At 44.3% G+C, this 72089-nt stretch overlaps 2 protein-coding genes across 6 annotated transcripts in view; both read right to left on the bottom strand.

Moving 5' to 3' along the window:
• The window catches only part of LOC135515932 (filamin-C-like), a 96861-nt gene extending 93494 nt beyond the window's left edge, over positions 1–3367 (bottom strand). Inside the window, exon 1 of the mRNA XM_064939809.1 lies at positions 2455–3367. Within this exon, the coding sequence (XP_064795881.1) occupies positions 2455–2863 (409 nt within the window). The 5' untranslated portion in view covers positions 2864–3367. The remainder of the gene's footprint in view (positions 1–2454) is intronic.
• Positions 3368–12858: 9491 nt separating this feature from the next.
• On the bottom strand, positions 12859–71363 carry LOC135515931 (coiled-coil domain-containing protein 136-like). Of its 5 annotated transcripts, none has more exons than XM_064939807.1 (10): positions 71295–71363; positions 67040–67289; positions 27109–27426; positions 26612–26686; positions 24448–24747; positions 21761–21878; positions 17354–17648; positions 17103–17237; positions 15575–15689; positions 13071–13157 (listed from the first exon to the last, which is right to left on the bottom strand). In XM_064939807.1, the coding sequence occupies exons 2-9, from the start codon at positions 67089–67091 to the stop codon at positions 15585–15587; spliced, it is 1398 nt and encodes a 465-aa protein (XP_064795879.1). In that variant the 5' UTR covers positions 67092–67289; positions 71295–71363; the 3' UTR covers positions 13071–13157; positions 15575–15584. The 5 variants fall into 5 exon arrangements, 4 of the variants coding, with proteins under 4 accessions (XP_064795880.1, XP_064795879.1, XP_064795878.1 ...); XM_064939806.1 differs by lacking the exon at positions 71295–71363 and adding an exon at positions 70982–71283 and having other exon boundaries at positions 67040–67315; XM_064939805.1 differs by lacking the exon at positions 71295–71363 and adding an exon at positions 70982–71283.
• Between the last annotated feature and the right edge of the window lie 726 nt (positions 71364–72089).

The raw sequence follows: 72089 nt of genomic DNA, 5'->3' as shown, positions 1-72089 counted from the left end.
AAATTAAGGTTAAAACAATATGTTTTCCTTAGAACCACATTCTCTGAGCAACAAGGTGCATTCATAAATCACTGTTATAAGGTTCAGCAACAGAGGAGCCCTCTACAGGGCCAGTCTTAACAATACACTACTGTCTGTCCTGCTGGGTGCTGCATCATCATCATCATCCTCATAATCATATGCCACCAGGGGTCTTTCCATAGTCCCCAAATCCAGAATTAATTCAAGAAAGCGTACAGTATTATATAGAGCCCTTATTGCATGGAACTTCCTTCCATCTCATATTGCTCAAATAAACAGCAAACCTGGTTTCAAAAAACAGATAAAGCAACACCTCACGACACAACGCCTCTCCCCTATTTGACCTAGTTAGTTTGTTTGTATGCATTGATATGTAGGCTACGTGTGCCTTTTATGTATGTAGTTCTGTCCATGAACTGTTCTTGTCTATCGACGTTCTGTATTATGTCATGTTTCATGTTTCATGTTTTGTGTGGATCCCAGGAAGAGTAGCTGCTGCTTTTGCAACAAGTAATGGGGATCCTAATAAAAAAATAAAATCATCATCATCAGAATCCACATTAGATCCAATTAGGGACATAGGGCTGAGCCCCTGCCTCTCTGATGTTGTTATTGGTTCTCCAAGAACATATCCTACAATCTGGAGCCTCTGGTTCTAAAACATTACATTACAAAACATTAAGAGCACCTGCTCTTTCCATGACATAGACTGACCAGATGAATCCAGGAGAAAGCTATGATCCCTTACTCATGACATCTGTTAAATCCACTTCAATGAGTGTAGATGAACAGGAAGACACAGTTTAAAGAAGGATTTGTAAGCCTTGAAACCATTGAGACATGGATTGGGTGTGTGCCATTCAGAGGGTGAATGGGAAAGACAACATATTTATGTCTTTTGAACGGGGTACGGTGGTAAAACACTGCTGGGTTTTTCAACAGTCTCAACAGTCTCTTGTGTGTATCAAGAATGGTCCACCACCCAAAGAACATTCAGCCAACTGTGGGAAACATTGGAGTCAACATGGGTCAGCAGTCCTGTGGAACGCTTTCGACACCTTGTAGAGTTCATGCCCAGACAAAATCAGGCTGTTCTGAGGGCAAAAGGCGGGGAGATGAACTCTACAAGGTGTTGAAAGCGTTCCACAGGGATGCTGCCATCTGTTGACTCCAATACTTCCCACAGTTGTGTCAAATTGACTGGATGTCCTTTGGGTGGTGGACCATTTTTGATACACACGAGAAACTGTTGAGCGTGAAAATCCCAGCAGCAATGCAGTTCTTGACACACTCAAACTGATGTGCCTGGCAACTACTACCATACCCTGTTCAAAGGCACTTAAATATGTTGTCTCTGCCCATTCACCCTCTGAATGGCACACATACACAATCCATGTCTCAATTGTCCCAAGGCTTAAAAATCCTTCTTTAACCTGCCTCCTCCGCTTCATATACACTTATTGAAGTGGATTTAACAGGTGACATCAATAAGGGATCATAACTTACACCTGGATTCACCTGGTTAGTCTATGTCATGGAAAGAGCAGGTGTTCCTAATGTTTTGTGCACTCAGTGTATATACAAATGCTTTGTCGACTACTTGTTACTTATTCATCTTTACTCCACATACTTGAACACATGAGATAGAGATGACAAATCACTACATCATTCAGAAGCAACTATAAAGACATTGCCTAATCCAAACTGGAGACTATCCATTTGATGAGAACGCTTCAAATGACTCATTCAGTATTTCATTTCATGAACAACAAATGACAGCAGTCAAGTTGGTTAAACCTGAGATTGTAATGACTCTCAATTGGCAGTATCGTTTCTAATGGGACCATGCATGAGTTACACAGTAATAACACACAGGGATCCAAAGACATGCACCGAATCCAGAATCTCTTGTTTCCCGGATCCAGTTGAAAGCAGTCTTTGTCGGGCAGTCAGAAAGGGGACATTTCTTGTTTGGCGCATCCTGAACACATCGCGCCGTGGTCTGGTCACTCTTACGCACAGAAGTACATATCGACGACGTGCGTAATTTGCGTCAAAAAGTACAGTGCATTTCAGTTATGCACTGTTTATAACGCATGCAACAACAGTTATGGAGAAGTATATACAGTGAAAACACAACTCTGAACAATATAATCATGGAACAATCAACAACACAACTATGAATACGTTTTACTCTAATAAATAAAAAGCTGCATTGCGCATTACTTTTCTATAAAATCAAAATGTGTTTAATTCATTTTGAGGATAAATCAATCTCAGACTCATTCCCCTGACTCAAATACGCCCTCTAAACAGTAACGGCACCCCCAAAAGTGGCTATCCCAGACAGAGTGGACAAAGCATCAACTTTCAACATGTTCCGAGAAACCCAACCATTGCGCTATATCGGTCCTAAATACAAACACCACTTACCTATCGATACCAGCTTTATGTGTTCTCTCTCCAAGAATTCCAGCGCAACGGACACATTTTCCAGTTTCATTTGTCTGAAGTTAGGTCTGGCGTGGTACTTTCTGTACATTTTCTTCTGGCTCAAAACCTCCAGAAGACCGATGAGCTTGAGCCCGTCGGTCAGGTCTTTCTGTAGGTCGTTGATCCGCTTGTTGAGGCACTTGAGGTGCTCGTTGCACCACCTGGTGAAGGTGTTCTGTTGTATTTTCTTCCAGGGCGCATCCTCAGCGAGGTCCTTCTCCGTAGCCGGCATCTCTTCCTCGTCGTCCCCGTTGTCTGTACTCTTGTAGTACTGCGGCGGCTGCTGCTGCTCGTAGTACGTATTATTGCTCATCATGTTGTCGGTTTCCGTGCCCTTTTTATACCACATTCAGTGGGGCCAGTGTGTGAACGTTACGGCACGCAAGGGAGCGTGGAAAGAAAGAAAAAACTGTTTATTGCGGGCCAGTGCCAAGCTTGCGCATTGGCCGTGAAAAAAGTTGTAAAACTAGGAAAAATATGAAAGCAAGAGTAAACGAGATTTTCGTTTGTACTTGTGATGGGAGTGGAGCTTGTCAAACCAAGCAGTCTGTCAATGGGATTAATTAAATAATCCGTTTATCGTTTCCAATGTGGACGGTCTCCTGGCTTTAAATTGATCAGAATTGTGAAAAAAGTGGTAGCTGCATCCTAATAGATACCTTGGCACGGAAGAAGAATAGACTGTAGAAAGATGAAGGCGTTGTCTGTGGACAGGACCGCTAGTAGCCCTACGAAGTCGGCGGCGGCAGCCTGCTTGGTGATGTCCGTTACACTTGAGTAGCTAAATGAAGCTCTCGGCAGGACAGGTTTTTAAAAAGCTCGGCACCCCTGAAGCTCGCGTCAGGCCCCTCGACTCCCTGGAATGCCCCCGTCATGACCATATACAACTGCAGGATGGGTATTATCTAATCAGACGAAGATAGCGAGATGCAACACCATTGGGTAACTTAAGAGAAGGGGGTCAACGATTGGCCCTGGGGCGCCATAACAGTTGTGACACTTCTCCTTATTTTTAGGCTCTCCAAATTGGGCGAGGGGGACGGAGCTTTGAGGTTGTTGTAAAAGTGAACGGTGACCAGGGCCTACTGGGCCTTTAATAACAATTGGACTATGAAGGGAAAAATGATGCCAGCGTCTTCAACAGATCCAACCTTTACCAGCCAGGGTTATTCTTGATGTCACTCATATGTCCACTGACGCAGAATTGTGTTTATAAACATATATATTTGTCAACATAATAAATAAACTCACATGACAAGCTAACTTATTAATAAGATAACCTTTTGAAGCTTAATTAACAAAAGGAAGATCATACAGGATTCTTGGGTTGACACGGGTTTCAAAAGCGGCTCTCTTTCTCTCGTTCTTTTGGTCTCTCACTCTTTCGCTCTCTCTCTCACTCACTTGCTCTTTCTCTCGCTCGCTCGCACACACACACACAACCAAATGGGGTGAAGTTAAAACAGTGTTTGATTGCATGTCTGGTGTTGTCCACCCCATGGCTGACTCTGTGGTGAGCTATGTAAATGCTATGCGGCCTGAGTCTTTTCCTGGAAGTGACACTGGTAGCTATGTGGTCACGGTTGACCTTTGACCCATGATGTAGGGTCCATACATACGTTAGAGAGGGTCTTTCATCCTGAATTAATTAAGCCAAATGAAAGTTACTCCTGAGGTGGTGACTTGTGGCACCCTCTATAACCACTGAGCTCATTATTATTTGACTCTCCTGGTCATCTATGAGTGTTTGAACATCTTGAAGAACAGTCAGGGGTTAAGTATTCTGGCCACCCCTCAGAGCCTGGTTCCTCTCTAGGTTTTTTCATAGGTTCCTACCTTTCTAGGGAGATTTTGCTAGCCAGTTTGCTTCTACGTCTGTATTGCTTGCTCTCTGGGGTTTTAGGCTGGGTTTCTGTACAAGCACTTTGTGGCAGCTGCTGATGTAAAAAGGGCTTTATAAATACATTTGATTGATTGATTGATTGATTAAGCAATTAACATCCCATCATACTTAGGGTCATGTATAAAAAAATCCTAGTTGCCCATTATTTTGGCTACAATGGCTGGAAGAATAGATCTCAGTGACTTTGAAAGAGGGGTCTCAAAGAAGCATGGGTTTAAAATGTGTGTGTGTGTGTGTGTGTGTGTGCGTGTGTGCGTGTGTGCGTGTGTGCGTGTGTGCGTGTGTGCATGTGTGCGCGTGTGTGTGTGTTGTGTGTGTGTGTGTCATAGTCACCAGATCTCATTCCAATGGAACAGTTATTGGAGAGAATCTGGAGCGGTGCCTGAGAGAGCAGTTTCCACCACCATCAACAAAACACCAAATTATGGAATTTCTCGTGGAAGAAGGGTATTACAGCCAATAGAGTTTCAGACACTTGTAGAATCGATGCCAAGGCACTTTGAAGATGTTCTGGTGCCTCGTGGTAGCCCAAAGCCCTATGAAGATGCTTTATGTTGATGTTTCCTTTATTTTGGCAGTTACCACACACAGACACTCAAGAGTTAAATAACAGGTAAGACATTTATAAAATTTCTTACCAAAAATACTCAAACTCATTCCAAAACACAGCAAATGTGAAAAACAAAAACTTGCATAACATTTCATGAATCAAAAAGTCTGTCATTTTAGTACCTTGTGCACACAATGCTGTGGGTGGGGTGCTCAGCTCTGCTATTCTTGGAGTCTGGGTTGGCCTGAGGGTCCTCCCCACCCTCCCTGCTCCTCTTACGGGACTTGGACAGCTGGGAGAAGAGGTCCTGCTGGTTCTCTCTGGAGCTCTTCATGCTGCACTGGCAGTAAGTCATGGCTCTGGTGACTGTTTCTCTCGTCAGAGAAGCCAAGCCACATCACCTCTCTCCCCCTATGCCTCTCACCATGGCTGGGCCTGGAGTAGCAGTAGAGGTTAGGGTGACTCTCCCTTCTTCAGCTCTGGCTGTGGCCAGGTTGGCTGGAGGCAGCAAGAGGGACACTGCCCTTCTGAAGGGACTCCATGTTAGGCTCCCACACATCCAGCACCAGATAAGACTGGATGTCCTTCAGCTCTAGGCAGTCTTTGATAGGCTGGGCCCTTGGTGCAGACACTTCAGACACCCAGAATGTCTTCTTCACAATGTAGACAACGGAGGGCAGCCATCCTGACCGAAGTGGAATGTTTTCTGTTTTCAAAGGAAGACAGATTTGTAAGTCAAGTGTTGAACAGGAGACAAAGAAACATGTATTTTTTCCGTTATTGAATCACATTACATTTACGCATGAGTTATTTTACAGACAAATTTGACTTTTGAACATTTAAAAAGCCTTAGCTTTCTTGCCCAGTTTGGTGATTATAGCTAGAGAAGAAGAGGATTTGTCAGGAGTCATTGTAACACACGTCTATATACATGGTCAAAATTCTAGAATATCACAGGAATTAATTTATGATGTCGTCACTGGATCTTCCCATGTAAATCTTGTTTTGGCAACCGATAAATTAGCAGTGCTAGAATGGTTGCATCAGAGGTCTAGAGTAACAATGAATGTGATGAGTATGATTCTTCATCCAACATTCCACCTTGATATGACACCTCTTGGTTATCAGTCAGATCTTCAGTATTTACAAAAACAAAATACACAAGTTAGACATGTATCTGGCAGCATGCAACTTTTTGTGCTTTCCAATAGTATAATTTCATCATAATTATGCGTGCCACAACTCTGAATGCCAATGGACAGCGTTGCCTACTGGGACCAGGATGCTCTGTATGATTCAGAAATGCAGTTGTAATGGTCAGTGTTGACTCCTTTACCCTCAATGAGGAGAGTTAGCTTAAACAGTGGGGGACACAGGAAGGGAACACACACACACTCAGAGGCAGTAGGCCCAAAATATCTACATCTCTCCCCCTCTTGTGTGGGTGATCTCACACCTCAGTCAGCCGGAGAGAGCATCAACATGTAATTGAGCTCTCAAACACAGTGTCTGAGACTCACTGGACTCACGTCTTCCATAATGTTGCTTTCTGAGGGGAAGGAAATGCCTGAAAACACCTGAAATGTCTACATGAACTAGTAACTGCCCGAGCACTGCTTACAGTGCCTTCAGAATGTATTCACACTCCTTGACTTTTTCCACAATTTGTTGTGTTACAAAGTGGGATATAATGGATTTAACTGAATTTTTTTTGTCAACAATCTACCACTCAGGTACATTAACTGTCTTCTTGGTAAACAACTCCAGTGTAGATTTGGCCTTTTGTTTTAGGTTACTGTAGCGACAGGTGGTTAGAGCATTGGACCAGTAACCGAAAAGTTGCTGGATCAAATCCCCGAGCCGACAAGGTAAAAATCTGTCATTCTGCCCCTGAACAAGGCAGTTAACCAACTGTTTCTAAGCCATAATTGTAAATAATAATTTGTTCTTAATTGACTTGCCTAGTTAAATCGAGGTAAAAAAAAATGGCCTGCTGAAAGGTGAATTCATCTCCCAGTGTCTGGTGGAAAGCAGACTGAACTAGGATTTTATTTTTTTGTTTATTTTTTTGTCCAGGAAAAACTCCACTGTCCTCAATGATTACAAACATATCCATAACAGAGACAGAATCATTAGATCATTTGTTTTGGCACTGTCCATATCTAGCTTGTTTTTGGTCGCAGGTTCAGGAATGGCTGAAGAATTGCAACATTTCCCGTTAACTTTGCATTTAGCACCACTGGGTGATCTGAAAGGTCATAAACAATTGAGCAATAATATAATAATACTCCTAGCAAAAATGTTTGTCTTTAATTTACAATCTGCCGAAGCAATGATAATAGAAACGTTCAGAACTTTTGTGAAACATCACAGCACAGTTGAAAAAAATATATAGCAAATAGAAATCCCAAAATGGATGGTGTTCATAGATAAATGGGAGGGGTTGAGGGTAGCTGAAGGATGGGACTAAAGACAAACTAAATATAACTAATGTAAAATATACTGTGTCCATAGAATGTATATAGTATGTATAAACTGGAAGCAGAAGCCTAATTAGGGGAGGGGTGGTAGGGTTAGGTGAAATAATAAAGGACAATATATATAGAAAACAAAAATATAAACGCAACATGCAACAACTTCATATGAGGAAGTCAGTCACGCACTACAGTGTGCATCGTAACTGTATAATGACTAGAGTATAGTGAATAGCGTGTGTATAGTAGAGAATGGGGTGCGTCCATCATGTGCGGTCATGTAATGGATCTGAGTGAGAGGCTTTGACACTGAGCGCTGGAACTATATATAAAACCCCTGGAGGAGGGAGAGACAGTTAAGGACCAAGAGGGGTGTGATAGGGTTGCAGAGGGTTACGATACAGGGAGTGTTGATCATCTTTCCTCTTTACGCTGTTCCTTTGGAACCTCCTCTCTGACCTGTCAACAGGTCAGTCACACAGCGACTAAAGATCGGACTGACCTGTCTTAAGCTTGTAGTCTGCAATTCACTTAGAAATGTATCTGGTGTATTCAATCCAACTGAGATTAGGATGTTTCTGGAATATGGAAAAACAACATTGATTAGGATTGTTCATATAAGACGGCATGTTCATGAGCATTCTTTTACAGTTACACTGCTTTCAGACCAGTTGAGTTCACACACATAAACTCAGAAAAAAAAAGAATCAGCCCTTTTCCAGGACCCAGTCTTTCAAAGATAATTCGTAAAAATCCAAATAACTTCACAGATCTTCAATGTAAAGGGTCTAAACACGGTTTCCCATGCTTGTTCAATGAACCATAAACGATTAATGAACATGCACCTGTGGAACGGTCGTTAATACACTAACAACTTACAGACGGTAGGCAATTAAGGTTACAGTTATGAAAACTTAGGACACTGAAGAGGCCTTTCTGCTGACTCAGAAAAACACCAAAAGAAAGATGCCCAGGGTCCCTGCTCATCTGCTTGAATGTGCCTTAGGCATGCTGCAAGGAGGCATGAGGACTGCAGATGTGGCCAGGGCAATAAATTGCATTGTCCGTACTGTGAGATGCCTAAGACAGCGCTACAGTGAGACAGAATGGACAACTGATCATCCTGTCAGTGGCAGACCACGTGTAACACCTGCACAGGATCGGTACATCCGAACATCACACCTATGGGACAGGTACAGGATGGCAACAATAGCTGCCCGAGGTACACCAGCAATGCACAATCCCTCCATCAGTGCTCAGACTGTCCGCAATAGGCTGAGAGAGGCTGGACTGAGGGCTTCTCGGCCTGTTGTAAGGCAGGTCCTCACCAGACATCACCGGCAACAACGTCGCCTATGGGCACAAACCCACCGTCACTGGACCAGACAGGACTGGCAAAAAGTGCTCTTCACTGACGAGTCATGGTTTTACATCACCAGGGGTGATGGTCGGATTCGTGTTTATCGTTGAAGTAATGAGCGTTACACCGAGGCCTGTACTCTGGACCGGGATTGATTTGGAGGTGGAGGGTCAATCATGGTCTGGGGCTGTGTGTCACAGCATCATCAGACTGTGCTTGTTGTCATTGCAGGCAATCTCAATGCTGTGCATTACAGGGAAGACATCCTCCTCCCTCATATGGTACCCTTCCTGCAGGCTCATCCTGACATGACCCTCCAGCATGACAATGCCACCAGCCATACTGCTCGTTCTGTGCGTGATTTCCTGCAAGACAGGAATGTCAGTGTTCTGCCATGGCCAGCGAAGAGCCCGGATCTCAATCATATTGAGCACGTCTGGGACCTGTTGGATCGGAGGATGAGGGCTAGGCCATTCCCCCCAGAAATGTCTGGGAACTTGCAGGTGCCTTGGTGGAAGAGTGGAGTAACATCTCACAGCAAGAACTGGCAAATCTGTTGCAGTCCATGAGGAGGAGATGCACTGCAGTACTTAATGCAGCTGGTGGCCACACCAGATACTGACTGTTACTTTTGATTTTCACCCCCCTTTGTTCAGGGACACATTATTCCGTTTCTGTAAGTCACTTGTCTGTGGAACTTGTTCAGTTTATGTCTCAGTTGTTGAATCTTGTTATGTTCATACAAATATTTACACATGTTAAGTTTGCTGAAAATAAACGCAGTTAACAGTGAGAGGGCGTTTCTTTTTTTGATGAGTTTAGAGAGAGAGAGAGAGAGAGAGAGAATAAGGATAAACTACTTTTATTTCTCAGTTCATTTACAAAATGTACAGCCTATTTCCCAAAATACTCACAATATTCTCATTAACCCATAAAAGCTCATAGAGACATTGACTGGCAAGGTGTTGTAGTAGAGACTATGGCTGAATCAGATTCAGCACCGCATAAAACAGACATTGACAGTAGCCATGTCACACAGACCCAGACAGAGAGACATACAGAATGAGCAGCAGCTTTACATAAGTTCAAAGGTCAAACTTCACATCATCACATACAGTGAGCAGCAGCCAGTTTCTAGTTAATTAAGAGCACAGGTTGTTTTGACATGTGGAATAGTTTCCGTAATGTGTCTCTCCCTTATTGTTTAAGCTTCCATGCTGGAATAGAAGCTGGGTAAAAAGAAAATACACAGTCAGTGGAATTTACAGTATTTGAAAAACACAGCAGAGAAGATATATACCACATAAATCTATACACACTGTAGAGACCAGACAATTGAAGAAGAAAAGTAGAATAAAGTAGAGTACAATAGAATAGACTGTAATGAAACCAAAGTGAAAATATTAATAGTGACAACCCAGTAAAGTAGTAAATCAACTAAGAGAGACTGACATAGTGAGAGAGAAAAAAATCACAAATGATTCTGATTAGTCATGCATTAATAAGGTCATAAAGGATTGGCTGAAATTACTGTGACTACAGGAACTAGATCTACCCATCTATAGGCATGCAAGTTAAGTTGAGCATGCAATATCTAAACATGTTACGGTCTCATACACATATACACTATTCATGCACTGGCTGTGTTCAGCCAATTCAAAAAGAACCCTCTACTCAATCTCGAACTGCTCTCAAATCAACAAACCATGTTATTTAACTATGCTAAACTATTTCCTATTTACAATTCAATACAAATACCACATGTTGGTCCACAACTACAGATATTGTTTTTACATACACTGTAGCATGCATTTACCTACCAATGAGTTCTTATATTGTCTCTGCACTGTGGTACAAAATATTCTATACATAGCCTATAAGCATTCATGTTTTTCAGGTCACCTCAGTGTCTAATTGCCTATCATACATTTATGATTATGAATCACGTATTGAAACTAATAGCATATACTTATAGTCGTAATGAATTGATTCTTAGCATAAATTAGAAGCACTAATTACCCATACATATTTATAATGCTATTACTCTACAATAGGAATACAGAGGACTATTGGCTAAGCACGCTTTCAGTGTCTTGTCACCTACACACCCACAGAATGTTAGCTGATTAGCTCGCCTACATCCATCTATGAAACAAGCCAACTAACTGTCAGTCATGAGAGCACACTACAAATCCAGGCACCAGCTATAACGCTTACTGCATTCTGTACACGTTTCTCACAAACGATCCTCTCGAAAAGAAAACACTTATGTCAGATTGCTCTCTCAGTCATAGTCGTGGTGTGTTCTCGGACAAAGACCATTTAACTCCGACAGCTCTAAAATAACACCATCGTTCTCACTCAACGCAAAGCGCATTTCTGACATTTTGTTCCACCGTTAACATACAGGAGTTGAAAGGATTTTTTGTTGCTATGCATTTCCACGGTAGCTAAGTCATGCCAAAAGGTAGAGTAAGAATCAAAAAGTATTCTCGGTGGACTCCGTAGGTGCCGAAAAGGCAGAGTAAAGGTTAGACGTCTTCTCCATGACAACAGTGTCACATCGCGGTTGTTGTTAAGTCAATCTATCATTGGAATGTGTTATGTCAAGCTTACAGCAATGACACTGAAAAGGTCCCATGCATTGCAGGCAAGTTGCAGTTGTAGAACCTGTGAATAAACTGTGTGCTTCGTGCCAACAAAGAAAAGGGAATCATCATTAGAGAATATAGATATCAGAGAGTAGAACGCAAACAGTACAAGACGAAAAGACTCGGTAAGAGAAACCCCAAAATGCACATCCTAGAAAACAATGGTCCATATTTCATCACTGGCTCCACTTTTCATTTTGGTGACCTATGTGGATTGTTTGTAATTTTTTAGAACGCTTGTCACGATTATAATATAAAAATAATGCAAAACATTTAAACACAATGTCTATTTACAAAAATAACTCTCTGTTTCAAATAACGAGCCTTGTTAAGTTCTGTTTCTAAGCAGAATCAAACACAGTGGAATCAGTCATTAAATAACTCCTCAGACAGATTCTTCCTATGGCTACAAAAATAGACATTTAGCTGGAAATCATTTGGATTGTCAAATTGAACACACCAAGTTGCATTTCTGATAGTATTGTTTGTCTGTATAGATGTGTATAGTGGTCGTGGTTCCATTCACATACAAAATATAACCAATTGTATATATATATATATATATATATATATATATATATATATATATATATATATATATATATATAGAGAGATATATAGAGAGAGAGAGAGAGAGAGAGAGAGAGAGAGAGAGAGAGGGAGAGAGAGAGACAGTCATACAGACGCAGAGAGAGAGAGAGAGAGAGAGAGAGAGAGAGAGAGAGAGAGAGAGAGGGAGAGAGAGAGAGAGGGAGAGAGAGACAGAGACAGAGTCATACAGACGCAGACGAGAGAGAGAGAGAGAGAGAGAGAGAGAGAGAGAGAGAGAGGGAGAGAGAGACAGAGACAGTCATACAGACGGAGACGAGGGAGAGAGAGAGAGAGAGAGATCATACAGAGACGAGAGAGAGAGATAGAGATCGAAAGAGAGAGAGAGAGAGAGAGAGAGGGAGAGAGAGAGAGAGACAGAGAGAGAGACAGAGAGAGACAGAGAGTCATACAGACGCAGACGAGAGAGAAAGAACCATTTACAAAGGAGACAAACATCCAATACATCAAACTCATATAATCAAACTCTCCTCCACACATCTTCATTTAAACGTAAAAAGAGCATGCCACAACATAAACCGAAGGACAAGTGTTACAGGTGAAGCAGAGACAATTGCAGTGGCAATGTTCAAAGTGATTCAAAAGGAGGGGTAGGTTCTGGGGAAAGATCACATGCCCATTGGAAAGAGAAAAATCTCATCAGTGACTCAATATGTGCATGAGCTTTTCCCAATTCAACCTTTACAGGTTGTCAATAAACCAATCAACCATCAACCAATCAAATAATAATAATATAGGGAAACCGACTGAGTCAAACTGAAGGACTTTAAAGAGAGAAACAAGATATTGCCAACAGGTATATGTATTTCTCCTTGAGACTACTTCCTTGTTGTGTTGTATTTCCTGGTGAAAATGTCAGTTGTCAATGCAGTCCTCCTTGGAAGATGAAGTGAGGAGGAGACTTGACAAGGGCATCATGAGATAGGGGCATGGCATTGTCCATGTTGCCAGGGGAAACCAGCACAGTCATTTCCTGTACAGTGACTTCCGTTCTGTGTAGTCCTCAGGTAAACGCTCTGGAAAGGCTGGGGACTATCAGGACTACAAGCGCTGCCACGGCAACCACCTCCACCAGGTTCCAGCCTCCCTCGCTCTCCTGGTGGCAAGAGGACAGAGGACAGGGTTCAAAGGTCACAGAGGTTATTCACTCACAAGTTTTAACACACATACAGTACCAGCTCCTCGTGTTTGGTCAGATTAGCTCAAACAACCCCTTCACCCGACACAACCAACCTACACACTATTTTGTGAGAAGAGAGAAGACTTGAGTGGTGTTGTTAGCTGGAGAGAGAGAGAGAGAGAGAGAGAGAGAGAGAGAGAGTGTGTGTGTGTGTGTGCGTGTGGTGCGTGTGGTGTGCGAGAGAGGGAGAGAGAGAGAGTTTAGCAGTGATGTCACCCTGGAGCCCAGTAAGAGGATCCCCCCTGAGTGTGGTGTAGTGTACTGACAGCTTCTTGCACACACACACACACGCATACACACACACCCACACACAACTTGTGGCCATGTCATCCTAAAATGGACGCTTGACACTCTCATTAAACTCATTCTAAATGTCCCTTAACCTCATTCTAAATGTCCCAATAAAAGACAAACCTCAAAACAAGGTAAATAGCCAAAACTCAGTAAATAGACATACCTCATTCTAAATGTCCAAAGATAAAGAGCCATACCTCATTCTAAATGTCCCAAGGTAAATAGCCAAACCCCATTCTAAATGTCCCAAGGTAAATAGCCAAACCTCATTCTAAATGTCCCAAGGTAAATAGCCATACCTCATTCTAAATGTCCCAAGGTAAATAGCCAAACCTCATTCTAAATGTCCCAAGGTAAATAGCCAAACCTCATTCTAAATGTCCCAAGGTAAATAGCCATACCTCATTCTAAATGTCCCAAGGTAAATAGCCAAACCTCATTCTAAATGTCCCAAGGTAAATAGACATACCTCATTCTAAATGTCCCAAGGTAAATAGACGTACCTCATTCTAAATGTCCTAAGGTAAATAGCCAAACCTCATTCTAAATGTCCCAAGGTAAATAGCCATACCTCATTCTAAATGTCTCAAGGTAAATAGCCAAACCTCATTCTAAATGTCCCAAGGTAAATAGCCAAACCTCATTCTAAATGTCCCTCATTCTATTCTAAATGTCCCAAGGTAAATAGCCATACCTCATTCTAAATGTCCCAAGGTAAATAGCCAAACCTCATTCTAAATGTCCCAAGGTAAATAGACATACCTCATTCTAAATGTCCCAAGGTAAATAGACATACCTCATTCTAAATGTCCCAAGGTAAATAGCCATACCTCATTCTAAATGTCCCAAGACCCCTTTGAGCTAAATCTGTCAGGGGCCCTGCAAGAGAGAGAAGGGTGCAGAAAGGACTATGCCGCAGACTGACCACAAAACAGCATTCAGCTGGCTGGAGGTTGGAGGGAGAGAAGGTTTCTCTAAACCTCAGTTCCCTGGCTTCCTGGCTGCTGTCCCGCCTGTGGAGGTCAGGCAGGAGCAGTGGGTGTTGACATTAGCGCTGTGTCATCCATCTTGACTCTAGTGGTAATCTCTGCACAGTCCCAATGGAGACATGAAAAGAGCTGCGTGTCACTGTGTTTCCCTCGGATAAGTGTGAAGGACCACTCAATAAAAAGCCACCTTTCTCGGACAAAAACATCAGCGGAACAGGCGAGCAAGTGTGAAAGTCTCTTTCTTCTCTCTCCTTTTCATTTCTCTCTTACTCGCAGCTTTTCAAGTGTGGCGGCTGCTTGGCTGTTCCAAGCCAAGTTCTTAGTATTCTTAGAATCGGAGTCATTCCATTCAGTAGAGTCATAGTAAACACAGTGAATGGTGCATTTGGAGACTGCTGGGTGGGACTGAGTTATTGGACCATCTGCCTCAGTGACTCCGCTAACTCTAAGGTTGACGGCCCACCTTCAGAGGAACAAAGCAGACGACACGGTACATTTTGAGCCAGTTTACCCCAACGGGAGCCAAGTCACTGACATCTGTAAAGTATTTTCGCCACCCTCTATTGACATTTTGGTTCTAGCCCATTTGGTGTTAATGTGGCATTAGATGTTTATTGTTCACCATAGAGGTTGCGTTCCTCAAACAGCTTTAGTTTGATTGACAGATCAAGGGTAACGTGATTCTCAGAGGGACAACTTACATTGTAAGACATGGGTCTACTCCACTGCAATAGCTGGTCTTTCCAGCACACGCTTATGCTTGAATCAGAGTCTTTATGTCAGTGGAATAAGGTACCCTTCCAAAACAGATCAGATCACTGGCAGAACTTTGAACTACGAACTCTAATAACATTTAACCATTAACCAAACCAGACGTACTGGCGCTATACATTCGCTTTCTACAGTATATCTGTGTGTGCAGTATTCTACATTCAGGCACACCCACAGCCAGAGGCTGAATAATCTGCATCAACAACAGACATTCAGCCTCTCTTAGAGGAAATAAGACTATATTTGATTCTTCTAGATAAAGAAAGGGCATGCCCATACCTGGTCCCCTCTAGGACGCCAGCTCCTCCCACCAGCACCATATCAGGGCCATTATTACAATCATTCCTATGAAGGGGATGGAGAGAACAGGGGGCTCAGACGGAGGAGTGCAGTTCTGGGGAGAAAACAAGGGATCGTGGGGGCATGAGAGAGGAGGTGGGAGGTGGTGAGAGAAATCACAAATCATAATAAAGGGAGGCAAAAATGAAAGAATCACATATGGAGAGATAGATGAAGAGACAACAGATGGATAGATATATGTACATAAAACATCATGGGGTGATTGAGAGGTTGATAAATGAGATGACAGGCAGATAGACAGGTAGAGAGACCGATAGACAAGGACAGAGAGGGTGAGTGACAGAGAGGGAGAACAAAATAAATAAAGAGACAGGCAGATTGATAATAAAAACCATATTGCTCAACGTTTTGTGGGGTGGTTATGGTAAACAGATTTGACAATATGAATGTGAATAAGTTTATAAATATGAGTTTTCAACAAAACACAGCCATGGCAACGATGAAGGGAGGGGAGAAACAGAAAGAGCATGGCATTAGAGCACATCAAAGATGGTTAAAGACAAGACGAACAACTTGTGTAATGGTTCTATCTTGTCATTTAAAGATCTCTGCCAACACTGAAAAGTGCTGCCTGTCACTCAAACGGTCACTCAGACAGAGAGAACCCTGGGAGTTGTAGGCAGCCCAGCAGTGTGGGTGAGGGGGTTTCGTCACAAGAGAAACTACAACTATGGAGGACAGGTGAGTGACATGAACTGCTGTGGTACTCAGGCTGGATGGTCGAAGTCCAAATTCTTGATAAGGAGACCACGTACAACCAATCAAATCATCAAGGGAAGAGTGGCTTGCTTATAAGCTCACATTTGTACACTATAATAACACGTGGGTTGATTAGTCTTTTTTGTTATTCAGTTTTCAACATTTCCTGGTTTTGATGGCATCAGAAAGGAAGAGGAAGAGAAAGAGGATAGGGACCGGACTGTTTAGGTGGACACGGGGACAGACACTGGACAGGGCGACAGGACGCAGAGGACGCACACCGCCATTGAAGCAATGCATGTTGAGAAGAGGGCGGAAGAAGCCAGGGACCAAAGTCGAGGACACAAGAATAACTGACTACACCACTGGCGGCAGAGAGAGGACTGGAGGTAGAAAGAGGACGAGAGACAAGTCACGATTCCATGAGACATAGCTGTTTGACTGAGCTGTTGCTACTGAGTCACATGCACACAATACAGGCAGACAGACAGACTTGATGCTTGAGGAGAATGGGTTAGTTAGCGCAAGTGTACTGTAAATACAGGTGTGTATGTGTATAGTTGTCTTCTTGTTCCCTTCTACTTACCTCATAACCAGCTCCTTCACCACCATAACCCTTCTTATAACACATGTGTAGTATTTGTCCCCTTATAGGAACACTTGTTTTCATCAACTCATACACAGAAGAGGCCATCTTTTGTCGGCCATTGTTACCAAAGTTATCTCCCTCTGACTGCTGACCTCTCACCTGTGACTTCCTGCCACCCAGCCTCTCTAGCTCCACCCTGCAGTGATGCAGTTCCTGCTCCAGCTCCGCCCTCTCCTTCTGGCTGCAGTCAAACAGCCCCTGAAGTTCCGCAAGCTCCCCCTTCAACCCTTCACACTGGAGAGAGAGAGAGAGAGAGAGAGAGAGAGAGAGAGAGAGAGAGAGAGAGAGCATTTTCATCATCACATTGGCTTACTCTGTTTTATAAGACTTGTATGTGTCTGTGTCCATACTTGTCTCTGTACTTGCGAGGACCTCTCCTCAGTCAGTTTGAGCTGGTCTCGTAGGGAGAAGACTTCAGAGGGTCCCCCGTTCCAATTGGTGATGGGCTTGCCATCAAACGAGATATTCTTCTGGATGGAGGCATCCACCAAGCGCCCACCTTGACCAGTCTGGGTCTGCCCACCCTGGGTCTGGGAAAGGGTCATGTAGCCTCCAGCTTTCACTGAGTCCTCATCCTGCCCAACACCCTCATCCTTCTGGTCTTCGTCCCCCTCCCCTCTCAAGGCCAGATAGACATCATTGGAGCTGTCATCCAGAGAGATCATTCAATGTGTTAGCAATTTAGAAGCATCATTCATCTGTGTGTGTGTGTGTGTGTGTGTGTGTGTGTGTGTGTGTGTGTGTGTGTGTGTGTGTGTGTGTGTGTGTGTGTGTGTGTGTGTGTGTGTGTGTGTGTGTGTGTGTGTGTGTGTGTGTGTGTGTGTGTGTGTGTGTGTGTGTGTGTGTGTGTGTGTGTGCATTTGCTGTGGTGTTGTTGATATCCGCAGTGCAGTACTCGCCTCATTACTGATTCCCTCTCAGCAACATTTATTCACTGAGAGAAAATTATACTGTGGGCCAACAATAACTCTCACAGAGTTTAAACAGATTTAACTCTGTCCCCTGGGCCAACCACAACTCTCCCAGAGTTTAAACATTCATGACATAACAGCTTATATGGTCAGATCACCCCATTACACTACAGAGTACTTTGCTAAAACACAACCATACATTCTGTGAATCGGTAGAGTGAACATAAATAATTGAAGCTTAAAAATTGATGAGCACTATCAGAGTACAAGAATAGAGTGCATTGAAGTAACTACTGTATTCAGTGTGATGTATTACAGTGCAATACCGTGAAGGACCAACCACAGCTCTCTTTCATTCTGGGAAACCATGAGTCACTACTTCTGCCAATGAGTCTGAGATTTTTTTCTCTGAGGCTAACATTGGAGAAGTGTGTTGTGTCTTTCATTTGAGTAGATCTGGATTGGAACAGGGACTTGAGTATGAATTCAATTAAATGTCCTTCCTAATACAATGTCGCCACAAACCAAGATCACACAACAAAAAGTTATTTTTCAAAATCAGGAAATTACTTATGTCAGGATACAGTACCCTTTTTTTATTTTTATTTTATTTTTTATTTTACCCCTTTTTCTCCCCAATTTCGTGGTATCCAATTGTTTTTAGTAGCTACTATCTTGTCTCATCGCTACTACTCCCGTACGGGCTCGGGAGAGACAAAGGTTGAAAGTCATGCGTCCTCCGATACACAACCCAACCTAGCCGCACTGCTTCTTAACACAGCGCGCATCCAACCCGGAAGCCAGCGGCACCAATGTATCGGAGGAAACGCGCACTGTGCCCGGCCCGCCACAGGAGTCGCTGCTGTGCGATGAGACAAGGATTTCCATACCGGCCAAACCCTCCCTAACCTGGACGACGCTCGGCCAATTGTGAGTCACCCCACGGACCTCCTGGTCGCGGCCGGTTACGACAGAGCCTCTGGTGGCACAACTGGCGCTGCAGTACAGCGCCCTTAACCACTGCACCAACCAGGAGGCCCCTGGATACAGTAGCCTTACACACACAGGCTTCATCCTTAATAGTCTATGCATCCTAGAATTAGACGACGTTGTTTCCTAAGGCCTCACCCACATTAAACAATCCCTTCAAAGGGGACAAGAGGGGCTACGGTCTAGTGAAATGAAACCAGGCCTAAGTATGCTCTTACAGTAAGATCATTGATTTAATTTCCCACAGTGCTCTGCTGTGCTATTGCAGCCTGCTTTATACAGTATAGCCACCTCAATATCAGGTCTGTATACAAGGAGCTCAAATGGAGATGTTCTCCTGTGTCTCGGTATCCCCTTTGATCAGAGTGGTGACACCAGAGAGCAGAGAGTGGAGGGTTTATAGGGAACTGTGTCAAGCATGTTATGTAAGAATGCAGTACTCACTGAGTACATAGAGTACTCACAGAGTATTGAGCTCTTTGACGTGCCACTGTCAGCAGCAGGACGTTTGCCCTCTGGATGGGTGTGTGTACCATGGAGAGATCGGCTATGAAATAGTGTGTGTCTGTCTCGGTGTGTGTGTATGTGTGTGTGTGTTGGAGGTACTGGGCTATGGTTGGAGGTAGGAGGTAGACTGCTAATTGCCTAATACTTAGCCTCCCTCTTTAGTTGTAAATTATTCATATTCACCAGTAGACTCGTCTACTGTGAGTCATCTTCACTGAGCTGTGTGTGTGTGTGTGTGCGCGTGTGTGTGTGTGTGTGTGTGCGTGTGCGTGTGTGTGTGTGTGCGTGTTCATCTGATTATAACCTGTTGTTGACTGTTTGTTTATAAACAGGCGTTGGCTTGTTGTGCTGCCTGTATTATGTATATTTTAAGACACATCTGGTGTATTCTCAGGTGCACAATCACACACGTACATGCACAGACACAGACACATGCATGTGTGATGCACACAAAATGTACGGTTATGTATTGGTAGAACGCTTTTACTGATATGTCAGTCCTCCAAGGTCTTGCCATTTCGATGCATGTATACTACTGTTGGCCTGTAGGGGGCATTAGACTTGTTCACTTCGCAACGGGACTATATGCGATCCTGCACCTGTGTGTTCTCATTATTGAGACAACTTTGGCTTCGTTCTCCTGTTACATCTTTTTTTTTCACCTTTATTTAACCAGGTAGGCAAGTTGAGAACAAGTTCTCATTTACAATTGCGACCTAAATCAAAGCAGTTCGACACATACAACAACACAGAGTTACACATGGAGTAAAACAAACATACTGTAATGAAACAGCAGGGAGCAGGTTTCGAACCCTCGACCTTCGAGCCCAAGGTCCGGGGCGCTATCGACTGTGCCACAAAAGCATGCTCGAGCGGCAGAGTCGATTTCCGCGCTTATAAACCCAGGGTCATTACAGTTACAGTCAATACAGTAGAAAAATAAGTCTATAGACAATGTAAGCATTTATGCTGTGTAACAGGTCAGTTCAGTGCAAAAATACACTGAATAGGACAATATAGCTTTGTAACTTGCCTGTTGAAATGAATGTAATGGTTTTGAACAACATAGTAATTGCATAACTTGGTACTAGACAAAAAGCGCATGTCAAGTGTGAAATGTAATGATGGCGGTGCATTCCTTTGATCTAGAAAAAAAAGAGTTGTTAACTGGATAAGACACGCCTGACAATGTCCTAAGGGTTTAGAGAATTTAATGTTGTAACTGTGATGTTTAAGAACCTTGTAATTGTTGTACTATAAATAGAAAAGCAGTTTTTGGCTAGCTCCGGTTAGCTTTTGGCTAGCTCCGGTCAGTTGGTTGCTAGCTCCGGTCACTTGGTTGCTAGCTCCGGTCACTTGGTTGCTAGCTCCGGTCACTTGGTTGCTAGCTCCGGTTAGCTTTTGGCTAGCTCCGGTTAGCTGTTTGCTAGCTCCGGTCAGTTGGTTGCTAGCTTCAGTTCGCGATATGGTAGCTTGTTCAGTAATTTTCCAATAATTAACATTAATCTAATTTGCAATATTCTTGTCTTTCTATTAACCTTTCTTACACGGAGTGAATGTATTTTGAGCATGGGTATAAAATAACTTCTAATGAGTTATACCACCTTAAAGGCTTGCATCTTTTAGAGTCTCCTATGGGGCTATAGTGGGCAACAATCAACTACATAATTATAATCTAAACAGGTAAATTAAGTTAAGCGTAAATGTGTTTGGGGTATAAATGTAAAGAATTTGAAGATGTGAATTGGATTGAAATGTAATATTTTTTATATATGTTTATGAACGAATATGTCAGGGGTTTATGAGACAGATTATTAAATATACTTTAACAACAACAAAAAACGTTGAAATACAACGAAAAGACAGAAAAAGACGATTTGCCCTTGAGAGAATGTTGAATAAAATAATCGAGAGAACCTTTGAAAGAGAAGTCACGTTCTCCTGTTTCATAATTTATCCTGTGCTACAGGAACTATTATCTGCTGCACCAGTCCCAAAACTGGGACCTACACACACACACACCTACTAGTTATGTTACAGGGTGTATACTGTAGGAACGAGATCACACTCCCACACATCCAGACGACCAAGGAAGAAATGTCTTGGGGATAGAGATGGAAGAGACAAAGGCTTTAAAAAGCTTCTTACGTTTACCTGTGTGATCTTGTCTTATCTATGGACTGACAGCTTGTTACTGATACATCAGACCCCAGACAAAAAGTTATGATAGATGATCTGCAGACAATAAACAGACGGTAGGTTTGTAGAGCAATGTGGGGGTCCCCAAACATAGAGAGCCTGTGACTGATTGGTCGGCAGCTTGTTCCGACTGGCTGCTCGGCCACTCACCCGGCTCGCTCCTGCTGTAGCTGCTGCAGTTTGTGGCTCAGCTGTTTGTTTTCGTCCTTCAGGGTCTGACACTCGTCTGAAATCGCATGACACTCCGCCGTCAGCTGGCTTACCTCACCTGGAACACACACACACGTACACAGGGTCACATGAGTGTGTGTTGTTTTGTCTTGGGTGTGTGTCGGGGTGGGAAAGTTGACGCACTGAACCATGTTAACAATAAGTAGTCATGGTAACAGATCCCACAGGAAAGGGTGTGATATGGCGAGGAAGGTAGTTGAGGTTTTGAACAACACTGGTTCCACCATGGCCCTGTAACATATTCGTTTAGATAGAGTCCTGAAATGTGTTCAGGTGTAACAGAGTTAAGAACGTGATGTAAGCTCACTCCACAGCGAGCTCAAAATGTCTGCCAAGAAAAGCTATCCAATCGGTGTTTGTAAACAGAGGTTCACTAGATCGAGACTGGTATGAAACAGGGACAGTGGAGGACACTACAGTATACTGTTAGCAACACACAGACGTTGGTTGAGAGGCTCAATCCTCCCCTGGATGAAGGTGGTCAATGAGTGTGGGAGAGTTGAGGATGAAGTCTGAAAATAACCAAGTATAAGCTTACCTTTAAACACGACTGCACTATAGCGCCAAAGAGCTCCTCTTACAGGTGTTATAATTAGGAATGTTGTTTGTAATGTTGCTGGGCAGCGTGTGTTTATGTGTGTACACCTGAAAGTGTGTATGTGTGGGTGGCTATGAGAGAGGTTGCCACTTCTTGTTCAAGATCCTGATTTATGGCTATAATAATAGCCTACTGTGTTTATGTGACTGGGTGAGGTACAGTACACTTAGACCTACCACTGTATCTTGCGCACAATCTCATTGACCCTTTCTGAATCCCTGTTTTCCTTTACTTTTATAGTCCTAATTCTGTCTCAATACCACCTTCTTCACCGCCCTCCCTCCCTCTCTCCCTTTTCTTTCCTCCCTCTCTTTTCTTCCCTCTTTCTCACTCTGGCATTAGCCCTGCTGTTACACAGACTAATGAAAGTCATGCACAGGCTGGAGATGCACGAGGATAGAGTACTGTGAACTGCCAATATAATACAGGTCACACAGAGAGAGAGAGAGAGCCTTTGATCGAGTAACCCTGGGTTACTCATTCTGCTAGATAATATGTTATGTCATCATTATACTGAATACATAAAGTAGGGAGAGAAGAAACCAGAAGAGGTTTACAACACTGAGGAGGAATGGCCATGTGGGAGAGAGAGAGAGAGAGAGAGACAGAGACGGAGAGAGACAGAGAGAGAGAGAGACACGGAGAGAGAGAGAGAGAGAGAGAGAGAGAGAGAGAGAGAGACAGAGACAGAGACAGAGAGAGAGAGCGCAGTACCCAGGCTCTTCTGAAAATAACCAATTGAAAAAAAGCATCTCTGGAAAAATATGGGACTTTAACTCATTTATATCTACTATTGGGTTGGTTTTGTGTAGGGCAGAGTTGTTTTCTACTTATTAGCATTCAATTCAAATAAAGGAGTAGCAGCCATAACAAATGAGCACATCGAGACAGAGAGCACAGTAGAACTTTTAAAAGCTTTTTCGCCTGCTTTCTGGACTTGAGGGGTTTCGACATTAGAGTGTTTGAAGGAGGAATCCGTTTTCAGTCTGCATCATCCCCACAGAGACCAAGACAGATTGCGATCCTCATTTTCTCCCAAACAGTTTGTTACTCATCAGGTTGAATGTATTTTTATTGGCCTCTTTTATTTAGTCTGGGGAAACCCATCGAGACCAACGTCTCATTTTCAGCACAACAATACAACAATAGAGAAATGATCACTCTAACAAAGATTATTATTTATTTTTTGACTTTTACAAAAACTACAAATTACAACTTTCAACATTACAACCACAACAATCTCTTCATTCACTCAAAACAACTGCAACTCTCATTCAACACATCTAATACTCGAGCCATAAACTACCCTGGTGACACCAGAGAATCAAGAGGTCAGAAGTTCTGCAGCCTATCCAACAATGGGGGGCATTAAAACTGAAAGGGGATCTACCTAGATCGTTACGGACTAGCGGAACCACAAGAGAATCAACCCATCAAACTGAAACAGAGGCTGTTGGCTTTCCTCCCTCTTGTTTGAGTACACACGGTGGTGCTGTGTCATTACCATACTTTCCTAACAGTATAGTGGTGACACCTTGAACTCTCCATGCGTGACTTCACCAATAACCATAAGCCTGCGATCAATAACACTCATAAATCCTCTAAACATTGCCGAAGTGTGTTTTAATGGAGAGGGCTAAAGACAAATCTGGAAACCCTGGAGTCACGATGATGACTCCCAGACTGTCTCGTATTTACCTACAATTCTCTGCTGCTAAGAAGGCCTCTCTGCCAACAGGACCTGTTGAGTCTATTGGATCCGGCCTACAGTTTTAAATGGATCATATTACTGTGCATACTGACTGGGACTTTCCTCATCACTGATTGGTTTCCATTGCTTCAGTGTTATGTATGGAGTGGTGTACTGGATGGGCAGGGAATGTGTGTGGAATGGTTGTGTTTTGAGTTTGTGTAAGGGGTGTAAGCCGTGTTGCAGCTTGTGTGGTGTTGTCGTGGTTAGTAGTTTGGGTTAGATGCAGGGTTAGTGCAGTATATAGTATGATAGTACCGTCAGTCTCTCTCTCCCTCCTCATGCTCTTCATACTGATTTCAGCCCGCAGGGTGGTGATCTCCAGCTCGTACTCTTGGGCCGTGGTGCGGAGACGCTGCAGCTCGGCCCTCAGACGACACAGCTCCTCCTGTAGGGAGGCGATGTCGTTCTCCCTCTCCGCTGCTGCCTCCTCCCCCGCCTGCTGCAGAACCAGCACCTCCTCCTGGGCAGACCTCAGCTCCTCCTGCACCTCACCCAGCTCACTCTCCTTCTCCTCCTCCAGAGAGTCCATCTCCTCCTGGACTGAACGCAGCTGAGCTAGAGGGGGAAGGAAAGGAGAGAAGAGAATAGAAGAGGAGAGGAGAGTTCATGTCAATCTGTGAATCAGAAAAGACAAGCAAAGTTGACTTGTACTCTGTCAAGGACCTTTCATTTCAGGAAGGTCTGGTAAACACTCTAGTGAACATGTCCTGGCTGCAAAGAGCAGACACAAGAGCTGAATGAGCCAGGGATATGGGGAGGAGAGTGAAGAGGGAGAAGGCAGAGGAGAGGGACAAGGGCATTAGCTCTGGTCTGGGCTTTCTATCTCTAAAGTAGAACCCCTGTCGCCTTACCTCTCCTCATTAATCACACACACACACATACTTTACTTTTAAAGTGAAGAGAGACTGATGTGTTTACGAAGACATGGCCAGAGCTCAAGAGGCCATGGCTATGTGGCAGTCTGCAGACCAGCTCTCTTACCACACACTGCACAGAGGAACCACACACCTAGATTACTTCTTGAACCACAACATTACGAAGATGTACAGTCTGGGCAGTTCTGGCTCAGACAAAGCTACTTACTTACTTAGTTATAGTGTGAGGTACAGTATAGTATTGTACTGGACAGAGGCTTGTCCTGGGTTAGGGATAAAAGGCGTCTGGGCTCACCAGAGCAAGAGGGCAATTCTTGAGCACTCACACAGTTGTACAATACGTTCACATTCTCCTCTTGAGAGCTTTCCTTACGGGAACATCAATCCCCTTCTGCCTTAATGTTTACAGTAATTCAGCCAATCACATGGCCTCTCTCTGACGTCACATGGCATTCTGCCTTGGGGTTGCCGTTACGTGGAGCGCACCATGTACGGAGAGTTCTCTCCCTCTCTCTCTCCTTCTCCCTCACTGTAGATGGGAAACACTGGCGTCGTGTGTGTACAACAGCAGAATAACAAAGCCAAATGAACTAAGACAAACTACCACTACCTCGCCCCTCCACCCCACCCCCAGTCTGCATTCCAATAGGAGTCATGTGGTGAGTGTCACTGCAAGGGGGGAGTGCTGTGCTCCCTCTCACCCCCCCACACACCCTTACACTCAGTCACCTACATAACCCCATGTTTAGCCTGGAGACTGAGCATCTTCTCCTAAGGTAGTGACATCATGACAAGGCCTCTATGTCGTCTGGAGCCACTGTCCTTCCTGTAACTAATGATGTCTGGTGCACAGAATGAAATAGAACAGAGTAGTAATATATGGATTTCTATGGTCTGGTGTCTCTCTGGTCACGTGACATCATTCATACGGTGGCCACCGAGTCTCCTGAGGTTGAGCACCATTGAGATTTCAGCCAATCATGGAGCTATACCAGACGTCTTCCCAAGCAGACACATTCTGTGAATACAGTCTAAGATTGGTAAGTGGCACTAGATAAGCCTGTCATTTTAGACCATATAACTATGGTGGGACTAAGTCATAAGAGAATAAATACAGTGTCTTATTCAGCTATGTGTATTGGAACCCTATAGTGCTTTTAATATTGACTCTACTTGGAACAATTTATTATAAAACTTTTGTTTAAACCCTATAGCATTGTCAAGTAATGGGGACAGTACAAATAGACAGAGAAGGATATTGTGTCCAATCCATGTATCTCTTAAAGTTTTCCTCTCTCCACTATCATGAGACCCTACTAGGAGACAAAGGAGTGGGGGGATCATTTAAAAGTTATGTTAAACTATAAAAGTTGTGTTTATTGTTAACCTTTCCTCAGCCAATACACTATTTCATGAGACAGTAGGGGAAGATAATGGTGCTGTGCTCATTTATCAGAAGTGGAGAGAGGAGAGGTTGTGTATAAGGGTGTGTGCGCTTGTGTGAATGTCTGTGTGTGTGCATACACGCTTGCGTGCGTGTCTACCTTGCAGTCTCTGGATCTGTCTGGTAAAGCTCTCTGCCTGGTGAGCACTAGCCAGACGCTCATCTTCCAACAGACCTGAGACAGAGGAAAGAAGGAGCGAGGGGAGGAAGAGAATGGGGGGATATGAGAGGAGGAAATGTACAAGAGGAGGGAGAGAAAGGGGGAGGAGAGGAGGAACAAAGTGAGTATGCATGTGAGTCAGCAGAATGGACCATGGGGGAGTTGGGGGCAGGGACAACTGGCACAAGAACCATGACAGCTGAGCAATAGGACCTCCCAAACCTCTCACAACCCAGCCGTGATGTCACAATGAACTTAACACCCAGCATGCAATCATAGCTACAGCTGTCATACACAGTCTCACACACACAGGCACACATACACTCACACTCACTCACTCAGACACACACAATTCCACACACTAACACAAATACAGTCACACTCAGACACAAACTCTTCACTCACACACACACTCACTCTCACAAACAGCAACTCACCCTGGATCTCCATGAAGCTCTCTTCATGTTGTTGAGACACCTCCCTGGCCTCCTCCAGCTCCAACACCAGCTGCAACACCTGGGACTTCAACTCCTCCAAGTCATCCTCCTCTAACATTACTCTTTCCACCTCCTCCCCCTCCACTTTCACCTCCTTCTCCTCTCCCTGGTCCTCCTGCTGGCCCTTCTCTCCGTTCCCCACCTCTACCTCCTTCTCTTTCTCCTCCTTCACATCGTTCTCCTCCAGGGTCTCCCTCTCTTTGGCCGTCAGCATGTCCACAATGCCAGGCCTCTCCACCTTCAGGGCACATATGTCATCTAGAGAGAGAGTGATGGGGGAAAGGAGAGATAAAGTTTGATAGTGTGTGAGAGAGAGAGAATTACTACCTCGGTAAACAGCTTAGTTTGCAAACTCCTTGCATACAGAGTCTGTATTGGCCTACAAAGTAGTAGCAGTATTTCTTAACACATTGACCGTGCTTCATATTATACCTCCTGGTGTTTGCAAGCTGAGAGGCAGCTGTGGTTCAACCCCCTACCTCATTGCTTGTCTAGGCTTTGAGTCTCTTACCCCAACCCCCTGACCTCCAGCCCCCACTCCACCTGCTGCCCCCCGGTATGATCCTCACCTGGTGTACACAGAGACACCCCCCCCCCAAAGACTTCCCACACACACTCGTTCTTGCCCACACAGTCCACCACCTGAGATTGCTGTCATCAGACCAAGCAGAAGACCGCTGAGCAACTATTCAAGTAGTGCTACCTGTTCTACAGAGCCATCTAGTGGGAAAACAGTGGAACAGTCAGAGAGACTCAGAGGAACTCAAAACACTCAATGCACTCTATGGAGCTATATGTGTCTCTTTAGAATCATCTAAAATAATGCTGAGTCAGGCGGAGAAAGAATATTTATCTTTTGATACACTTGAGTCATTGCTTATGCAATATTTGAGGTAGACTGCTTTCCATGTTAAAGATATGATAGAAATCACAAGGACAAAATCTCAGAGTGCGAGAGAGAGACAGAGACTGAGTCAGAGAGAGAGAGAGAGAGCAAGACACTCTCACTCTCTCTCTCTTGCAGTGCATGCTGGTAGTTTTTTGGAGTTTGAGTGTTTGGTGTGGAGGGCTCTGTCCTAACTAACTTGATTATTTTCTTGGTCTTTTCTTTCAATTTTATTTTTCTATGGTGGAGGGTTAATGCAATATTTGTTTTAGCGGTATCCACAGTTTTTTCAAAGTTAGGGTGGAAGAGGACAGAGTAACTTTCCTGGGGTTTGGAAGGTGTGGTGTGCGCGATGGCTTCTCAGCCTAGCGCGGAGGAGACGCTGTCGATACGGCATGGATTCAGGTGTGTTCCTGAGAATGGAGTTAAGGTGGAGGAGGTTCTGCTCGCGGTCAGTGAACAGGTAGGAGCTGAATTTATACATTCTGCTTCTAGAATGAACAAAGCTATGGTTGTCTTCATGAAAAGGGCTAATTTGGTTGGTAGGCTAATTGCTGGTGTAGATAAGGCTGGGCCTAGTCAGGATGGAGATGGTGGTGTAGATGAGGCTGGGACTAGTCAGGCAATGGATGGTGGTGTAGCGGAGGCTGGGTCTAGTCAGGCTAGAGATGGTGGTGTAGCGGGGTCTGGGTCTAGTCAGGCTAGAGATGGTGGTGTAGATGAGGCTGGGTCTAGTCAGGCTATGGATGGTGGTGTAGCGGGGGCTGGGTCTAGTCAGGCTAGAGATGGTGGTGTAGCGGGGTCTGGGTCTAGTCAGGCTAGAGATGGTGGTGTAGATGAGTCTGGGTCTAGTCAGGCTATGGATGGTGGTGTAGCGGGGGCTGGGTCTAGTCAGGCTAGAGATGGTGGTGTAGCGGGGTCTGGGTCTAGTCAGGCTAGAGATGGAGGGGTAGCTGAGGCGGTGTCTAGTCAGGCTAGAGATGGTGGAGTAGCTGAGGCTGGGTTTAGTCAGGCTATGGATGGTGGTGTAGCAGGGTCTGGGTCTAGTCAGGCTAGAGATGGTGGGGTAATGGAGGCTGGGTCTAGTCAGGCTAGAGATGGTGGAGTAGCTGAGGCTGGGTTTAGTCAGGCTATGGATGGTGGTGTAGCAGGGTCTGGGTCTAGTCAGGCTAGAGATGGTGGGGTAATGGAGGCTGGGTCTAGTCAGGCTAGAGATGGTGGGGAAGCGGAGGCTGGGTCTAGTCAGGCTAGAGATGGTGGGGTAATGGAGGCTGGGTCTAGTCAGGCTAGAGATGGTGGGGAAGCGGAGGCTGGGTCTAGTCAGGCTATGGATGGTGGTGTAGCAGGGTCTGGGTCTAGTCAGGCTAGAGATGGTGGGGTAATGGAGGCTGGGTCTAGTCAGGCTAGAGATGGTGGGGAAGCGGAGGCTGGGTCTAGTCAGGCTAGAGATGGTGGGGTAATGGAGGCTGGGTCTAGTCAGGCTAGAGATGGTGGGGAAGCGGAGGCTGGGTCTAGTCAGGCTAGAGATAGTGGGGTAGCTGAGGCTGGGTCTAGTCAGGCTAGAGATGGTGGGGTAATGGAGGCTGGGTCTAGTCAGGCTAGAGATGGTGGGGAAGCGGAGGCTGGGTCTAGTCAGGCTAGAGATAGTGGGGTAGCTGAGGCTGGGTCTAGTCATGCTATGGAGGGTGGTGTGGATGATGCTGGGTCTAGTCAGGTTATTCTAGTGGATGAGGAGAGTATAGTGGGAAGTGTAAGAGATTAGGGGGGAGGAGGAGGGTGTCAAGCGGAAAAGGAAAAAGGGTGTGGACAAAGGCACCATGGACATTTTGCCTGTTGCTGTGGGTGATGCCCTGAACAGAGAGAAAGGGCAGGTGGTCAGGGTGGGAGATGGGGATGAGGAGGAAAGTGAGTCTGAGGAAGAGGATGAGGATGAGGAGTTATTTTTTTCAGACTCCTCTTCAATGGGCCCGGAGTTGACAGCCAGTCAAGCAGATGGGTCTAAGTACACGTTAAGAGAATTGACAAGGTTCCTTGAATGAGACTAAGGGGAAAAAAGTTCATCTTGAGGCTTTATTTTCTGATCATAGAAAGTTTGTAAGATCAGTACAACATGCTATGAGAAATGAGGGGCTTGGTGTCCTCTCACCCAGGAAACGGTTTAGGTTGAGGAAGTGGGTCACAACAGTGCTTAAAGGTTTACATTCAGACACTGTTTAGATGTATATTTTCTTTCTGACACTGGGGCTTTTTGAGCTTTGCTATTGGTCTCTTTTTCTGCTGGCTTTTCTCCCACTTCTTATGGAGACTCTTCGGGTCGACTCGCTCAATATAAATGGAGACTCCTTATGGAGACTCTTTGGGTAGGCTCACTCAATATAAATGGAGACTCCTTATGGAGACTCTTTGGGTAGGCTCACTCAATATAAATGGAGACTCCTTATGGAGACTCTTTGGGTAGGCTCACTCAATATAAATGGAGACTTCTTATGGAGACTCGTCGGGTAGGCTCACTCAATATAAATGGAGACTTCTTATGGAGACTCGTCGGGTAGGCTCACTCAATATAGATGAAGACTTCTTATGGAGACTCGTCGGGTAGGCTCACTCAATATAGATGAAGACTTCTTATGGAGACTCTTCAGGTAGGCTCACTCAATATAAATGAAGACTTCTTATGGAGACTCTTTGGGTAGGCTCACTCAATATAAATGAAGACTTCTTATGGAGACTCTTTGGGTAGGCTCACTCAATATAAATGAAGACTTCTTATGGAGACTCTTTGGGTAGGCTCACTCAATATAAATGGAGACTTCTTATGGAGACTCTTTGGGTAGGCTCACTCAATATAAATGGAGACTTCTTATGGAGACTCTTCAGGTAGGCTCACTCAATATAAATGGAGACTTCTTATGGAGACTCGTCGGGTAGGCTCACTCAATATAAATGGAGACTTCTAATGGAGACTCTTTGGGTAGGCTCACTCAATATAAATGGAGACTTCTTATGGAGACTCTTTGGGTAGGCTCACTCAATATAAATGGAGACTTCTAATGGAGACTCTTTGGGTAGGCTCACTCAATATAAATGGAGACTTCTTATGGAGACTCTTTGGGTAGGCTCACTCAATATAAATGGAGACTTCTTATGGAGACTCTTTGGGTAGGCTCACTCAATATAAATGGAGACTTCTTATGGAGACTCTTTGGGTAGGCTCACTCAATATAAATGGAGACTTCTTATGGAGACTCTTTGGGTAGGCTCACTCAATATAAATGGAGACTTCTTATGGAGACTCGCTGGGTAGGCTCACTCAGTATAGATGAAGACTTCTTATGGAGACTCTTCAGGTAGGCTCACTCAATACAAATGGAGACTTCTTATGGAGACTCGCCGGGTAGGCTCACTCAGTATAGATGAAGACTTCTTATGGAGACTCGCCGGGTAGGCTCACTCAATATAAATGGAGACTTCTTATGGAGACTCGTCGGGTAGGCTCACTCAGTATAAATGGAGACTTCTTATGGAGACTCTTCAGGTAGGCTCACTCAATATAAATGGAGACTTCTTATGGAGACTCTTTGGGTAGGCTCACTCAATATAAATGGAGACTTCTTATGGAGACTCTTTGGGTAGGCTCACTCAACATAAATGGAGACTTCTTATGGAGACTCTTTGGGTAGGCTCACTCAATATAAATGGAGACTTCTTATGGAGACTCTTTGGGTAGGCTCACTCAATATAAATGGAGACTTCTTATGGAGACTCTTCGGGTAGGCTCACTCAATATAAATGGAGACTTCTTATGGAGACTCTTTGGGTAGGCTCACTCAATATAAATGGAGACTTCTTATGGAGACTCTTTGGGTAGGCTCACTCAATATAAATGGAGACTTCTTATGGAGACTCGTCGGGTAGGCTCACTCAATATAAATGGAGACTTCTTATGGAGACTCTTCCGGTAGGCTCACTCAATATAAATGGTGCCAGAAATGTGGGAAAGAGGAGTGTGTTGGGTGAATATGTAAAACAAAACAAAGTACAGGTGTTGTTTCTGCAGGAGACACATAGTGATGTGATGAATGAAGTCGATTGGGGGCTCTGGTGGAAAGGGGCAAGTGTGTTGAGCCATGGGACAAATCCTAGTGCAGGAGAGACAGTCCTTTTTGCACCGGGGCTGTCTGTAAAACGTTGCTCCTCAAAGGAGGTGTGTCAAGGTAGACTGCTTGTTGTTGAAGCAGAAATTAACAACATGGGTTTTGTCTTTATAAATGTGTATGCGCCTACCACAGGGAGAGAAAGGTGGGTTCTATTTGGGAGCCTTAGACAGGAATTCTCACAGGTGGCGCCTGAGGAGACGCTGGTGGTCAGAGGGGGCTGGAACTGTACAATGGACTTTATGAAAGACAGAAATGGGGAAGAGCCTCATTCAGTGTCAGTGGGAGTGTTAAGGGATGTCATTAATCAGTTCGACCTCGTGGATGTTTGGAGAACTAAACATCCAAACACAAGACAGTATACATGGGTGAAGGTTTTTGGGGCTAGGGTGAGTGCAGCCCGACTTGATCGGTTATACGTGTCTAGGAATCGGAGAAATAGGCTGCTGGGCGCTACCATTCTCACGGTGGGGTTTTCGGATCATCACATAACCTTGGCTCAGCTGTCTATTTCACCAGGGCCCCGGCAGGCATCTTATTTGAAGTTCAATGTAAAACTCCAACAAGATGCCACTTTTTGCTCAGGTTTCCAGAACTTTTGGGAAAGGTGGGGGCAGCGAAGAGAGGAGTATGAGTCTGAGTCAATGGTGGGATGTGGGGAAAGTCCAAATTCGGCTTTTCTGTCAACAGTACACAGCTCTCTCATCCTCAGAGGCTAGGAGAGTAGTGGCGGAACTAGAGCGTTGTATTAGTGAGATAGAGGTAGAGATGGTGGGGCAAGGCAATGTAGGCCTCCAGGCTAACTTAGCCAAATTATATAGGGACCTGGGCAGTTTTTTCCAGGTTAAAGCAAAGGGAGCACTTGTAAGAGCTAGGTTCTCCATGCTCAAGGAGATGGATGCTCCCAGCTCCTTCTTCTTTGGTTTGGAAAGACCAAAGTGAAGCCAAGGGCATGCATTGTCTACGGCTGTCTGATGGGCGGGTGACCTCTGTGGTGGGTGAGATGCTGGAGCGGACTGTGGAGTTTTATACTGAATTGTATAGGGCAGAAGTGTGTGATCCTATGTGTGCTCAGGTCTTGTTCGCAGGACTCCCTAAGCTCTCTCTGGCACAGAGGGATGAAATGGACATTCCTCTGTTGTCCCATGAACTGGAAGAGGCTGTAACCCAGATGTCCGCCGGTCGTGCACCGGGGGTCGATGGACTCCCAGTGGAGTTTTATAATAATATTTCCTGGGGAATAATTGGACAGGATTTTTTTGCATGTTGCGTGAATGCGTCGGGCGGCTCTGACTCTCCCGCCAAAAAAGGGGAGACTTGTGTGAACTTAAGAACTGGAGGCCTGTGTCATTACTCTGTGCGGACTACAAGATATTTTCCAAAGTCCTCTCTAACAGACTGAAGTCCCATTTGGACTCGATAGTACATAAGGACCAAACATATTGTGTACCGGGACGCTAAATCACAGACAACTTGTTCTTAATTAGGGACATGTTGGACTTGTCGAGAGGTTCGAATGTGAACTTTGGACTGGTCTCTTTAGATCAAGAGAAGGCTTTTGATAGAGTGGACCATGAGTATGGGTATGGTCCACAATGTGATGTCTGTGTTTGGGTTTGGGAAGAGTGTTTCGACATGTGTGAAGCTGTTGTATGCTGGTGCGTCATGTATGGTCAAGGTGGGAGGGGGGCTCAGTAGGCCATTCTGGGTGAGACGGGGCATTAGACAAGGATGCCCTCTATCGGGGCAGTTACACATACTAGCCATTGAGCCTTTTATAGGACTGCTACGCAGGAGACTGCAGGGAGTGTGCTGGACAGGAATGGATGTGGTGACAGGCATAGCAGTGTCAGCATATGCAGATGATGTTTCTGTGATGGTCAGGGATGATCAGGATATGCACTGCTGAGGAGAGCTGGCGGATAAGGGTTGGACCGGCAGCTGTTCCTCATGAAGCTGGAGAGGCTGAGTACAGCAGGTCTCTCAGATTTTTACTCTGCAATGCTGAGGGCCTGGCAGCTGCTAAGGCCCATATGAGAAGGGCCACCCTGCAGAGGCAACTGATGGCAGGGGGTTCACAAAGGCTGGGTGACCTGAGACTGCTGGGAGAGGAGGGGTGGAAAACCCCGGAAGTCTTGGCACAACAAACAGGAATAACATCTCTTAGGCTGCTGGAGAGAGTCCTGGAGGAGGTCCAGGAGGCACTGTCTGAGCCGGTAAGAGGGATGTTTGAGCGGCCAAATGGAGAGGGGCCACCAATGTTTCCGCCAATGCAGGTGAGGCAGAGACTGGAGACTGGCAAGAGGGTCTGGAGGACTTGTTAGATTTTAACACTCCGAGCCTGGGGGAGTTTGAGGATGTGGGAGATAAAGCCCTCTACAGCCTCTGCTTTAAGGTTAGGAACATTAGAAGCCTAACAGGAGTGAAGGCACATCAGTGGCAGGGGGTATGTGGGGTGGAGAGTATGGTGGGATTTAGGTGGAGGGGGCTCTACAAACCCCAGTACCAAAGAGGTCAGGGGACCTCCAGTGGAGGGTTCTTCATGGCGCCCTGGCCACTAACAGCTGGTTGGCACAGGTTGAACCAGGAATCAGACAGGGGTGTCTTTTCTGTAAAATGAAGGAAACTGTGATTCATGTGTTTTCTGTGTGCACCAGGTTAATGCCTTTAACGTTGCAATGTCTGTGTGAGAGGTTGGGGGTGGTTTTTACTGTTGGGGTGTTTATAATCGGATTATAATGGGATACAGGTATTCGAGTAAGGAACAGTCTCTGTCTCTCCCTCAGACAGAACGTGTCTCCTTCCTGAGCGTGTCTCCTTCCTGAGCCTGAAGGTCCCGTGGTGTTTATACTTGCGTACTATTGTTTGTACAGATGAACGTGGTCCGTTCAGGCTTTTGGAAATTGCTCCCAAGGATGAACCAGACTTGTGGAGGTCTACAATTTTCTTCTGAGGTCTTCGCTGATTTCTTTTGATTTTCCCATGATGTCAGGCAAAGAGGCACTGAGTTTGAAGGTAGGCCTTGAAATACATCCACAGGTACACCTCTAATTGACTCAAATTATGTCAATTAGCCTATCAGAAGCTTCTGAAGCCATGACATCATTTTCTGGAATTTTCCAAGCTGTTTAAAAGCCCAGTCAACTTACTGTGTATAAACTTCTGACCCACTGGAATTGTGATACAGTGGATTATAAATGAAATAATCTGTCTGTAAACAATTGTTGGAAAAATTGCTTGTTATGCAGAAAGTAGATGTTTTTACCGACTTGCCAAAATGATAGTTTGTTAACAAGAAATCTGTCGAGTGGTTGAAAAACAAGTTTTAATGACTCCAACCTAAGTGTATGTAAACTTCCGACTTCAACTGTACATCATGGCTGACAGGTGCTGTTTTTATATATATTTCTATATCCCGTTCTCATCCTCTCACACACTTCCTCTCAATTACATTCAATTCAAGGGGCTTTCTTGGCATGGGAAACATATTGCCAAAGCAAGTGAAGTAGATAATAAACAAAAGAGAAATTAACAATAAAAAAATGAACAGTAAACATTACACTCACCGAAGTTCCAAAAGAATAAAGACCCAGTAGGTATGGGAGTTTATCAAAATCGGGTTTGTTTTCGAATACTTTGTGAATCTGTGGGAAATATGTATCTCGAATACGGTCATACATTTGGCAGGAGGTTAGAAAGTGCAGCTCAGTTTCCACCTCATTTTGTGGGCTGTGTGCACATATTGTAGTCTGTCTTCTCTCTGTAGGCGATGGCTTTGTTATGGAAGGTTTGGAAATCGCTTACTTTTAGGTGGTTGTAGAATTTAACGTCTCTTTTCTGGATTTTAATAATTAGCGGGTATCGGCCTAATTCTGATCTGTATACATTATTTGGTGTTCTACGTTGTACATGGAGGATATTTTTGCAGAATTCTGCATGCAGAGTCTCAATTTGGTGTTTGTCCCATTTTGTGAATTCTTGGCTGGTGAGCAGACCCCAGACCTCACAACCATAAAGGGCAAAGTGTTCTATACAGTGAGGGAAAAACGTATTTGATCCCCTGCTGATTTTGTACGTTTGCCCACTGACAAATAAATGATCAGTCTAGAATTTTAATGGTAGGTTTATTTGAACAGTGAGAGACAAAATAACAACAACAAAAATCCAGAAAATGGCATGTCAAAAATGTTATAAATTGATTTGCATTTTAATGGGGGAAATAAGTATTTGACCCCCTCTCAATCAGAAAGATTTCTGGCTCCCAGGTGTCTTTTATACAGGTAACGAGCTGAGATTAGGAGCACACTCTTAAAGGGAGTACTCCTAATCTCAGTTTGTTACCTGTATAAAAGACCACAGAAGCAATCAATCAATCAGAGTCCAAACTCTCCACCATGGCCAAGACCAAAGAGCTCTCCAAGGATGTCAGGGACAAGATTGTAGACCTACACAAGGCTGGAATGGGCTACAAGACCATCGCCAAGCAGCTTGCTGAGAAGTTGACAACAGTTGGTGCGATTACTCGCAAATCGAAGAAACACAAAAGAACTGTCAATCTCCCTCGGCCTGGGGCTCCATGCAAGATCTCACCTCGTGGAGTTGTAATGATCATGAGAACGGTGAGGAATCAGCACAGAACTACACGGGAGGATCTTGTCAAATATCTCAAGGCAGCTGGGACCATAGTCACCAAGAAAACAATTGGTAACACACTACGCCGTGAAGGACTGAAATGCTGCAGTGCCCGCAATGTCCGCCTGCTCAAGAAGGCACATATACATGCCCGTCTGAAGTTTGCCAATGAACATCTGAATGATTCAGAGGACATCTGGGTGAAAGTGTTGTGGTCAGATGACACCAAAATGGAGCTCTTTGGCATCAACTCAACTCGCCGTGTTTGGAGGAGGAGGAATGCTGCCTATGACCCCAAGAACATTATGCTTTGGGGGTGTTTTTCCTCTAAGGGGACAGGACAACTTCACCGCATCAAAGGGACGATGGACGGGGCCATGTACCATCAAATCTTGTGTGAGAACCTCCTTCCCTCAGCCAGGGCATTGAAAATGGGTCGTGGATGGGTATTCCAGCATGACAATGACCCAAAACACACGGCCAATGCAATAAAGGAGTAGCTCAAGAAGAAGCACATTAAGGTCCTGGAGTGGCCTAGCCAGTCTCCAGACCTTAATCCCATAGAAAATCTGTGGAGGGAGCTGAAGGTTCGAGTTGCCAAACGTCAGCCTCGAAACCTGAATGACTTGGAGATGTGTGCAAACCTGGTGGCCAACTACAAGAAACGTCTGACCTCTAAGTCATGTTTTGCAGAGGGGTCAAATACTTATTTTCCTCATTAAAATTCTAATAAATTTATAACATTTTTTGTTGTTATTCTGTCTCTCACTGTTCAAATAAACCTACCATTAAAATTATAGACGGATAATAATAATAATAATTTCTTTGTCAGTGGGAAAACGTTCAAATTCAGCAGGGGATCAAATACTTTTTTCCCTCATTGTAACTGATTCAATGTTTTTTTTTAGCCAGATCCTAATTGGTAAGTTGAATTTGATGTTCCTTTTGAAGGCATAGAAGGCCCTTCCTGCCTTGTCTCTCAGATCGTTCACAGCTTTGTGGAAGTTACCTGTGGCGCTGATGTTTAGGCCGAGGTACAATATGTATAGTTTTTTGTGTGCTCTAGGGCAACGGTGTCTAGATGGAATCTGTTTTTGTGGTCCTGGCGATTGGACCTTTTTTGGAACACCATTTTTTTGGTCTTACTAAGATTTACTATCAGGGCCCAGGTCTGACAGAATCTATGCAGAAGATCTAGTTGCTGCTGTAGGCCCTCCTTGGTTGGTGACAGAAGCACCAGATCATCAGCAAAGAGTAGACATTTGACTTCAGATTCTAGTAGGGTGAGGCCGGGTGCTGCAGACTGTTCTAGTGCCCTCGCCAATCTGTTAATGTATATGTTGAGGAGTGTGAGGCCTAAGCTGCATTCCTGTCTCACCCCATGTCCCTGTGGGAGGAAATGTGTGTTTTTTGCCAATTTTAATTTGTTGACTTGTTTGTGTACATGGATTTTATAATGTCATGTGTTTTTCCCCCAACACCACTATCCATTAATTTATATAGCAGACATTCATGCCAAATTGAGTCAAAGTTTTTTTTTATCAACAAAGCATGAGAAGGCTTTGCTTTTGTTTAGTTTGTTTGTCAATTAGCCGGTGAATATGTGATTTTCAATTACATTGAGATTTCTGACGTGCTGTTCCTTCTTTTTCCATAGTGTCTTTCTGTATTGTTTTAGGGATTCACAATAGTGAAGGCACAGACTCAGGCTTTCTGGGTCAATACATTTTTGGTTGGACAGGTTCCTCAATTTCTTTCTTAGGTTTTTGCATTCTTCATCAAACCATTTGTCATTGTTGTTCATTTTCTTCAGTTTTCTGTTGTCACGTTCTGACCTTTATTCCTTTGTTTTGTCTTTATTTAGTATGGTCAGGGAGTGAGTTGGGGTGGCAGTCTTTGTTAGTTTTTCTATATTTTCTATTTCTGTGTTTGGCCTGATGTGGTTCTCAATCAGAGGCAGCTGTCTATCATTGTCCCTGATTGAGAACCATATTTAGGTAGCCTGTTTTCCTTTGTGTTTTGTGGGTGGTTATTTTCAGTCTTTGTGAGGCTGCACCAGATAGAACTGTTTCGGTTGTCACTGTTGTTTTGTATTTTTGAAGTGTTCAGTTCATTAACCTCTTACACTTATGGTGCCGCTATTTCATTTTTGGAAGAAAAACGTTCCCGTTTTAAACAAGATATTTTGTCACAAAAAGATGCTCGACTATGCATATAATTGCTACTGTTCGAAAGAAAACACTCTGACGTGTCCAGAAATACAAATATCTTCTCTGTGCGTGCCCTTTAACGTGAGCTTCAGGCAAAACCAAGATGACTTGGCATCCAGGAAATGACAAGGATTTTTGAGGCTCTGTCTTTCATGATCTCCTTATATTTGAACGCAAGAGGAATGAGTCTGCCCTTTCTGTCGTTTCCCCAAGGTGTCTGCAGCATTGTGACGTATTTGTAGGCAGATCGTTGGAAGATTGACCATAAGAGACCACATTTACCACGTGTCCGCCCGGTGTCCTGGTCAAATTGGTGCGCAAAAGTCACCTGCCAGTATTTTTCCATGGGGCACAGAGAGAGAGAAGCAAGCTTCCATGAACTGCATGTCAATGAAGAGATATGTGAAAAAACACATTGAGGATTGATTCCAAACAACGTTTGCCATGTTTTCGATATTATGTAGTTAATCCAGGAAAAAGTTTCACGTTGTAGGTGACTGCATTTTTCGGTCTAATTGCTTTTTAGCCAGGCGCAATGTAGAAAACGGAACGATTTCTCCTACACACAGACGCTTTCCAGGAAACACTGCGCATTTGGTATGTGGCTGGGAGTCTCCTCATTGAAAACATCAGAAGCTCTTCAAAGGTAAATGATTTTATTTATTTGGTTATCTGGCTTTTGTGAAAATGTTGCGTGCTACATGCTACACAAAATGCTATGCTAGCTTTGCATACTCTTACACAAATTAGTCCATTTCTATGGTTCAAAAGCATATTTTGAAAATCTGAGATGACAGTGTTGTTAAGAAAAGGCTAAGCTTGAGAGCAAACGCATTATTTTAATTTTATTTGCGATTTTCAGAAATCGTTAACGTTGCGTTATGCTAATGAGCCTGAGGCTTAGTCACAATCCCGGATCCGGGATGGGGAGTTTCAAGAGGTTAAAAAGATGAACACTAACCACGCTGCGCTTTGGTCCTCTCCTTCTTCCACCCAAGACAGCCGTTACATCTGTTTGTAATTTTTTGATTTGATAGGGAAGCTGAAAGGTCAAATATACCTTTTACATTTTCTACTGCCAAGTTTACATATTCGCTATTACAGTGGAACGTTTTGTCCAGGAAGTTTTCTAAAAGGGATTGAATTTGTTGTCTAATTGCTTTTTGGTAGGTTTCCACACAATATTCCTTCCATCTGTATCATTTCTTAATATTAGTTCCTTTGGCTTTGATGCCTCATGATTAAGTATTGCTCTGTTCAAGTAGACTGTGATTTTGCTGTGATCTGATCTGGGGTGTCAGTGGGCTAACTGTGAATGCTCTGAGAGACTCTGGGTAGAGGTCAATAATAAAGTAGTCTTCAGTACTACTGCCAAGAGATGAGCTATAGGTGTAACTACCATAGGAGTCCCCTCGAAGGCTACCATTGACTATGTACATACCCAGCGTGCAACAGAGATGCAGGAGTTGTGACCCGTTTTTGTTGGTTATGTTATCATGCTGTCACCTCCAGGCAGGTGTTTGTCCCCATGTGTGCTGAGGGTGTCAGGTTCTGGTCCAGTTCTGTCATTTAGGTCATCACAGACGAGTACATGTCCCTGGGCCTGGAAATGATTGATTTCCCCCTCCAGGATGGAGAAGCTGTCTTCATTAAAGTATGGAGATTCTAGTCTCCACCCCCTCCAGGTGTCGCTTGTTTTCCCCAGTGTATTTATCCCTGTGTTTCCTGTCTCTCTGTGCCAGTTCGTCTTGTATGTTTCCAAGTCAACCAATGTTTTTCCCGTTCTCCTGCTTTTGCCAATTCTCCTTTTCCTAGTCCTCCCGGTTTTACCCTTTGCGTCCCATAAAGTGTCCAATGTTGTTGGTTGTGTGGTTTGGCATCAGGTCAGTAAGTGTGAGCAGAGCCTGCTGAGCATCTGGTACATGCCATTGGCTTCAGCTCGTGTAAGAGTGGGGGTTGGGCCTGTTTACCCGCTCATGGCCTGGGCGTATGTGTGACTTCCATGTTTAGGCCCTCTTTGCTGGAGTGGGGGCCATGGGGTGGGCAGGAAGGGTATAGGTCTGATCTGAGGGGGCCTACATGGGGTGTGGGCACGGTTGACTTGGGGGGGTGTTGATTGGTTGGGGTGGGGATGTGGCTGGTGTTGTGGTCTGGATTGTAGGTCCTCTCGGCCTTGGTCCTCTATGTGTAGGTCCGGGGGGATGGGGGGGGGGGGTCCCGCAGGTCTGGGAGAGTGTCTTGCTGGTTTGGGGGGGGGGTGTCTATTGATCTGTTGTTTGAGGGCGATGTCCTTTAGGGTCCGGACAAAGGTGAGCACTGCTGCCTTGTATAGGTGGACCTGGTCATAGAAGCTGTTCAAGTCCAGGGTGGAGTGGTGGGCCAGCAAAACATTTGGTTTTGAGGCACAGTCACGGGAAATACTTGCATTTACCCGCTGTATGGTAGCAGGTTGGAAGTCTTTTCATGGTAGCAGGGTGGAGATAACAACTTGTGCATTGGGGAAAGTAGAAGAAGCTTTTTCAATCACTCCCTTGAGTGCTGTGGCCACCCTTTCCTGCTGGGCTCTCTGGTCATTTGTGCCTGTGTTTTATGTGGCTGGGTGATCCTAGTTGGTCCTCAGACAGAAGGTCTAGGGCGCGCTGGGTGTTTGGACACCAGAGTTTAGACACACTGTATTTGGGAAAATGTTTTTTTTCTTGTATATATTTCCCATTTGAGTCTATAAGGAGTACAATCTGTGTCTTGTGTATGTCCTCAGTGGGTGTGGGCGTGTTGTCTGGAGGGCTATCAGGGTGGCTGATGGGGGGGGCTTGGGGTTCTTCATTTGTCTGTCCCGCTGTGATTTCGACACTGTGGTCAGGGGTGGACTGTTCTGCTGTGGTGTAGAGTCTTTTGTCGGAAGCTGAGGTGGGCTGTTCTGCTGGCTCTCCTCAGGGGTGGCCACCTCTCTAGTACGTTGTTCTCTGTCACACGCCATCCCCCTCACACTCTCCTCCAGCAGTCTGATCCTCTCCAGTACTCTGTTCTTCTCTTGCTCCTGCTTCTTCTCCTGGAGATGTTGTCTCATTACAGTCCAGAGTGCAGATATTTCTCTCTCCAGCTCTCCGGGTCTGGTTAAGGGGGTGTTGTTGTGCTGGACTGTTGTCTGGGTCTGTGCTGACTGGAGTGTAATCACCTGCTGTTCCAGCTCCACCTGCCTTACCTCCAGCTGGGTGAATTTATCCTTAATTTCAAGCTAGCATTAAACTTATCTTATAAAAAAACAATCAATCAACGACTGTCGTTGCTCCAATGTGTACTTAACCATAAACATCAATGCCTTTCTTAAAATCAATACACAAGTATATATTTTTAAACCTGCATATTCAGCTAAAAGAAATCCAGGTTAGCAGGCAATATTAACCAGGTGAAATTGTGTCACTTCTCTTGCGTTCATTGCACGCAGAGTCAGGATATCTGCAACAGTTTGGGCGGCCTGGCTCTTTGCGAACTAATTTGCCAGAATTTTACGTAATTATGATGTAACATTGAAGGTTGTGCAATGTAACAGGAATATTTAAACTCATGGATGCCACGCGTTAGATAAAATACTGAACGGAATAAACGTTTTGTTTTTTCGAGGTGATAGTTTCTGGATTTGACCTCAGGCTTGTATTTCTGTGTGTTTATTATAGTTAAGTCTATGATTTGATATTTGATAGAGCAGTCTGACTGAGGGGCGGTAGGCAGCAGCAGGCTCGTAATAGTCAAAGGTATTTGGTTTAGAGAGAAATAGTCGACGCGTTAGAATTCCTGTAATAACTTGCGACTGAACTTGAAAGGGGTTCCTTCGTTATTTTACTGTTCATGTCTTCCATAGAGAATGTCTTGATCTACTTCAAATAAGGTCTGTGTTTCGTGCTTAAACCGCCTCGGCGTTTTGATACCCGTGTAAATCTCACTAGGATAAGGTAACGTTTGTCAAAATATTTTCATAAATCCACTCTACAAAAAAATGATCTTCACTTATATTTAGCCAATATTGATCAGAGTTACCTTGTGCTATGGATATCTACACAGTTATAAAATTGGCAAGGTGGTGTAAACCTACACGTAACACAGACCTTATTTGAAGTGAATCTCAAAATATCCTATGGAACTAAATGAATGAAGGAACCGCTTTTCAAATCTTGCTAGGTGTCATGGGTGGGAATTATGACTAGCACTTTGGTAGTCAATTCTTACCATGTCCATTATTAAAATAGGATTTCCTGCATATAGAAATTACAGTTTTTGTTTTCAACATTCATCACAGGTAACTTAAACTCTATTTTTATTCAAACAGTTGAGAGTATTTGTCTCCTAAGCAGACTCTTCAGTATCATTGTCACTTCAGAGCTGTGTGTTTTACAGATGGCAGAGAAAAGCAGAGCACCAGTGTGGGACTATTACATGGAATTGGCACCAGGGAAAGCAAGGTGTCTTATTAGTGATAAAGATGTAAGCATGAGGTCAGCAACGGCTAAATCAAGAAATACCACCAACCTGTGGAATCACCTTAAGAACACCCATCCAAAAGCCCATATGTATTATATCAAGTTAAAATAAAAGTTTTCATTGTTCATTCAGTATTGTTGCAATTGTCATTATTACAATTGTGTGTGTGTGTGTGTATATATATATATATATATATATATATACACATTTTAAAAATCGTCCGATTAATCGGTATTGGCTTTTTTGTCCTCCAATAATCGGTATCGGTGTTGAAAAATCATAATCGGGAGACCTCTAGTCTGTAGGGTTATATAATGAAGAGGTCTGGTCTGACCCGCTCGGGGTGGGGGTAGCTTTCTCAAGGAATAGCTTCTCCTGCTGGGCTAACTCTTTGATTAGGTGAAAGTCCAGCTGAAACTGTTTGGGGTTGCCCTGTACCAATACTGTTCCAGACTTATAGAGATTCATATCAGTTGACTCAGAATCCCCAGTATCCTGAGTTTCAACCCATCGCTAACACCCCCCCCCCCTTTAACAGAGTGGTAGTGTGTAAATATAGCACTGTGCCATGCCAGGGGATGGTCTGTGCGGACGATTAGGTTGCTTATGTTCCCATTTTTATAACAGTCAGCAAAAAGAGCCTCTTGATTTTCCATAAGGAGGTTCATTTTGTACTATTTTCTTGCCTTGTCATTTTTGACATACAGAGGGTACTGTATTTTAATTACCTCTGAACAGCGGGAGGCAGCTTCAAAGCCCTCTGCATTTGGTCGGGGTAGCCGGTTTGATTCTCCTGCCATTGTTGGGCTAAAGGGCTCTGACACCTCTCACGTGACACGTCAGTGCTAATTGGAGTTGTATCAAGCTTGGTAGCCTTAACTTAGCATTCAGTCCTTATAAAGTCAAATATATCATTGTAGTGTATTTTTCTTCTTGGCTTTTGGAAATAAAATATAGCTTCAGACTTAACATTACTCAGCCAGTTCCAGGTTGGATGGTGTTTTCAGGTTTCTTTCTGTTTTCCTGGTAGTCTGTGGTCGTTGTAAGCCTTCCAGGTAATTCCATGTTGTTTGTTTCTCTCTCTCTCCCTCTCTTCTCCCCCACCAGTGGGACTGTTGATCTGTTACTGTTGGTCTGTTACACCACTGACAGGTAGTGGTTCCCCTGAAGGGTCAGACTCAGCCCCCCTCTAAATCACTGGCTAATTAAACTCTCTTTACCTCTCTCTGCTGATGTAAGTGATGGTGAAAGGAGGTGATGCGTGTGTTTCTGCTGCAGTCTCCTTAGTGCGTCACCACTGCCCAGACGGACGCTCACACACAGAGGGATGAAACAGGACGGGTTAGAGAGTGTGTAACCTTCCATTCCTAAGACATGAGGCTGAGGTCTCCTTTACTAGCTGTGTATGCATGTGGGTGTGTGTTATTGGCCAATCAACTGGAAGACACAGAGTTCTGGGAAAGCCATTGGCTGACAATAGTTCCAGTTAAATCAATCAATATTCTAGTAAAAGCATGTGTGTGTGCATGCGTACCTGTGGCCAAGTGTGCAAGTGTGTGTGTGCGTGTGTGCATACCTGAGAATACACCAGATGTGTCTTATCCCTTTGGATTGAAAATATATACATAATACAGGCAGCACAACAAGCCAACACCTGCTTATAAACAAACAGTCAACAACAGGTTATAATCAGATGAACACGCACACACACACACACACAGCTCAGTGAAGATGACTCACAGTAGTTGAGTCAACTGGTGAATATGAATACTTTACAACTAAAGGAGGCTATGTATTAGACAATTAGCAGTCTACCTCCTACCTCCAGCCATAGCCCAGTACCTTCAACACACAGACACTGACCTCTCACAAACACACACACATACACACACACCGAGACAGACACACACACACACACACACACAATTTCATAGCCGATCTCTCCATGGTACACACACCCATCCAGAGGGCAAACGTCCTGCTGCTGACAGTGGCACGTCAAAGAGCTCAATACTCTGTGAGTACTCTATGTACTCAGTGAGTACTGCATTCTGACATAACATGCTTGACACTGTTCCCTATAAACCCTCCACTCTCTGCTCTCTGGTGTCACCACTCTGATCAAAGGGGATACCGAGACACCGGAGAACATCTCCATTTGAGCTCCTTGTATACAGACCTGATATTGAGGTGGCTATACTGTATATAGCAGGCTGCAATAGCACAGCAGAGCACTGTGGGAAATTAAATCAATGATCTTACTGTAAGAGCATACTTAGGCCTGGTTTCATTTCACTAGACCGTAGCCCCTCTTATCCCCTTTGAAGGGATTGTTTAATGTGGGTGAGGCCTTAGGAAACAATGTCGTCTAAATCTAGGATGCATAGACTAGTAAGGATGAAGCCTGTGTATGTAAGGGTACTGTATCCTGACATAAGTCATTTCCTGTTTTTGAAAGATAACTTGTGTCTTTTCATTGTGTGATCTTGGTTTGTGGCAACTTCGTATTAGGATGGAAATTTCATTGAATTCATTCCCAAGTCCCTCTTCCAACCCAAATCTACTCAAATGAAAGACAAGACACACTTATCCAACGTTAGCCTCGGAGAAAGAATCTCAGATGTACTTTTTTTTAACACAGCATAACAATTATCATCATGGCACAATTATGGAAGAATATCTGGAGGCCCTGGTTTAGTCTGGATTTAACAGTGATGCCTAAAAGCTAGCAAGGCCAATCTATTTTTAATCAAATGTAATGAGTTGTCAAAGGGAGACGAGACAGGAGTAAAACCACACATATCTGGGATAGAGCAAGGTGTGGGAAACGCATGATTTCAAAGAAGGTTAAAGTAAAACTATAGTGCCTTCATAAAGTATTCATACCCCTTGACTTATTCCACATTTTCTTAGTTACAGCCTGAATTAAAACTTGATTAAATAGATGTTTTTTTCTCACCCGTCTACACACAATACCCCATAATGACAAAGTGAAAGCATGTTTTTAGAAATGCTACATTTTTTTGAGAATTACAGCTTTGAGTCTTTCTGTAAGAGCTTTGCAAACATTTGCACATTATTATTTTTTAAATTCTTCAAGCTCTGTCAAGTTGGCTGTTGATCATTGCTAGACAGAAATGTTCAAGTCTTGCCATAGATTTTCAAGCCGAATTAAGTCTAAACAACAACGAGGCCATTCAGGAACATTCAATGTCGTCTTGGTAAGCAACTCCAGTGTATATTTGGCCATGTGTTTTAGGTTATTGTCCTGCTGAAAGGTGACTTTGTCTCCCAGTTTCTGTTGGGAAGCAGACTGAACCAGGTTTACCTTTCGGATTTTGCCTGTCATAAGCTCTATTCCGTTTCTTTTTATCAAAAAAAAACTCCCTAGGACAAGTATACCCATAACATGATGCTGCCACCACCATGCTTGAAAATATGAAGAGTGGTACTCAGTGATGTGTTGTGTTGGATTTGCTCCAAACATAACACTTTGTATTCATGATATAAAGTTCATTTCTTTGCCACATTTTTTGCAGTTTTACTTTAGTGCCTTATTGCAAACAGGATGCATATTTCGGGAAATATTTGTATTCTCGGCTACTTTCTTTTCACTCTGTCATTTAAAACCTCTACGGGATTGGTGTCCACCCCGTGGAACGGTTGAGCTAATGTAGGCTAATGTGATTAGCATGAGTTTGTAAGTAACAAGAACATTTCCCAGGACATGGGCAGAAAGCTTAAATTCTTGTTAATCGAACTGCACTGTCCAATGTACAGTAGCTATTGCAGTGAAAGAATACCATGCTATTGTTTGAGGAGAGTGTACAGTTATTGTCACGACTTCTTCCGAAGTCGATGCCTCTCCTTGCTCGGGCGGTGTTTGGCGGTCGACGTCGACGGCATTCTAGCCATCATAGGGAAACACTACGATCCTGGTTGGTGTGGATCGTTTCTCTAAGTCCTACCGTCTCCTTCCTCTGCCCGGTCTTCCTACGGCCCTACAGACTGCGGAGGCCTTGTTTTCGCACGTCTTCCATCACTACGGGGTGCCTGAGGATATAGTGTCTGATCGAGGTTCCCAGTTCACTACGAGGGTCTGGAGGGCGTTCATGGAACGTCTGGGGGTCTCGATCAGCCTTACCTCAGTTTTCACCCCGACAGTCACGGGCAGGTGGAGAGAGTTAACCACGATGTGGGGAGGTTTCTGAGGTCCTATTGCCAGGACCGGCTGGGGGAGTGGGCAGCTTTCGTGCCCTGGGCAGAGATGGCCCAGAACTCGCTCCGCCAATCCTCCACTAACCTCTCCCCCTTCCAGTGTGTATTGGGGTATCAGACGGTTCTGGCTCCTTGGCATCAGTCAGACCGAGGCTCCTGTGGTGGATGACTGGTTCCGGGGTGCAGAGGAAACATGGGACGCCGTCCATGTTCACCTTCAGCGAGCCGCGCCAGAAAGTTGGTGCAGACTATCACCTCAGTGAGGCCCCTGCCCCTCCGCCTGCCCTGTCGGAAGCTGGGTCCGCAGTTTGTGGGGCCATTTAAAGTCCTGAGGAGAAGGAACAAGGTTTGTTACAGGTTACAGCTTCCCCCCGATTACCAAATTAACCCCTCGTTCCATGTGTCTCTCCTCAGGCCGGTGGTGGCTGGCCCGCTCCAGGAGTCTGAGGTGTGGGAGGTTCCTCCACCCCCTCTGGACATCAAGGGGGCCCCGACGTACTCAGTTCGAGACGTCGGACGAGGGGCCTTCAGTGCCTCGTGGACTGGGAGGGGTATGGTCCGGAGGAGAGATGCTGGGTTCCGGTGGAGGACGTGTTGGATCCTTCAATGCTGTGAGAGTTCCACCGTCTCCGTCCGGATCGCCCTGCGCCTTGCCCTCCGGGTCATCCCCGAGGCTGGTATCGACACGCAGCTGGAGCCGTGCGTCAAGGGGGGGGAGGGGGGAGGGGGGAGGGTACTGTCACGACTTCTGCCGGTGTCAATGCCTCTCCTTGTTCAGGCGGTGTTCGGCGGTCGACGTCGATGGTCTTCTAGCCATCGTCGATCCATTTTTCATTTTCTATTTGTTTTGTCTCATTTTCCCACACACCTTGTTCTCATTTTCCTCATTATGTGTTGTGTATTTAACCCTCTGTTCCCCCATGTCTTTGTGTGGTATTGTTTATTGTAAGTGCTTGTGCACATTTTGTTTTACTGGTGCGCGTCGGGTTATTGTGCCCATACTTTGTATTTCTTATGCTGTTGGTTTTACTATTAAACTGCTCTGGCTATTATCAAGTTCTGCTCTCCTGCGTCTGAGTTCCCTGCCACCAGATACACACCCCTTACAACTCTATACTTGAAAATGTATTAATAAACCAAGTAGGCACATTTGGGCAGTCTTGATACAACATTTTGAACAGAAATGCAATGGTTCATTGAATCAGTCTAAAATTTGGCACCTACAATGCTGCCATTTAGCGGCCAAAATCTAAATTGCACCTCATCTGTAATATTACATTTTGGCCTTTCTCTTGCATTTCAAATATGATGGGAAAAAATACATTGTAGGTGTTTTTTTCTTTGTACTATCTTTTACCAGATCTAATCTGTTATATTCTCCTACATTAAGTTCACATTTCCACAAACTTCAAAGTGTTTCCTTTCAAATGGTATCAAGAATATGCATATCCTTGCTTCAGGTCCTGAGGCAGTTAAATTTAGATATGTCATTTTAGGCAAATTGAAAAAAAAAGGTCCGATCCTTTTGTTAGTGCATTGATAAACCATCCAAAGTGTTATTAATAACTTCACCATGCTCAAAGTGATATTCAATGTCTGTTTATGTTTTATTTATACCCATCTACCAATAGGTTCCCTTCATTGCGAGGCACTGTAAAACCTCCCTGGTCTTTGTGGTTGAATCTGTGTTTGAAATTCCCTGCTTGACCGAGGGACCTTACAGATAATTGTATGTGTGGGGGTATAGAGATGAGCATTACGACAGGCCATTGCAAATATGGTTATGTGACATTTTCAAGGCAATTTAGGTGATTGAAACCATTTTAGTCATTTCCTCACAGTTCCCTCCCCTCTCGTTTGTTTGTTTTGTTTAACCTTCTTAACCCTCCCCCTCTTACTCCTCCCCCTCCTCCTCCTCTCTGTAATCAACTCTGGGCCCCAACATCCTTCTGGTCTGCCACAGGACTGACGGATTGGTTAAGGGCTTCTGGCAGGCGACCAATGATGCCCCTGCTACAACAGCTCCACTGTCACAGGGATCATTCAATAACCACTCATCATCGCTGTCTGACCCTTTCCTCTCACCCCTCTCTCTATCCATCTCTTTCTCTACTCCTTCTCCCTCGCCTATCCTTCTCTCGCTCTGTTCTCCCTCCCTCTCTCTGCAAGCCCTCCCTTGCGCTCTCTCTCTCTCTCTCAAAGAAACACAATACTCTTTCTAAAGACAGAGTTTATTAATAATGACCACCCCTCCCCACCATTCATAATCCCAGACCTGTCCCTCTTCGTGTCCCCATGACGAAGGGAAAATCACAGTGGCTGGTGGTTTGGAGGTGAAGGGGGGAGGCTGCGATGGCAGAATGAGTCATACCTCAACACTGCGTCACAAAACAGCACCTTGGTAACCATGGCCACACTCTCTTCTCTGCATACAGTATGCTACACATGCTTCCTATCACACAGAAAGCAGCTTATTTATGCAGTCAAAGAGATACACCCCCTTTAGAATACACATGAGGAGACTCCAGTCTTACACACTTGATCCCATCACTGCAATGTTATATCAAATATGGGTTGATGGCTACAGACAATTTGATTGCAGGGTACTCAGGGAAACAGAACTAGAACAATCAGACTGGTATAAAAGGTAGTAAATAAGCTGCTGAAACAATAACTGGGAGTCAGAGCAGGAGTAATGTCATCTCCTAACCATGGCTAGAGAAGGCGGGTGACTATTAGGGACATGAACGCAAACGAGCGGTGAAAACCACGACATCATTTACAGAGTTTGAGACATACAGACTTACCGAAGGCTAGGATTCCAGCACGCACGTACATACAAACACACCCTACAGTCTCCTTAGCATGCAGATACCTGAAGTCACTGTCCTCTGGGGGTGTAAAGCTGACGATTCAGCTACAATTCACTTCTGTCTGAATAGCATGTTTCACCAAGACACCATGTCAGACAATGCTTTGGTTCCAACCTGAGTCCACTCAAAGTAAAGCAATAAAAAAAGACATGACTTCCTCTGTTCTGATCACTCCAACACCCTCTGCAATATACTGTACATTGCCCTGACACAGAGGAATTCAACCCAACGTAAATTGGCTTAATCTAGCAGTAAATTAGCCTGCCTTGAAGCGGCACCTTTTTTTACAAAGGCACACAGAGCAGCCCTCTTAGCCTGTATAAAGAGTGATGTCCTGCAGGTTAATGTGTATATGGGACCTCTCACTCACTGGAAATAAACAGGCAGTGTTACAGTCGCCTCTAAAAGATGGCTACATATAGAAAGTTCACCCACTGTGGCTGCGGCTGAAATGGCACCCTATTCCCTATATACACTACTTTTGACCAGTGCACTATAGGGGAAAAGGGTAGCATTTAGAATCAGACTATGAATTGAAAGGCAATACGAGTGAAGGGTGGCCATGGAGTGCCTGTCAATAAATATTTGTGACAGCCCAGGCTAAAATAGACCGCTGGGATATGTGCCATTGGGCTGGGGGGGAGGACAAATTATGACCCCCTTCAGCATGTCTAGTCATTTACTTTATCCTTTCTCTCTCTCACTTGCCCATTCATATATTTCTGATGTATTAAGGTAAAGTGAATTAAAGATGGATACGTTTTTCAGTCTTTTTTCCTAATCTATACAATTTACGTGCCCCCAGACAATTGTTTTTTTGTTTGTTTATAACTTATTTTTTTACGTATTTTGTACATAATGTTGCCGCGACCGCCTCTTATGACCGAAAATAACTTCTAGACATCAGGACTGCGATTACTCAGCACGGACTAGCAGAATCCTGTTTTTCTTTTCACGACTTTGACGATCCCGACGTGAAGGATACACAGCTTCCTCGGGAACAGGCCCCGATCCCCGTGATCTGCGTGAAGAGGAGGCGGAGAAAGAGGGACCAGAATTCATAGGCGGTCGAATAAACCCCCACTTCTCTCCATTCTGCTAGCAAACGTAAAATCCTTGGAGAATAAAATTGACGAGTTACGCGGAAGATTAAACTACCAACAGGACATTAAAACTGTAACATCTTACGCTTCATGGAGTCGTGGCTGAACGGCGACAATATCAACATGCAGCTGGCTGGTTATTCAATGTATCGGCAGGATCGAACAGCGGCGTCTGGTAAGACAAGGGGCGGCGGACTATGTATTTTTGTAAATAACAGCTGTTGCACGATATCTAAGGAAGTCTCGAGCTATTGCTCACCTGAGGTAGAATATCTCATGATAAGCTGTAGACCACACTACCTACCAAGAGAGTTTTCATCTGTATTCTTCGTAGCTGTTTACATACCACCACAGTCAGAGGCTGGCACTAAGACAGCATTGAATGAGCTGTATTCCGCCATAAGCAAACAAGAAAACGCTCACCCAGAGGCGGCACTCCTAGTTGCCGGGGACTTTAACGCAGGGAAACTTCAATCCGTGTAGCATGTTAAATGTGCAACTAGAGGAAAAAGAACTCTGGACCACCTATACTCCACACACAGAGGCGCATACAAAGCTCTCCCTCACCCTCCATTTGGCAAATCTGCCCCGAATTATATCATCCTGATTCCTGCTTAGAAGCAAAAATTAAAGCAGGAAACACCAGTAACTAGATCAATAAAAAAAAGTGGTCAGATGAAGCAGATTCTAAGCTACAGGACTGTTTTGCTAGCACCAACTGGAATATGTTCCGGGATTCCTCCAATGTCATTGAGGTGTACACCATATTAGTCATTGGCTTCATCAATAAGTGCATTGATGACGTCGTCCCCACAGTGACTGTACGTACATACCTCAACCAGAAGCCATGGATTACAGGCAGCATCTGCACTGAGCTAAAGGCTCGAGCTGCCGCTTTCAAGGAGCGGGACTCCAACCCAGAATCTTATCAGAAATCCCGCTATGCCCTCCGATGAACCATCAAAAAGGCAAAGCGTAAATACAGGACTAAGATCGAAGTGTACTACACCGGCTCTGATGCTCGTCAGATGTGGCAGGGTTTGCAAACCCTTACAGACTACAAAGGGAAGCACAGCTGAGAGCTGCCCAGTGACACGAGCCTACTAGACGAGCTAAACTACTTCTATGCTCGCTTCGAGGCAAGTAACACTGAAATATGCATGAGAGCACCAGCTGTTCCAGAAGACTGTGTGATCATGCTCTCCGCAGCCGATGTGAGTAAGACCTTTAAACAGGTCAACATTCACAAGGCCACAGGGCCAGACGAATTACCAGGACATGTACTGCGACCATGTGCTGACCAACTGGCAAGTGTCTTCACTGATATTTTCAACCTCTCCCTGTCCAAGTATGTAATACCAACATGTTTTAAGCAGACCACCATAGTGCCTGTGCCCAAGAACATGAAGGTAACCTGCCTAAATGACTACCGACCCGTAGCACTCACATCTGTAGCCATGAAGTGCTTTGAAAGGCTGGTCATGGCTTCCACATCAACACCATCATCCCAGAAACGCTAGATCCACTCCAATTTGCATACTGCCCCAACAGATCCACAGATGATGCAGTCTCTATTGCACTCCACACTGCCCTTTCCCACCTGGACAAAAAGAACACCTATGTGAGAATGCTATTCATTGACTACAGCTCAGCGTTCAACACCGTAGTGCCCACAAAGCTCATCAATAAGTTAAAGGACCCTGGGATTAAACACTTCCCTCTGCAACTGGATCCTGGACTTCCTGACGGGACGCCCCCAGGTGGTAAGGGTAGGTAACAACACATCTGCCACACTGATCCTCAACACAGGGGCCCCTCAGGGGTGCGTGCTCAGTCCCCTACTTTACTCCCTGTTCACTCATGACTGCATGGCCAGGCACGACTCCAACACCATCATTAAGTTTGCCAATGACACAACAGTGATAGGCCTAATCACCGACAACAACGAGACAGCCGATAGGGAGGAGGTCAGAGACCTGGCCGTGTGGAGCCAGGACAACAACCTCCCCCTCAATGTGAACAAGACAAAGGAGATGATTGTGAACTACAGGAAAAGTAGGACCAAGCACGCCCCCATTCACATCGACGGGGCTGCAGTGGAGCAGGTTGAGAGCTTCAAGTTCCTTGGTGTCCACATCACCAACAAACTAACATGGTCCAAGCACACCAAGACAGTCGTGAAGAGGGCACAACAAAACCTATTCCCCCACAGGAGACTGAAAAGATTTGGTATGGGTCCTCAGATCCTCCAAAGGTTCTACAGCTGCACCATCGAGATTATCCTGACTAGTTACATCACTGCCTGGTATGGCAACTGCTCAGCCTCAGACCGCAAGGCACTACAGAGGATAGTGCGAACGGCCCAGTACATCACTTGGGTCAAGCTTCCTGCCATCCAGGACTTCTATACCAGGCGGTGTCAGAGGAAGGCCCTAAAAAGACTCCAGCCACCCTAGTCATAGGCTGTTCTCTCTGCTACCGCACGGCAAGCAGTACCAGAGCACCAAGTCTAGGTCCAAAAGACTTCCAACTAGCTTCTACCCCCAAGTTACCCATACTATTTGCATTGCCCCCCCCCCCCTCTTTACACCAATGCTTGTCATCTATGCATAGTCTTCCTACATGTACATACTACCCACACATTGACTCTGTATTGGTACCTCCCTGTATATAGTCTCGCTATTGTCATTTTACTGCTGCTCTTTAATTACTTGTTACTTTTAGCTCGTATTCTTATCCATATTTTTTTGAAACTGCATTGTTGGTTAAGGGCTCGTAAATAAGCAGTACACTATAAGGTCTACACAAGCTGTATTCGGCGCATGTGACGAATAAAATGTATCTTGCTCGATATTTTTGTCTTTCTGTCTCTTTCGCCTTCTCTCCTAATCTGTTAATCTCTCTTTCTTCAGCATCCTTCTCTTTCTGTCTCTCCCTGACAAAGGCAGTAATGTCCAGACACATTTCCTCTCCACATCCCTGATCACTCCAGAACAAGCACCATCAATACTGTCTACACAGTACACACATCCACTCAGGACCACTCACACAAACAAACACACACCACACACGCGCACACACTCACTCACACAAAGAGGAACAGATAACACTGCTCTATAGCACAGCTGAGCCAGTGAAATGAAAAGGAATCTCCGTACACTCATGATCAATGCATAATTTTCTATTTATTAGGCTGATCTTTCGGTCGTCAGACCTTCATCAGAGCATACAGAAACACACAACGACGCACAAGGCCACACATAGGAAATGTGTGTCAATGCAATCAGACACGTTGTGCATCAGCAACAAAAGCACCAGGAGGCACATCAGTAATCAATTATCTCAAAAAGGCGTGACTTGATCCAGTATTTTTTTCCTCATTATTTTAACGAGGGTCATCCTTTACTAGGTTTCCTCTTAAACCCCTGGCTTTATGTGGTTCCTTTAATTTCTGACTGTTCTTTAAGCCGATAACCGCGTACTAGTTCCCATAGGCCCACCCCTTTCGCATTTTTATTTAGTTCTTGGTCTTCACACCTGTTTCTAGGCTTTTGAAGTGTTTATGCATCATGTTAAAATGTCGTTTTAAAAAAGGTACAATTATGTCAAAACGATACTGAATCCCAAAAATATCTATACTGACTCAGTCAAGTCACACTTTTCTGAGACAATTGAGATAATTGATTACTGATTGCTTTGTACGCAGGTGTTTCGCATCATGTCTGATTGCATTGATGCAAGTTGCCTATATGTGGCCTCTGGCATTGTGTGTTTTTGGATGCTCTGATTCCTTTTAATTTCAGTGTTTCTCGTTATCTCCTGCACCTCAGCAACAGTCAGGTGTGCCACGTATCCACTCAAGATTCTACAGCTGAGCCAGTGAAAAGAGAGGAAGGTTGAGAGGAAGAATGAGTGACAGAGAATCAGAAATGTGTCTTTTGCCCCTGGTCTACACCTGCACTGATTACTATTCTGTTGTGCTTCATCCCAGACCAAGGACAGGGTGCTAGCTTGCCTTTATCACTGCACCTGCTAGCTTATCTCACAGATCACTGCACCTGTAAACAGCCCATCTATCTACCTCATCCCCATACTGTATTTATTTATTTATCTTGCTTCTTTGCACCCCAGTATCTCTACTTGCACATTCATCTTCTGCTCATCTACCATTCCAGTGTTTAATTGTTATATTGTAATTACTTTGCCACCGTGGCCTATTTATTACCTTAACTCACTTATCTTACCTCATTTGCACTCACTGTATATATACTTTTTTTCTACTGTATTATTGACTGTATGTTTTGTTTATTGCATGTGTAACTCTGTGTTGTTGTATGTGTCGAATTGCTATGCTTTATCTTGTTCTCAACTTGTTCTCAACTAGCCTACCTGGTTAAATAAAGGTGAGGCGGAGCGGGTGACATTGGTTATGAGACAGGCAGAATACTGAGGACCAACACGCAGACCTATACACACAACCTCCTTCTTCCATGTCCCATTATCAAGCCTTCCGGCTCTGTTCCTTTCATCAATCCCCAAGTGACCATTATCCCAGATGTTGCCACAGAACACACACACACACACACACACACACCACCCCAGCCTTGATGAGAAAAGACCGTAGATCGTAGGCCAGGGGAGAGCAGTGCTGGAATATCAATAGGCCTGCATTAGTTCTGTGAAGACATGTAACATCTCTCTCTCCTTCACTTCCTCATCTCCTCTGGTTCTCAGCATCTTCCCTTTCTGTCTCTCTGGCCAGATCAGACGTCATCACTGTGGCAGTGGTGTTTTTAATTCATGTTTGACAGAGCTGTAATGAGTCATTTCATATGAGATGGAGAGAGGAGATGAAGCCAGTAAGATGATCAGAGAGACTGAAAGAGGGGGGAAAAGAGAAAAACAGTTGAAGGGAGAGAAGGACCGAAGACAATTTTAGAGTAAAAAAGGATGAAGCAGAGAGAGGATAGGCGAAAGAAGATAGGAGTAAAAAGGAATAAACGAGTAGGAATATTATAAGGACATAAATAAAAGCCTAAACCAGACTAGACTAATCACCAGTATTAATGTTTACCCGATTATAAACCCAATTCAATTTGTTTTCCTTCTGTACAAGGGAGGGGAGATCAATATGAGGAAAATATCTCCTATCAGGGCACCCCTGTCTCTATGATTTACCAGGAGATTATGAATAGACACACACACACAAACAAACACAGAAGGAGGACTTATAAAATCCATATGACTAACCTGACTACACACAGCCCCAGTGCAGAGGGGATATGATATACTGTAGGATGATGAAGATGGAGGAGGACGAAGGGCACTGGGACATAATGTTATCAATTTCACTTACTCTCTCTCTCCCCCTCTCCTCTACCTCTATCCTTCATATCCCAATCTTCTACAAACACACTAAGGTAACAGACACCTGACACTCACACACACAAAGGTGACATCCCACACACTCAAGTCCTACACACGCTGTCAATGTCTAGCAGCACCGCATAAACACAATGCAGTGTTATTTGGGAACAGTCTCATGGTCCAATTTGGAGAAAACACACACACACACCTTAAACTACAGTTACGTGCAGAATCCTCACATGTTAAACTCGCATCCCATCCATCTTTTTCTATTGACGTCGCTCCCTCAAGGACAAAACATCCCATTCAGAAGAGAAACTATGACAGGAATCGAGCCACGTTATGAATTCACATTCTCACTGAGACAAATGTGTCGGTTATGTCAGCCGAGATCTTTAACAATAATTGACACACGCACGCACCTGTTAGAACATATATATATTTATCTCAAGATAGGGTGGTCATATTGTTATGACATTTTCAAGGCTGATGTAGAACACAGAGATTATTCAATTTAAAGTCAAATTGACTCAATGAAAATGTAATTATTATGCAAATTAGATACTTAATATGCACATTAGGCAGTACAGAATGCATAATTACAGTCATTTAAGCCCAATAATTTAACATATGGTGGTCATATTATTTACAATCTTCATGCTTTATGCAAAACTGAGACTACGTAACAATTCCTGAAATTATAATACAACTTTTATACTATTTTATGCAAATTAGATACCTAACATGCTAATTAGTCTGTACAGAACGTTAAACCCATTCATTTAAAGTAAGTTGTTCATATTGTTAACATATATTGTCGAAGTAAGGCGCATGTTGTAACTATATGTGTGTTACCAGGGATTGTACCAAAGTACATATAATTGGGATTCCATAATAATGAACAAAAAGCAGGGTTTCTATTTACCAATTAGTAACTGTTGGGTTGTGTATATCACAGTTATATTGTATTCAGTAGACCAACTGATTAGGCCTCAAGTACCAAATAATACACCCAACCCTGTGCCCATGTGCCACCTGCATACACACAGCCTAACACAGACACACACTTCTCAACAAACCACTTCACACACAGCCTAACACAGACACACACGTCTCACTAAATCTGTACTGTAACAGAGAAGGTTACTAATCTAACAACATAGCTTACTTCTAAAGCATGAAACACACTGAGAATCTCACTGCCAATAGACTGCCGATATGTACTTATCAAAGTGGGAAGCCGTTCCTTCTCTTAGTAGAACAAAAGCGTTACCTGCTGCGTGAGGCCTTGGTAGCGACGAACCTACCCCTTCTACCTGTAGAATCACAATGCTCATGAGTGGCCAAAATCGTGACTTTGAGCCAATCAGAGAAAATAAAAAATAGTGCATTTTCTCCAAACATCCACGGATGAGCATATGGGATGGTAGCTAGCTCAGTGCACAAACACAGTGCACACAACACTAAATACTTTCTCCAAGCTAGCTAACCACTGTATCTAGTATTGACATTATAATTTAATCCTAATTAGCTAGATTAGCTAGTTTATCTGAAACAGCTGCCTGTGTTAACTGCAGAGTTAGTGCAGTGTCCATAGCTAACGTTAGATAGCATCCCAAATGACACTATTCCCTATATACTGTAGTTCACTACTTTAGATAGACCATATAGAGCTCTGGTCAAAAGTAGTGCACTATATAGGGAACAAGGTGACATTTGGGACGCAGATTGTCATTCGAAACAGGATATTTCATAGGGATTGCCAGCCAGGATACACATCCACAGACCTCAAGCCATTCCCAGACTTGGCTCAAAGCAGTAGAAGCAAATTCCCAGTCTACAGTCCTGTTCCAGTCAGACATCTAGTGACTTGATGAGGGTATAGTGATGAACTGTTAGTTTGACAGTTATTGCCTTTAAGTAGGTCGTAATACAGAGACAGTGTATGAGTTCAGTACTCAGCTACACTGATAATAATCCTGGTAGACAGCGGCCCACACACCAGAGAGAGAGAGAGAGAGAGAGAGAGAGAGTAAACACAGAGTTTAAAGAAGGTTATACTTTAACTAGACAATCAGCTCTCATGACTGTACTTGTTGTTGACCTCTGTTACAGACACACTCCTACGATTAGCTCTGTGTACAAGGAGAGGATGGGTTGCAGAGTTGAGGTAGTTCAGGAGGAGGACATGGGGATGGGGTGGGGTGACTGGTGACTGGCAGGAAGGAAGGGAAGGCATAATGGGGATGGGGGGGTGACTGGTGACTGGCAGGAAGGAAGGGAAGGCTCAAGAGGCCTCGTTTTTGCTGGAGAGAGAGAGACAGAGAGGGTAAACCCAGGTAATGGATCACGATCCTGAGCTTTTCATCGCCAGTCACATCCAAATAACAGATGACAGAGGAGACAGGAGACAGGCTCTAATAGGAGGATGCAGAGGCAGAACTATGGCTGCAGCTGTCTCCCTGTGTGTGTGAGAGAGAGAGAGAGAGAGAGAGAGAGAGAGCAGGGAGAGAGACTGCAGTAGAGTGGTGTGTTAGTGGGCCATGGAGGCGTGATGGTGGGAGGATGAGGTTGGCACGCGCTGGGCTCTGTGGGTGCTATACATGGCATATGTGAAGAGAGGGAGAGGAGGGGTGCAGCTGCTGGGGGTGGACAAGTAGAGACGGGGATTGGTGAAACCAGTGGGTATTGAGGGAAGGAAGAGCTATGGGAGTCAATGGTTCTTCAAAGGCGTGTGCGTGTGTGTGTGTGTGTGTGTGTGTGTGTGTGTGTGTGTGTGTGTGTGTGTGTGTGTGTGTGTGTGTGTGTGTGTGTGTGTGTGTGTGTGTGTGTGTGTGTGTGTGTGTGTGTGTGTGTGTGTGACACAACATGGATGGGGTGTTTTAGAATGTCACTGCCAGATCAAAGGAGATTGAGATGAAGTGGGTGGAGACCTTCTCCGTCCCTCTCCCACAGTGTGTCCATCATTATCCTCTACCTCTCTATCAAACTCCTTAGAGTCAAATCAGGTGAGAGGGGGAGAGAGAAGGAGAGAGATGCTGTGTGTTTGTCACTACCTTGTAGTGAGAGTGGAGAAACACTGTAGTCATTACAGTAGCAGAATAAACTGGGCCATCAACAGACAAACACAGAATGAACCACACACATACACAGAGAGAATGAACCACACACACAGAGAATGAACCACACAGCATAGACCTACACCCTCCGAGCCATTACAAAGCAGCTCTGAAGATCACAACGGATTTTGGGCTTGATCAGAGACAGCATTTTACAGGGAGAACTCCCGGGACTCTCTATTTCATCTGGGTATAGCTAGCTATACCTAGCTCAAGTCCTTCAGACTAGCTAACAAACCCCATTAACTAGAGCAGCTATGGCTAACTCATAGCTACAACAGCTCACTAGCCCCATCCGCTCTGCCAGAGCAGCTTTGGCTAACTAAATTTATCTTGAACAGAAACTCAACTCAGATATCTCTGTGACTAAATTTGGACTACTAATGTTTTCTCATTGAACATTTATTTAACTAGGCAAGTCAGTTAAGAACAAATTCTCATTTACAATGACAGCCTACCCAAACCTGGGCCAATTATGTGCCACCCTATGGGACTCCCAATCACGGCCGGATGTGATGCAGCCTGGATTTGAACCAGGGACCACAGTGATGCCTCTTGCACTAAGATGCAGTGCCTTAGACCGCTGCACCACTCGGGAGCCCAAAGGACTGGATAAGAGTTTTTAGGTGAGATTGAGAGCATTTCAGTGATAAGCACAATGAATATTAGATGCACAGAGCAGTTCTGTTCAGCAGTCTAAAGGACACACCACCCCCAGGCACACACAGCCTGCCTCCGATTATAGCCAATTCTCTTGCTTTCCCGTGGATAACCAGTCACCACCAGCCTTCTAGTTAGCTACCCTTTGCCTGATTAAGAAAGAAATATCTTTACTAAATTAAAAACAACAGCAGCATTGAGTTTAATAGTGACACAACAGTCAAGCTATGTTTTTCTAACCCTCTACTATAGAAAAGTAGGCCATCTTTGAATGTGTGGTCTCGTTCAACCATCTCACTTTCCCCACTGCATTTCATAGCCAGGTTCTGTAGCCACTATAACCAAGTCTCCCTCATTTCCTCAGAGAAAACGGCTTGATTCTAGCCTTTACCAAAAAGATATGAGCCATATACCATCTACTCTCTCCTACACCTGTTAAAACTACAACACTGTCTCTCCTACACCTGTTAAAACTACAACACTGTCTCACCTACACCTGTGTAAACTACAACACTGTCTCACCCACACCCGTTAAAACTACAGCACTGTCTCCCCTACACCTGTGTAAACTACAACACTGTCTCCCCTACACCTGTGTAAACTACAACACTGTCTCCCCTACACCTGTGTAAACTACAACACTGTCTCACCTACACTTGTTAAAACTACAACACTGTCTCACCTACACCTGTGTAAACTACAACACTGTCTCTCCTACACCTGTGTAAACTACAACACTGTCTCTCCTACACCTGTGTAAACTACAACACTGTCTCACCTACACCTGTTAAAACTACAACACTGTCTCACCTACACCTGTGTAAACTACAACACTGTCTCACCTACACCTGTTAAAACTACAACACTGTCTCACCTACACCTGTTAAAACTACAACACTGTCTCACCTACACCTGTTAAAACTACAACACTGTCTCTCCTACACCTGTGTAAACTACAACACTGTCTCACCTACACCTGTTAAAACTACAACACTGTCTCACCTACACCTGTTAAAACTACAACACTGTCTCACCTACACCTGTGTAAACTACAACACTGTCTCTCCTACACCTGTGTAAACTACAACACTGTCTCACCTACACCTGTTAAAACTACAACACTGTCTCACCTACACCTGTTAAAACTACAACACTGTCTCTCCTACACCTGTTAAAACTACAACACTGTCTCACCTACACCTGTGTAAACTAACACACTGTCTCACCTACACCTGTTAAAACTACAACACTGTCTCACCTACACCTGTTAAAACTACAACACTGTCTCTCCTACACCTGTTAAAACTACAACACTGTCTCACCTACACCTGTTAAAACTACAACACTGTCTCTCCTACACCTGTGTAAACTACAACACTGTCTCACCTACACCTGTTAAAACTACAACACTGTCTCACCTAGACCTGTTAAAACTACAACACTGTCTCACCTACACCTGTTAAAACTACAACACTGTCTCACCTACACCTGTGTAAACTACAACACTGTCTCATCTAGACCTGTTAAAACTACAACACTGTCTCACCTACACCTGTGTAAACTACAACACTGTCTCAACAACACCTGTTAAAACTACAACACTGTCTCACCTACACCTGTGTAAACTACAAATCTGTCTCACCTACACCTGTTAAAACTACAACACTGTCTCACCTACACCTGTTAAAACTACAACACTGTCTCACCTACACCTGTTAAAACTACAACACTGTCTCTCCTACACCTGTGTAAACTACAACACTGTCTCACCTACACCTGTTAAAACTACAACACTGTCTCACCTACACCTGTTAAAACTACAACACTGTCTCACCTACACCTGTGTAAACTACAACACTGTCTCTCCTACACCTGTGTAAACTACAACACTGTCTCACCTACACCTGTTAAAACTACAACACTGTCTCACCTACACCTGTTAAAACTACAACACTGTCTCTCCTACACCTGTTAAAACTACAACACTGTCTCACCTACACCTGCGTAAACTAACACACTGTCTCACCTACACCTGTTAAAACTACAACACTGTCTCACCTACACCTGTTAAAACTACAACACTGTCTCTCCTACACCTGTTAAAACTACAACACTGTCTCTCCTACACCTCTATAAACTACAACACTGTCTCACCTACACCTGTTAAAACTACAACACTGTCTCTCCTACACCTGTGTAAACTACAACACTGTCTCACCTACACCTGTTAAAACTACAACACTGTCTCACCTAGACCTGTTAAAACTACAACACTGTCTCACCTACACCTGTGTAAACTACAACACTGTCTCACCTACACCTGTTAAAACTACAACACTGTCTCACCTACACCTGTTAAAACTACAACACTGTCTCACCTACACCTGTGTAAACTACAACACTGTCTCACCCACACCCGTTAAAACTACAACACTGTCTCCCCTACACCTGTGTAAACTACAACACTGTCTCACCTACACCTGTTAAAACTACAACACTGTCTCACCTACACCTGTGTAAACTACAACACTGTCTCACCTAGACCTGTTAAAACTACAACACTGTCTCACCTACACCTGTTAAAACTACAACACTGTCTCTCCTACACCTGTGTAAACTACAACACTGTCTCTCCTACACCTGTGTAAACTACAACACTGTCTCACCTACACCTGTTAAAACTACAACACTGTCTCACCTACACCTGTGTAAACTACAACACTGTCTCACCTACACCTGTTAAAACTACAACACTGTCTCACCTACACCTGTTAAAACTACAAAACTGTCTCACCTACACCTGTTAAAACTACAACACTGTCTCTCCTACACCTGTTAAAACTACAACACTGTCTCTCCTACACCTGTTAAAACTACAACACTGTCTCACCTACACCTGTGAAAACTAACACACTGTCTCACCTACACCTGTTAAAACTACAACACTGTCTCACCTACACCTGTTAAAACTACAACACTGTCTCTCCTACACCTGTTAAAACTACAACACTGTCTCACCTACACCTGTTAAAACTACAACACTGTCTCACCTACACCTGTTAAAACTACAACACTGTCTCTCCTACACCTGTATAAACTACAACACTGTCTCTCCTACACCTGTTAAAACTACAACACTGTCTCACCTACACCTGTTAAAACTACAACACTGTCTCACCTACACCTGTTAAAACTACAACACTGTCTCTCCTACACCTGTGTAAACTACAACACTGTCTCACCTACACCTGTTAAAACTACAACACTGTCTCACCTAGACCTGTTAAAACTACAACACTGTCTCACCTACACCTGTTAAAACTACAACACTGTCTCACCTACACCTGTTAAAACTACAACACTGTCTCACCTACACCTGTTAAAACTACAACACTGTCTCACCTACACCTGTGTAAACTACAACACTGTCTCATCTAGACCTGTTAAAACTACAACACTGTCTCACCTACACCTGTGTAAACTACAACACTGTCTCACCTACACCTGTTAAAACTACAACACTGTCTCACCTACACCTGTGTAAACTACAACTCTGTCTCACCTACACCTGTTAAAACTACAACACTGTCTCACCTACACCTGTTAAAACTACAACACTGTCTCTCCTACACCTGTGTAAACTACAACACTGTCTCACCTACACCTGTTAAAACTACAACACTGTCTCACCTACACCTGTTAAAACTACAACACTGTCTCTCCTACACCTGTTAAAACTACAACACTGTCTCACCTACACCTGTGTAAACTAACACACTGTCTCACCTACACCTGTTAAAACTACAACACTGTCTCACCTACACCTGTTAAAACTACAACACTGTCTCACCTACACCTGTGTAAACTACAACACTGTCTCTCCTACACCTGTGTAAACTACAACACTGTCTCACCTAGACCTGTTAAAACTACAACACTGTCTCACCTACACCTGTTAAAACTACAACACTGTCTCACCTACACCTGTGTAAACTACAACACTGTCTCAGCTACACCTGTTAAAACTACAACACTGTCTCACCTACACCTGTTAAAACTACAACACTGTCTCACCTACACCCGTTAAAACTACAACACTGGCTCACCTACACCTGTTAAAACTACAACACCGCCTCGCCTACACTTGTTAAAACTACAACATTATACCTGCTTTAACCACCCATTGCACACCTCACACTCTCCCCTCAAATACAGTATGTCTTGGATAATTAACATAAGGAACCATACGTGTGATCAGACCATGGCTTATATTAAGGTTACTACAAGCTTCCCTCCGTTGATCTACGTGCATGTGTGTGTGCACTTTTATCTCCCTCACCAACTTCAAACATGTGCTATCTGAGCAGCTAACCGATCGCTGCAGCTGTACATAGTCTATTGGTAAATAACCCACCCATTTTCACCTACCTCATCCCCACACTGTTTTTATTTATTTACTTTTCTGCTCTTTTGCACACCAGTATCTCTACCTGTACATGACCATCTGATCATTTATCACTCCAGTGCTAATCTGCAAGGTTGTAATTATTCGCCTACCTCCTCATGCCTTTTGCACACAATGTATATAGACTCGCCTTTTTTTGTACTGTGTTATTGACTTGTTAATTGTTTACTCCATGTGTAACTCTGTGTTGTCTGCTCACACTTCTAAGCTTTATCTTGGCCAGGTCGCAGTTGCAAATGAGAACTTGTTCTCAACTAGCCTACCTGGTTAAATAAAGGTGAAATAAAAAATAAAATAAATCGTTGGAGTGGGATTTCTGGAGTAGATGATACCTTTTGGTAACATGATATCGTCCACGGTCCCTCTCCCATTTGCAAGGGGGCGAAAGCAACGTTTTTCATTTTTGTCTTTTCATTTAGTTAAAGCAAGGAAGAGTCACTTTTCCTTGTTAGTAGTAGTTATGTGGCAGCCTGGCTAGCTGGTTTAAGCCTTGCTAAAAACATAGCGAGCTAGCTAGCCTTTTCAGCTTCCCACATCTCCATGTGAAATAATCTTTATAACAATAAAAATTGTATCATTTATAATTTTATAAATATTTGTATACTTGCTGGTGTAACCTAAAACATTATTCCAGTTTAATAGGCTGCTTCTGTATTAATTTCCATCAGCTAAAAATAAAACGTTATCATGTTTTGGTCATGGAGAAAAAAGCACATGGCTAGCCACTTGTCTACAGCAGGTTCTACCATTTCACAATAGCCTATATCACTAGTTCTAAACAAAATACCTTGTTCGGGGGATTCTTGTTGTTTGGTTTACTGTCTGAACAGTTACTGAGATTATATTTGGTTATCAATGCAAAATAGGCTACTTTGATGAATAGCCTATGTAGCATATAGATCAGATCAAGAAACCAAGCGGCAAAATCTTTCAGGTAGTAAAAAGTTATGTTGAATGTCGAAGTGTATTACAAGGCCCCTTTTGTAACAAAAAACATTGCAACACTTCAAATCTTGCGTCTGCATGGAGCTTGTAGTAATCGGCTCAATGGCCAAACTGTGGACCAACGGTCAGTCATACACTGTACATAGGCTAGTTATCATAAAGGATTCACAACAGAGGTCATAGGTTACAAAACAAATACATAGGCTGAATGTCCAACATCATTAATGCCAGGAAAACCCCTGGGGATCTGATCGCTGAAAGAATGTATACAAAATTCCTATTGTTCTGATGATTGACTATTCACCCAGCATCAGCATTTATATTTGGATGTGTAGATCCAATATTTGATTCATATTAAGAGTTTATGAATGTAATATTCACAGAGCTCTGGGATCCAGCTAGCTTACAGTCTCTGCTGGATGACGTCCCTGAGTAGTGTCACTATATAAGGCTGGCAGGCTGTCGCTCCCTCCCTCTGAGATGAAGCCTGCCTGGATCTCTCTGTTAATCCATCTGTTCTGGTAAACACAGGCCTCGCTGACTGGCTAACACAAACACCCAGACACACAAACAGACACACACACACACATACACTGGTAGACCATTTATGGCTCACACACTCACGAACACAACATTTTGTGTAGACATCCATGGAGTCATTGGTATGCAATGCACACACGCAGGCATATAAACAACACACACATGATTGTGTGATAAGCACACACACAAACAAACATACACACAAATAAACACACACACTAACCTGCAGGGTCCATGACCTCCTCAATGACCGGTGGCAGGCGTAGTCCGTCCATGGTTGCCCTGGCAACTCAGTGTGGGGGATTAGGGGGAGGTGTCGTGTGGGTCCAGATGCTCTCTTGTACTGCAGAGGTCGAGTGATGAGTGAGTATAGGGGGACCAGAGCAGAGAGAGACAGGGGGAAGATGACGCAGATGAAGCCCAGGAAGGCTCCTCAAGCTCCGGGTAGACTCAGCTGCAGCAGCCCCTCCATCCTGGAGGTGAGAGAGACGCACAGACGCTGGAGAGCAAGGAGACAAACTGAGCGAGGGACGCAGTCTGAGATGCATGCAACAAGGAGACAAACTGAGTGAGGGACGCAGTCTGAGATGCATGCAACAAAGAGACAAACTGAGTGAGGGACGCAGTCTGAGATGCATGCAACAAAGAGACAAACTGAGTGAGGGACCGCAGTCTGAGATGCATGCAACAAGGAGACAAACTGAGTGAGGGACCGCAGTCTGAGATGCATGCAACAAAGAGACAAACTGAGTGAGGGACCGCAGTCTGAGATGCATGCAACAAGGAGACAAACTGAGTGAGGGACGCAGTCTGAGATGCATGCAACAAAGAGACAAACTGAGTGAGGGACCGCAGTCTGAGATGCATGCAACAAAGAGACAAACTGAGTGAGGGACCGCAGTCTGAGATGCATGCAACAAAGAGACAAACTGAGTGAGGGACCGCAGTCTGAGATGCATGCAACAAGGAGACAAACTGAGTGAGGGACGCAGTCTGAGATGCATGCAAAAAAGAGACAAACTGAGTGAGGGACCGCAGTCTGAGATGCATGCAACAAGGAGACAAACTGAGTGAGGGACGCAGTCTGAGATGCATGCAACAAAGAGACAAACTGAGTGAGGGACCGCAGTCTGAGATGCATGCAACAAAGAGACAAACTGAGTGCATGGGACAAACTGAGTGAGGGACGCAGTCTGAGATGCATGCAACAAGGAGACAAACTGAGTGAGGGACCGCAGTCTGAGATGCATGCAACAAAGAGACAAACTGAGTGAGGGACCGCAGTCTGAGATGCATGCAACAAAGAGACAAACTGAGTGAGGGACCGCAGTCTGAGATGCATGCAACAAAGAGACAAACTGAGTGAGGGACGCAGTCTGAGATGCATGCAACAAAGAGACAAACTGAGTGAGGGACGCAGTCTGAGATGCATGCAACAAGGAGACAAACTGAGTGAGGGACGCAGTCTGAGATGCATGCAACAAGGAGACAAACTGAGTGAGGGACGCAGTCTGAGATGCATGCAACAAAGAGACAAACTGAGTGACTGAGTGGGACGCAGTCTGAGATGCATGCAACAAAGAGACAAACTGAGTGAGGGACCGCAGTCTGAGATGCATGCAACAAGGAGACAAACTGAGTGAGGGACGCAGTCTGAGATGCATGCAACTAAGAGACAAACTGAGTGAGGGACGCAGTCTGAGATGCATGCAACAAAGAGACAAACTGAGTGAGGGACGCAGTCTGAGATGCATGCAACAAAGAGACAAACTGAGTGAGGGACCGCAGTCTGAGATGCATGCAACAAAGAGACAAACTGAGTGAGGGACCGCAGTCTGAGATGCATGCAACAAAGAGACAAACTGAGTGAGGGACGCAGTCTGAGATGCATGCAACTAAGAGACAAACTGAGTGAGGGACCGCAGTCTGAGATGCATGCAACAAGGAGACAAACTGAGTGAGTGGGACGCAGTCTGAGATGCATGAGACAAACTGAGTGAAGAGACAAACTGAGTGAGTGGGACGCAGTCTGAGATGCATGCAACAAAGAGACAAACTGAGATGAGGGACCGCAGTCTGAGATGCATGCAACAAAGAGACAAACTGAGTGAGGGACCGCAGTCTGAGATGCATGCAACAAAGAGACAAACTGAGTGAGGGACCGCAGTCTGAGATGCATGCAACAAAGAGACAAACTGAGTGAGGGACGCAGTCTGAGATGCATGCAACTAAGAGACAAACTGAGTGAGGGACCGCAGTCTGAGATGCATGCAACAAAGAGACAAACTGAGTGAGGGACGCAGTCTGAGATGCATGCAACAAAGAGACAAACTGAGTGAGGGACCGCAGTCTGAGATGCATGCAACAAGGAGACAAACTGAGTGAGGGACGCAGTCTGAGATGCATGCAACAAAGAGACAAACTGAGTGAGGGACGCAGTCTGAGATGCATGCAACAAAGAGACAAACTGAGTGAGGGAACGCAGTCTGAGATGCATGCAACAAAGAGACAAACTGAGTGAGGGACGCAGTCTGAGATGCATGCAACAAGGAGACAAACTGAGTGAGGGACGCAGTCTGAGATGCATGCAACAAGGAGACAAACTGAGTGAGGGACGCAGTCTGAGATGCATGCAACAAGGAGACAAACTGAGTGAGGGACGCAGTCTGAGATGCATGCAACAAGGAGACAAACTGAGTGAGGGACGCAGTCTGAGATGCATGCAACAAGGAGACAAACTGAGTGAGGGACGCAGTCTGAGATGCATGCAACAAGGAGACAAACTGAGTGAGGGACGCAGTCTGAGATGCATGCAACAAAGAGACAAACTGAGTGAGGGACGCAGTCTGAGATGCATGCAACAAAGAGACAAACTGAGTGAGGGACGCAGTCTGAGATGCATGATGCAACAAGGAGACAAACTGAGTGAGGGACGCAGTCTGAGATGCATGCAACAAAGAGACAAACTGAGTGAGGGACGCAGTCTGAGATGCATGCAACAAGGAGACAAACTGAGTGAGGGACGCAGTCTGAGATGCATGCAACAAGGAGACAAACTGAGTGAGGGACCGCAGTCTGAGATGCATGCAACAAGGAGACAAACTGAGTGAGTCTGGATGCATGCAACAAGGAGACAAACTGAGTGAGGGAGTCTGAGATGCATGCAACAAGGAGACAAACTGAGTGAGGGACGCAGTCTGAGATGCATGCAACAAGGAGACAAACTGAGTGAGGGACGCAGTCTGAGATGCATGCAACAAAGAGACAAACTGAGTGAGGGACGCAGTCTGAGATGCATGCAACAAGGAGACAAACTGAGTGAGGGACCGCAGTCTGAGATGCATGCAACAAGGAGACAAACTGAGTGAGTGACCGCAGTCTGAGATGCATGCAACAAAGAGACAAACTGAGTGAGGGACGCAGTCTGAGATGCATGCAACAAGGAGACAAACTGAGTGAGGGACGCAGTCTGAGATGCATGCAACAAAGAGACAAACTGAGTGAGGGACGCAGTCTGAGATGCATGCAACAAGGAGACAAACACTACAGCCCTCTCTCAAACTCACTCAGATACTACACAATTCACTCTCTCGACCTGCTTTTGTTTTGATACTGCTCTTTCGTCTTTTTACTTGAGCTGTTATTCTATAACCCTTTCCTGTCCTCTCTCTCTCTCTCTCTCTCTCTCTCTCTCTCTCTCTCTCTCTCTCTCTCTCTCTCTCTCTCTCTCTCTCTCTCTCTCTCTCTCTCTCTCTCTCTCTCTCTCTCTCTCTCTCTCTCTCTCTCTCTCTCTCTCTCTCTCTCTCTCTCTCTCTCTCTCTCTCTCTCTCTCTCTCTCTCTCTCTCTCTCTCTCTCTCTCTCTCTCTCTCTCTCTCTCTCTCTCTCTCTCTCTCTCTCTCTCTCTCTCTCTCTCTCTCTCTCTCTCTCTCTCCGGTTGGTCCCTCTACTGGCTTCTCCCCCGTCTCCATCTGGGTATGAAGCACGTTTGATGCTAATGCTTTGTATCCCTTCTCTCGTTTTACCTCTCCCTTTCTCTTTCCCTCTACCTGCTCTTTCTGCTGATTTAACCACACAGGTCAAATCAAAGGCATTCCTTTCTCCATCTAGCACACGTATCTGTAAGTGCAAATATCAGGTAAATATAGACACAGACACTGTATTTACCTTTAATGAGAGTCAGACCTTGGAGCTCTGGATGCTGACAACCTATTCTCCTGCAGCTTGCGATTCATTTCCCGTCTGTCGTTCACTCCTCCCTCCCTCCATCCCCTCTCTCTCACACACACACACACACACACACACACACACACTCTCTCTCTCTCTCTCCCTCCGATTCTCTTTTCTCGTTGTGTTAACTACGCAGGCCTCATTAGTAAAGGTTCTCATACTAAATACCGCTGTCTGATTAATTCCGTCTCCTTCTATCCTCCCTCTATATCTTTCCTTACAGATTAAAACGGCTTAACCCTTCCCTTACCTGCTGTTGCCCGTCAGCTGTGATCAACAAACACAGCTAGTTTCATCCAGCCATCGAACCTGAAGATAGAGCCCAGATTGTATGTCATGAATACACAATGAACTTATGACGTGAGTGATTTAACCCTTCGCTGCACTGAGGACAGGTACTGGGGGAGAGACTGATGAGGGACATGAAACACTGCGGGGAAATATATACAGGTTTATGGTATCTGTCATTCTGCGAGCAGCATTTTGTAATATAACCTTATATACTATAACCAATAACCTTTAATATTCATGACTATCAGAGTGGCATCAAATGGAACTAAAATAGGCTACTTGTCAATGCTGATTATTCTCAAACTATTCATTACGAATTTTTGATCAGTCATGGAAATGAAATCGCTGAAAACAAATTGGCTCCCTTTTAAAAAAGAAGATGGAGAACAAGCTATGAAGGAAAAGTACTGAAGTTTTGGTGAAGGTAAAGCCAACTAGCGCAAAAATAATATTGCGATATTGTCAAAACAATACGATAACAAGAAAATGACCTTTAAATAATGATGGTATCTGTCGTTCTGCAAGCCATTGAATGGTTTTCTCCTTTGTGTTGCACGAACCGTTAACATTCATGACTCTCAGAATGGCATCAAATGTAACCAAAGTAGCCTATTTGTCAGTGCTGATTATTGTCAACAGATGTAACTATTTATTATGTGCTCTCAGCTTTGACATGTTGTCATTGTGAGCGCAAAGGCCATGAAGTAACAAACTGAGTGACACTTCACAATACACAATGACTCACAACAAGCAG

This window comes from Oncorhynchus masou, chromosome 27 (genome assembly GCF_036934945.1).
Source record: "Oncorhynchus masou masou isolate Uvic2021 chromosome 27, UVic_Omas_1.1, whole genome shotgun sequence".
NCBI classification, from domain to species: Eukaryota; Metazoa; Chordata; class Actinopteri; order Salmoniformes; family Salmonidae; genus Oncorhynchus; species Oncorhynchus masou.
This window is presented reverse-complemented; position numbering and strand designations above follow the sequence as displayed.

What these genes read in the sequence shown, in the direction of transcription:
- LOC135515931 (XM_064939807.1), bottom strand. Translation starts at nt 67,091, where the DNA reads ATGGACGGACTACGCCTGCCACCGGTCATTGAGGAGGTCATGGACCCT. An exon ending in ACAGATCCAGAGACTGCAAG is followed by an intron (nt 24,748 to 26,611) that starts GTAGACACGCAC and finishes TTCCCCCTCTAG; the next exon opens with CTCAGCTGCGTTCAGTCCAG. An exon ending in CTACAGCAGGAGCGAGCCGG is followed by an intron (nt 17,649 to 21,760) that starts GTGAGTGGCCGA and finishes TCTGGATGACAG; the next exon opens with CTCCAATGATGTCTATCTGG.